Source organism: Ornithorhynchus anatinus, chromosome 5 (assembly GCF_004115215.2).
Source record: "Ornithorhynchus anatinus isolate Pmale09 chromosome 5, mOrnAna1.pri.v4, whole genome shotgun sequence".
NCBI classification, from domain to species: Eukaryota; Metazoa; Chordata; class Mammalia; order Monotremata; family Ornithorhynchidae; genus Ornithorhynchus; species Ornithorhynchus anatinus.
Window position 1 is genome coordinate 83769380 of NC_041732.1, and position 72089 is coordinate 83841468.

A 72089-nucleotide genomic window follows, 5' to 3' on the forward strand; every position below is an offset into this window, starting at 1 on the left:
CAGTGCTCTGTACACAGTAAGCGCTCATTCAGTAAATCAATAGTAAACAATAAATACCATGTGCAGAGCACATGTAAGTGCTTGGGAGAGTATAACAGAATTAGCCAACATTCCTTTGATTGATAGAAGATTATATAGGGCAAGATTTTGACTGGATTAATGGATGTGGATGTCCCCCTTTCACTTAGCATCCTATCTTCTATCCTCCTCATGGTCTGCCCAACAGAACTGTGTTGGCATGACAATTGCTTCAAATTTGATTAGCTGATCTATTTACTTTTTAATGGTATTTAAGTGCTTACTGTGTGCCAGGCACAGTACTGAGCACTGGGATCATTCATTCAATAGTATTTATTGAACGCTTACTATGTGCAGAGCACCGTACTAATCACTTGGAATGTACAAATCGGTAACAGATAGAGACAGTCCCTGCCCTTCGACGGCTTACAGTCTAATCGGGGGAGACAGACAAGAACAATGGCAATAAATAGAATCAAGGGGAAGAACATCTCATTAAAACAAAAGCAAATAAATAGAATCAAGGTCATGTACATCTCATTAACAAAATAGGGTAATGAAGATATATACAGTTGAGCGGATGAGTACATTGCTGAGGGGATGGGACGGGAGAGGGAGGAGCAGAGAGAAAGGGGGGAGAAGAAAGTTTAGCTGTGGAGAGGTGAAGGGGGGGTAGAGGGAGGAGAGGGAAAAGGAGAGCTCAGTCTGGGAAGGCCTCTTGGAGGAGGTGAGCTTTAAGTGGGGTTTTGAAGAGGGGAAGAGAATTAGTTTGGCGGAGGTGAGGAGGGAGGGCATTCCAGGACTGCGGGAGGAAGTTTCCCAGGGGTCGACGGTGGGATAGGAGAGAACGGGGGACGGTGAGGAGGTGGGCGGCAGAGGAACGGAGCGTGTGGGGTGGGCAGTAGAAAGAGAGAAGGGAGGAGAGGTAGGAAGGGGCAAGGTGATGGAGAGCCTTGAAGCCTAGAGTGAGAAGTTTTTGTTTCGTGCGGAGGATGATAGGAAACCACTGGAGGTTTTTAAGAAGGGGAGTGACATGCCCAGAGCGTTTCTGCAGGAAGATGAGCCGGGCAGCGGAGTGAAGAATAGACTGGAGTGGGGAAAGAAAGGAGGAAGGGAGATCAGGGAGCAGGATGACACAGTAATCTAGCCGGGATATTATGAGAGCCTGTAGCAGTAAGGTAGCCGTTAGGGTGGAGAGGAAAGGGTGGATCTTGACGATATTATAAAGTTGAGACCGGCAGGTTTTGGTAACAGATTGGATGTGTGGGGTGAATGAGAGAGCCGAGTCAAAGATGACACTGAAGTTGTGGGCTTGAGAGACGGGGAAGGATGGTCGTACCATCCATGGTGATAGGGAAGTCAGGGAGAGGCGGGCTTGGGAGGGAAGATGAGGAGCTCAGTTTTGGTCATGTTGAGTTTTAGGTGGTGGGCAGACATCCAGGTAGAGACATCTCGGAGGCGGTAGGAGATACGAGCCTGAAGAGAGGGGGAGAGAACAGGGGCAGAGATATAGATCTGTGTGTCATCTGCATAGAGATGATAGTTGAAGCCATGAGAGCAAATGAGTTCACTGAGGGATTGAGTGTATATGGAGAAGAACAGAAGAGGGCCAAGAACTGACCCTTGAGGAACTCCAACAGTTAGAGGATGAGAGGGGGAGGAGGAGCCTGTGAAGGAGACAGGGAATGACCGGCGAGAAGGGGATGGAAGCCAGATTGGAGGGGGTCCAGGAAAGAATGGAAGTTAAGGAATTCTAAGCAGTGAGTGTAGACGACTCGTTCTAGGATTTTGGAAAGGAAGGGTAGTAGGGAGATAGGGCGATAGCTGGAAGGGGAAGTGGGGTCGAGAGAGAGTTGTTTTAGGATGGGGGAGACATGAGCATGTTTGAAGACAGAGGGGAAGAAGCTATTGGAGAGTGAGCAGTTAAAGATAGAAGTTAAGGAGGGGAGGAGGGAAGGGGCGATGTTTTTTTACAAGGCGAGGGGGAATGGGGTCCGAGGCACAGGTGGAGGGGGCGGCACTTGCAAGGAGGGAGATCTCCTCTGAGGATACTGCAGGGAAGGATGGGAAAGTAGGGGAGAGGGTTGGGGGCGGGGTGGGGGGGAGGCAGGAGGGGGAGGGGTGACTTCGGGGAGCTCAGACCTGATTGTGTTAATTTTTGTGATGAAGTAGGTGGCCAGATCATTGGGGGTGAAAGATGGGGGAGTGGGAGGAACAGGGGGCCTAAGGAGAGAGTTAAAGGTCCGGAACAATTGGCGGGGGTGACGGGCATGGGTGTCGATGAGGGAGGAGAAGAAGCTTTGCCTGGTGGAGGAGAGGGCAGAGTTAAGGCAGGAAAGGATAAATTTGAAATGTGTGAGGTCGGCTTGGTGCTTGGACCTTTGCCAGCAGCGCTCGGCAGCTCGAGCATAGGAGGCGGACAGAGGCAGTGATCCAGGGCTGTGGGTTAGTGGAGCGAGAGCGGCGGAGGAAAAGGGGGGCAAGAGAGTTGAGATGAGTAGAGAGGGTGGAGTTGAGAGCGGTGACCTGATCATCGAGAGTGGGAAGAGAGGATGGGGGCAAGGTGGGGAGAGATGCTTTTGGAAAAATGGATGGGATCAAGCAAGCGGAAGTATCTGTGGGGGAGTAGCAAAGATTTGCAGGGGGAGGGAGTGTGAGAGATGAGGCAGGTGAGAAAGTTATGATCTGAGAGAGGGATTTCAGAGTTGGTGAGGGAGGAGGTAATGCAGCAATGGGATATGACGAGATCGAGGGTGTGACCGAGTCGGTGAGTGGGTGAGGTTATATACTGATGGTATTTGTAAAGTACTTACTACGTGTCAGGCACTTAAGAGCTGGGCTACATACAAGATCATCAGGTTGGATATGCAAGCTAATCAAGTTGGACACAGTCCATGTCCCACATGAGGCTCAAAGTCTTAATTTCCATTTTACAGATGTGGTAAGTGATGCACAGAGAAGTGAAGTGACTTGCCCAAATTTACATAGCAAACACAGCAGAATTGGAATTAGTACCTAGGTTATTTCCTGGCCTCTGCTTTATCCATTAGGCCATAGTTCTCCTCAGGTGTTCTCCAGGACCTGATTATTGACCACTTTATGTTGGGAATGATCTGTAGGTGGTACTGATCAATCGTGCTCATTGAGCATTTATTATGTGCAGAGCAATGTAGTAAGCGCTTGGGAGAGTACAATATAACAGTCGATAGACATGTTCCCTGCTCTCAGTGAGCTTACAGGCTAGAGGAGGCTTCGGACATTAATATGAATAAATTATGGATATATACATAAATACTGATGAAGCTGGATGAGGTCCAAGTACACAACCACAGCACAACTTAAATACCACCAAGCTGGTAGGGAATTTGTTACCGCAAAGTCTCTACTCTGTTTTAGTTTTACATTCCTCCTCTATTAATCAAGCAATCAGTGGAATTTATTGACCAGTTGATTATGCACAGAGCTCTCTAAGCACTTGGAAGATTACAATAGAGTTGGTAGACATATTCCCTGCCCATAAAGACAGGTCTATAAAGGAAAACAGATATTAAAAAAATATGTTTCTTCACATAAGTACTATGGGGCTGAGAGTGGGGTGAATATCAAGTCCTTCAAGGAGCAGATCCAAGTGTGTAGGGGACAGAGAAGGGAGAGCAAATAGGATAAATGAAGGCTTAGTCAGGGAAGGCCTCTTGGAGGAGATGGTATTTTAGTAAGTCTTTGAAGGTGGGAAGAATAGTGTTCCGTCAGATGTGATGGAGGAGGAAGTTCCAGACCAGAGACGGGATGAGGGTGAGGGGTTGGTGGCAAAATGGACAGAGGGACAGTAAGTAGGTTGGTGTGAGATGAGTGAAGAGTGTGGTTTGTACATTACACAGAGTACAGCTAAGATACAATTTGACAGTATTAGGTTCTGTGTTGCCTTTTAAGATCTTGGGTTTCCAAATAGGTTTTCTAGTTTCAATTAAACTGACTTAGATTCACTGTAGTCCCTAGCACTGTACCAAATGTACAAAATGATACATAGCCATTTGATTGTCTTCGGTGCCATTTTGTATCACATTGGTGAGGTATTAATTTTGTGAAAGCAATCAGTGGTATTTATTGGAATACCTATTGTGAGCAAAGCACTGCACTTGGGAAGTGCAGTACAATCGTCTCTGCCTGCCAGAAGTTTATGATCTAAGTGGGCTGAATTAAGGACTGAGGAAAGGTACAGGGATAATAATTCAAACAATTCCTAACCTCTGGTGGGCTCACAAACTTTCAAAAAAAAAAATGAACTAGTGGTGGATACACAGGGAAAGAACGATATGATAAAATGCACATCTCCTCCAAGAGGGCTTCCCAGACTAAGCCCCTCCTTTCCTCTCCTCCCATTCCCTTCTCCATAGCCCTGGCTTGCTCCCTTTTTTCATCCTCCCTCCCAACCTCACAGTACTTACGTATATATCTGTACTTCATTTATTTGTATTGATGTCTGTCACGCCCCTTTTAGAATGTGAAAATGAAAGTATCTTTATTGTTGTAATCTCCCAAGTGCTTAGTACAGTGCCCTGCGCACAGTAAACATTCAGTACTTCTGAATGAACAAAACAATTAGTGTAGACAATAATCCTGTCAGTAGTAGCCACAGCACTTACAGTCAAAAGAACAGTTTTCAGTCTCCTCCCTGCTTCATCAGGGGCATTCCTTATCTGATAGTCACAATCTTCCCAGTGTCCTAAGTGATTGGAAGGCATGACACAGCCTCCCTGCTCCTGTGCCTTGGTGTCAAAATCCTCCTGAAGCCTCCGCACTAAGACCCTACCCTATTTCTTGTAATGAGTGTGGTGAACCACCTATACCAGCCTGCCAGAGTCTGACTACATGGAGCAATAATAATATTTGTTAAACATTTACTATATGCCAAGCACTGTTAAGTGCTAGGGGAAGATATAAGTTAATTAGGATGTCCTACCTGGGGCTCAAAGTCTTCATTCCCATTTTACAGATGAGGGAACTGAGGCACAGAGAAGTGAAGTGACTCGCCCATAGTCACTCAGATGACTAGTGGAGGAGCCGGGATTAGAACCCACACCCTCTGACTTCCAAGCCCAGGCTCTTTCCACTGAGCCACGTGCTCTCATAGACTGCTGCTGCCTCTTCTACCCAAATCCATTCCCTGAGCTGTTGTTCAGTATCAATCTCATACCTGCTCTTGGCAATGTGAAGAGGCTTTAGGAATAATAGTGGCATCTGTTTAGCACTTATTATGTGCCAGGCACTGTACTAAGCCTTGACATAGATACAGGATAATCAGGTTGGACACAGTCCATGTCCAACGTGGGTCCTACAGGCTTCATCCTCATTTTACAGGTGAGGTAACTAAGGGCCAGAGAAGTGAACTGACTTGCCCAAGGTCACACAGCAGACAAATGGGGGAGCTGGGATTAGAACCCAGGTCCTTCTGACTCCCAGGCCCGTGGTCTATCCACTAAGCCATGCTACTTCTCTACTTACTGACCAAAGCAGAAGTCTCCTAAGGAATGGAAACCCTGCCCGATTCCCACCTGTGGATTCTTTCCCAGCACTTTGCATTAAGGTGGCTGACACTGAGGTTGAGGGGCATCAAGTGACCAATGTTGGAGTACTCAAACTGTATACATGCTGGAATAGTGGAAGGAGCTGAGGGATGAGGGGATGGGAGGTGGGAGGGGTGGGGGACAGGCACATCAGGCAGTGAATAGCAGTAGCAAAAGAGCGAAGAATTCTGGGACCAGGACAGATTCCTGAAGCAGCTGGGATCAGAGCAGTTATGAGCATGGTGGATAACAGAAAATAAAGCCACAACAAAAATAATCCCATCATCACCAGAAAGAGTGTTTGATGATGGGCATAGTGAAGAGGCAAGGAAACTTTTTCTGCCCTTCTCCGATCACTCAGCTAGTTGTTCTCTCCAAAAAGGTCATACTAGCTGACCAGACCATGACCTTTTAACAGGGATTGAGCAGACTCCTGCCTGGGGGCACCCAAATATATGCAGATCCACCTCAGAACTGGCCTGGGCTCTCAGAGTGATGTCAGAGGTGACAAAGCCCACTTCTGAGGTAGAAATACTGGAGGGGGTAAAAGAGAGATCGAGGGCACTGATCTTTGCTCTGTGGTCTTGGTGAACTCAGCAGGAGAGAGCACAATGGTGTGCAGAAAAGAGCAGGGTGAGCCCATCCACTATGTTGCTTTGGGCTTCTTCCAATGTCATCTGGACAGGAAGATGCCCATTCCTTCACCTTGTCCCCTCCTACCTCATCTCTTTTCTTTCTACTCCCCACCCTATACACTCCGCTTCTCTGCCACTCACCTCCTCACTGTCTCCCATTCATGTCTATCCCACCGTCGGCCCATGGCCCACATCCTACTGCTGTCCTGGAATGCCCTCCCTCCTCACATCCACCAAACTAACTCTTCCCGTCTTCAAAGCTCTACTGAAAGCTCACCTCCTCTAAAAGGCCTTCCCAGACTGAGCCCCCCTTTCCCTCTGCTCCCCTCCCCCACACCCTCAACACTGTGCTCATTTGTATATATTAATTATCCTATTTATTTTCTTAATGAGGTGTACATCCCCTTGGTTCTATTTATCTTGACGATGTTGTCGTGTTTTTGTTTTGTTCTGCTTTGCTGTCTGTCTTCCCCGTTTAGACCGTGAGCCCACCACTGGGCAAGGATTTTCTCTATCTGTTGCAAAATTGCACATTCCAAGTGCTTAGTACAGTGCTCTGCACATTGTAAGCACTCAATAAATACTACTGAATTAATGAATGCAGAAGCAACATAGCTTAGTGGATAGCACACAGGCCTGGGATTCTGTAGGAAGTGAGTTCTAGGCCTGCCTCTACCACTTATCTGCTGGGTAATCTTGGGCAAGTCACTTCACTTTTCCACACCTCAGTTACCTCATCTTTAAAATAGGGATTAAGACTGTGATCCCTCTCGGCTACATTCACTGTGTCCAAACTGATTAGCTTTCATCTACCCTAGCGCTTAACACAGTACCATAGAAACAAAAACAGACGCAATCCCTGCCTCACACAGGGCTCAACATGTTCTATGACAGTCTCTCAATTTGCTTAGTACAGTGCCGAACACACAGTGGTCACTCAAATATTATCGATTGATGATTTCAGGACAGTTGAATGCAGCCCATACCCTACTTCTATCTAGCCCTTCTGATCTATTAGCTATTAGACTAATAGAGACAGAGCTAACAATTAGCAATGGTTCCCCTGCTGGGTAATATCTGGAGAATTTCCCCAGAGGGCCTCACACAATCCAGTGCACAGTTTAGCAGGGGGCTTCCTGCCACATAGCAAGGAGGGCCAAGCAGGAATCCTAATCCCCAGTGGGGCAAGGGACAACCATTGCCCCAGTGGGTGCCATCTTTGGGGCCAGATTTGGTATGATTCCAGTGGGACCCCCATAAAGGATTTCCTGGTTTTAGGTACCCCATAATCCTGACACTTCAGGAATTTCCCTACAGTGCCTGGGTTTATCTAGGACTCCCACAAACAGATTGGAAATTCCCCAGAACCTCCCCAGGCTCCTGATCCTTCCTAGACCAAGAAGGGACAATATTAATAGTAAGTAGGGCACAAGCTTGGGAGTCAGGGAACACAGATTCTTATCCTAGCTCTGCAGTTTGGGGGTAGTCAATTTCCCTGTGCTTCAGTTTCTTCATATGTACAGTGGGGATTGAATCCTATTCCTTCCTAATTAAACTGTGCCCCCATGTGGGACAGGGACTGTTCACCCTGTTCACATATCTACCCTACCACTTAGTAAAGTGCTTGGCCCACAGTATGTGCTTCCCTGGTTGGGGGGTGGTGGGGGAAGCACTGACTACCCTACTCGCTCCAAAGATCACCTTCTAGATCCCACTGTCCAGTAGGGCCCTTCCTGGGCTGTGCAACTCAGCATCAGGAGCCACAGAGGAGGGGATAGGGGGATAATCAGTGAGTCGATTATATTTAGTATGCAGAGTACTATACTAATCACTTGGGAGAGCACAATATAAGAGGCAGTCCCTGTCCACAACTAGCTTACAGACTAGAGGGGCAGACATTAATATAAATTTTGTCTATGTACATAAGTGCTGTGGGGCTGGGAGGCAGGCAGGGGGAGAATGATTAAAGAGAGCCAGCCAGGACAATGCAGTAGCGAGAGGGAGAAGAGGAAAGGAGGGCTTAGTCTGGGAAGATCTGAAAGGAGACAAACATAGGTTCCAATATCAGTCATACAGGACACTAAAGAGGCCATCTTAAACCTAGGCCACCGGCCCCTGAAGAAAGTCATCATGGACCTTGAGAGTCAGGGCAGCAGATGGTTATGGAAGAAAGTGATTCATTGGTTCGGGTGGCGGTGCCCTTCAATCCATAGTCTGAGTGCCACTACTTTTCTACAAGGCTACTTTGTCAAACAAAATTCCTCAAGGATGACTGACAAGCTTCCAAGCCTCACTCTTTTGTGGTCAGCTGGCATCTTTCGTTCTTAGTTGGCAGCTTGTCTATGCATTCTCAGCTGCCTGCCTTCATCCATTCCTTTTCAGTTAAGAATGTCCTCATCTTAGGTTTTGTTCTAAATTCTATTTCACAGTTTAGTAGGCCCTGGTGGCAGAGGCTTTGGTGGAAAGAGTCTGAATATTCAACATTCTCCTTCAACCAACTAGAAAATAAGTTACGTCCCTTCTTTTCCCCTTCTGTGACTCCTGCAGACAGGAAGAGAAGACACTGACGCTTTACCCCAGTCAGCTAACACCATCAGGGATTTCTTTGTGTCTCACACCATGAAGAAATGTCCATTGTCAGCTTCGAGAAATATAACACCAATTCCACTTCTGAGAATGAGTGCAACTCTTCTGCTCTATAGAGGACAGTTTGCATGGGCGAGGAGGGCAGAAGAATTGCTACCGTTAATGGTGCAATAAGGTTTGGGCATCGATTTCTGGGAAATGGTTGTGGCACACACACAGAGATGGAGTAAAACGATTCAGAGAGGGATTTGATATGTGAGAGGAAGCAAAGAGACAGTCAAACAATTCTGGGATCACCAAATACTAGCCACAGCTATTCCAGGATACCCTTCTAAATATGTCAAAATGCTTTGCAGTCAGTGGTACTGAGTTCATTTGCAATAATGATGTTTGTTAAGCACTTACTATGTGCCTAGCACTGTACTAAACACTGGGGAGGATACAAATAGGGTTGGACACCATCCCTGTCCCACATGGGGCTCACAGGCTTGATCCCCATTTTACAAATGAGGTAACAGACACAGAGACATGGAGTGACTTTCCAAGGTCATACAGCAGACAAGTGGTGGAGTTGGGATTGGAACCCATGACCTTCTGATTCCCAGGCCCATACTCAATCCACTACTCCATGCTGCTTCACTTTAGAGAAGAAGCATTTGTACAGAGCACTGTACTAAGTCCTTAGGAGAATAAAATACAGTTGATGGATATGGTATTCATTCATTCAATAGTATTTATTGAGCGTTTACTATGTGCAGAGCACTGTACTAAGAGCTTGGAATGTACAAATCGGTAACAGATAGAGGCAGTCCCTGTCCTTTGATGGGTTTACAGTCTAATCAGGGGAGATGGACAGACAAGAACAATAGTAATAAATAGAATCAAGGGGATGAACATCTCATTAAAACAATAGCAAATAAATAGAATCAAGGTGATGTACATCTCATTAACAAAATATATAGGGAAATGAAAATATATACAGTTGAGCTGACGAGTACAGTGCTGAGGGGATGGGAAGGGAGAGGGGGAGGAGCAGAGGGAAAGGGGGGAAAAGAGGGTATAGCTGCGGAGACGTGAAGTGTGGGGGTAGAGGGAGCAGAGGGAAAAGGGGAGCTCAGTCTGGGAAGGCCTCTTGGAGGAGGTGAGCTTCTGTGGTATCTGTATTCAGGGAGTTTAAAGTGTAAAAGGAGGGGAAGACAGCCATTATAATGCTACAGGTAAGGAATTCAACAGAGCATGAGGATTTGTACATGAGGATCAGGGTGGGTTGAGGGAGGGGAGGAGTAACCAAATTATTGGGGGTGGGACTAAACACATGGGAGAGGCAGGGTGGAAGGAAAAATAAGATGGGGGCAGATGAAAACTTATCCGGGAAGGCATTCTGGAGGAAATGGAATTTTATCTCCTTGTGGGCAGGGTTTGCATCTACCAATTCTATTGTACTGTACTTTTCTAAAGCATAGAGTCCTCTTCACCCCATTCCCTCTCACCTTATTAAAACCATCGCCCCTGCCCTACCTTCTTTAACTTCTATTTTTAACCACTCAATCTCCAAGGGCTCCTTCCCCTCTGCCTTCAAACATGCCCACATCTCCCCCATCATAAAAAAACCCGCTCTTGACCCCACTTCCCCCTCCAATTATCGCCCTAACTCCCTACTACCCTTCCTTTCCAAAATCCTAGAACGAGTCGTCTACAATCGATGCTTAGAATTCCTTAACTCCCATTCTCTCCTAGACCCCCTCCAATCTGGCTTCCGTCCCCTCCACTCTACCGAGACTGCTCTCTCTAAGGTCACCCATGACCTCCTTCTTGCCAAATCCAATGGCTCCTACTCCATTCTAATCCTCCTTTTCCTCTCTGCTGCCTTTGACACTGTCGACCATCCCCTCCTCCTCCATACCTTATCTCACCTTGGCTTCACGGACTCTGTCCTCTCCTGGTTCTCCTCTTACCTCTCTGGCTGGTCATTCTCGGTCTCCTTCGCAGGCTCCTCCTCCCCCTCCCATCCTCTGTTGGAGTTCCTCAAGGGTCAGTTCTTGGCCCTCTTCTATTGTCCATTTACACTCACTCCCTTGGTGAACTCATTTGCTCTCATGGCTTCAACTACCATCTCTACGCAGATGACACACAGATGTACATCTCTGCCCCATCCTCTCCCCCTCCCTTCAGGCTCGCATCTCCTCCTGTTTCCAGGACGTCTCCACCTGGATGTCTGCCCGCCACCTAAAACTCAACATGACCAAAACTGAGCTCCTCATCTTCCCTCCCAAGCCAGGTCCTCTCCCAGACTTCCCTATCACCGTGGATGGTATGATCATCCTTCCCGTCTCTCAGGCCCGCAATCTCGGTGTCATCCTTGACTCGTCTCTCTCGTTCACCCCACACATCCTATCCGTTACCAAGACCTGACGGTTTCACCTCTACAATATCGCCAAGATCCGCCCTTTCCTCTCCACCCAAACGGCTACCTTACTGTTACGGGCTCTCGTTATATCCCGGCTAGACTAGTGTGTCAGCCTTCTCTCTGACCTCCCTTCCTCCTCTCTCGCCCCGCTCCAGTCTATTCTTCACTCCGCTGCCCGGCTCATCTTCCTGCAGAAACGATCTGGGCATGTCACTCCCCTTCTTAAACAACTCCAGTGGTTGCCTATCAACCTCCGCTCCAAACAAAAACTCCTCACTCTAGGCTTCAAGGCTCTCCATCACCTTGCCCCTTCCTACCTCTCCTCCCTTCTCTCTTTCTACCACCCACCCCGCACGCTCCGCTCCTCTGCCGCCCACCTCCTCACCGTCCCCCGGTCTCGCCTATCCCGCCGTCGACCCCTGGGTCATGTCCTCCCGCGGTCCTGGAACACCCTCCCTCCTCACCTCCGCCAAACTGATTCTCTTTCCCTCTTCAAAACCCTACTTAAAACTCACCTCCTCCAAGAGGCGTTCCCAGACTGAGCTCCTCTTCTCCCTCTACTCCCTCTGCCATCCCCCCTTTACCTCTCCGCAGTTTAACCCTCTTTTTCCCCTTTTCCCTCTGCTCCTCCACCTCTCCCTTCCCATCCCCACAGCACTGTACTCGTCCGCTCAACTGTATATATTTTCATTACCCTATTTATTTTGTTAATGAATTGTACATCGCCTTGATTCTATTTAGTTGCCATTGTTTTTACGAGATGTTCTTCCCCTTGACGCTGTTTAGTGCCATTGTTCTTGTCTGTCTGTCTCCCCCGATTAGACTGTAAGCCCGTCAAACGGCAGGGACTGTCTCTATCTGTTGCCGACTTGTTCATCCCAAGCGCTTAGTACAGTGCTCTGCACATAGTAAGCGCTCAATAAATACTATTGAATGAATGAATGAATGAGTAAGCACTCATTCATTCAATCATACTTACTGAGCCCTTACTACATGCAAGACACTGTACAAAGCACTTGGAAGAATACAATAATTTAATAGCACGATTGATTTAAAGACAGGGAGAGTGCAAGTCTGACGAATATGTATGGAGAGGGAGTTCCAGGCAGGGAGGAGAGTGTGAGCAAGTGGGGGTCAGTGATGGGTGAGGTGAGGTACAGTGAATAGGATGGTATTTAAGCAGAGTGTGCAAACTGGTTGGAGTGGGAAGGAGTGAGGATAAGTAAGGCATTGCACTAATTGATAAAAATAATGTTGGTATTTATTAAGCACTTACTATGTGCAGAGCACTGTTCTAAGCACTGGGGTAGGTACAGGGTAATCAGGTTGTCCCACATGAGGCTTACAGTCTTAATCCCCATTTTACAATTGATGTAACTGAGGCACAGAGAAGTTAAGTGACTTGCCCACAGTCACACAGCTGACAAGTGGCAGAGCCAGGATTCAAACCCATGACCTCTGACTCCCAAGCCCGTGCTCTTTCCACTGAGCCACGCTGCTGGATGTGCCTAAAGTTAGTCTGACTGGCAGAAGGAAGCTATCAGAATTAGTTTCCTGGGACTCCATTATCATATCCCATTTCTACATACATACACACCCTTACCCCTCCCCATTTTCCCAGGTAAGCAGTTGTAATGGTGAGAGTGAAGATGGCAAAAGCTGAGTCGGGCATAAATCTCTTCCCCATTGCCTCACACATGCTCCCTCCACCTTGCAGCAGGCTGAAATTGCATCCACACAGAAGATGGCCCAATTGTCTCTCTCTCAAGCCCATCTGAGTTTAGAACATCTTCTCCAGGGCCACAGGTCAGCCCCATTATTAGGGTCAGGGAAACCAGCATCAGAATATTTGGGTACCCATTGCATCTCAGGTACTGCAAATGGAACATCCCCCCAGGCAGAGTGATGGGAGAGAAAATGGAGTCACTTTTTTTTTGATTTATCAGGAAGTTAATTGAAAAGTTAGCTCTCTACTGCTATGACAGGTTTTCAATGCACAAATGGAACCGCTTAAACTGCAGATTTGTCACTGCTAACCTGCTTGTCCCAACCCGGCTGGAGTGCGAAATGAAAACGCTCCATTCACTGGACAGTTATTAATCTTTCTTCTACTGGGCAGAGCTCCACTGAGGAGAATATGTAGATGTTTTTTCTCAAAAGCCCAGAAGTCATCTTCCGTGGCACCTGGAAACAAGGGGCTTCAGTCACAAGTGGATTAAGAAGAAGGGCCTCCCCCTTAGGTGGGATGTCTGCAATCAGTTCCCCATAACACATCAGCACACCTAAATCAGACCCCCGGGTGTTCTCCCAGAAGTGAAGCTATTCTCTCAGCCCACAGAGGAAGTTCCTGTTGCCAACGCGGTATCAACCGGCCACAAGAAATGCTCGTTAGAATAAGTTACATATTTCCTGATCAAAATAATTTGAGCTAAGAAGATGCATTTATGGAAATGTATAAATATTTACTTCAAGTGTCCAAGTAATGCTAGAGATCTATTTTCAAACATTTGTATGAACACTTGAGCTAAAATAAAAATTGTCCTGGGATTTCCTTGCAAGGTAGTTCTAATAATTAAAGATCGAGGTATTTTTAAATACCATGTGTCAAGGGGATTAAGCCCTCATTTCTTCTTCTCCCACTCCTGTATTGCCCTGATAGTCTCCCTTTATTTATCCCCATAGCAATTATGTACATATCCATAATTTATATTAATTTCTGTCTCCCCATCTGGACTGTAAGCTTACTATGGGCAGGGAATGTTTCCGCCAACTCTTGTTATATTGCACTCTTCCAAGCACTGAGTACAGTGTTTTGCACGCAGCAATGCTCAATATATACAAATTGATGGATTGACAGTTGGCAAAAAAAAAAAAAAATTACACTTGGCAACAAAACTCACTGAAATCCAATAGCCTTATCTCTCAAACATAGAATGGCTCCCAAGTAGGAAGGAGACTGAACATGGGAATCAACTTTTGCATTAACTTACAGTCTGTTGTAAACCGATAGACAAGTGACTTATCCAACGTAGATGTAAACACACTTTCTCCTGCATGACGTCCAGCTTGGAGAACCTCGCAAAACAAGTAGTCTTGGCTTTCACTACTTGGGGGTTTCTGCATATGCCAAGAAAAGCATCCCACCTTAAAAAATGAATCATCTACAGATTTTCTGTCATGCTGATTGATTATCTTTCAGTTCTAAAGAGTATGTAAGGTTAAAAAGCATTTACAGATTTATTACCAGAATTGATCTATGTGTTTTCTGTGGGGATGAAAGCAAATTTAAATCCAGGTTCTGTTCCAGTGAGTGAAACAATAAGTATTATTGTTCAATGAATTAAGCAGAATCTAAATTAGGAAGCTAGCATACTCTCAGTTTGATTCTGGAACAGAGCACAGAGGTTGCTTTCTTATTTGCTTTTTGAATATCTGGATGATAAAATGCCATTTTAAAAGTGACATACTTGCCGGGATATGTGTCTACATTTTATCCAGATTTAGGCCTCATACCAAAAATGGTCGGAAAAAGCCTCGGCATTTTCATGAACTCAATTTTTATGTCTTAATGGGGGGAAAAAAATAAAAGCTTATCATCTTTACACCAAAAACTGTTAGAGCCATCAAAACTCCTAAAATATTTTTCAAATTTCTGCAGAACATTTCCCAAGGTCCATTTACTCTAGTTTAGTTTGCCTTTCTCTCCTCTCAGGGTTGTACCTGGAGAATTTCCAATGCTCTACTAGTCTTGGGTATGGGAGGTAGAGCCAAGCAAAGGCCTACCCATTCCATTCCTACCTTGGGCAGTGGTTAGTGAGTGAAAGGCAATCTCCTCCAAGTCAAAATTCACCTGTGCTGGGCAGCAGCAGCATGGGAGAGAGTAGAGGGCAGACACTCATTTACTGAGCGGGAGGAGGTAATAGTAACCCACTTTCATATTTTTAGCAAGGAAACTCTATGGATACACTACCAGAACAATTGCAGATGGAGACTGGGGCATTCTGGCAGAGATGTGTCTGTGGTGTCACTGAGTCAGAAAAGATTCGACAGCATAGAACAAGACAAGTTTGTCTTTCTGGACTGTGTGAGAAGATACTTGCCAGATCATCAGTGGTATTTAATGATGATGGTATTCGTTAAGTGCTTACTATGTGTCAAGCACTGTTCTAACCACTAGGGTAGATACAAGGTAATGAGGTTGTCCCATGTGGGGCTTACAGTCTTAATCCCATTTTACAGATGAGGTGACTGAGGCAAAGAGATGTTAAGTGACTTGCCCAAAAAGTCAAAGCTGATTAGTTATGGAGTCAGGATTAGAACCCATGACCTCTGACTCCCAAGCCCTTGCTCTTTCCACTCAGCCACACTGCTTATTGTGTGCAAAGTACTGTACTGTGCATTTGAGTGAGTACAATACAACTGAGGTAATGGCCACTTTCCCTCCCCACAACAAGATTTGGGGTCTTGGGTTTGATGTTTGGCCAAGTGCCCATGACGAGAAGGTCAAACTGAGTAAAAGATATATTCATCCATTTAATTCCAAGTCTCACTTGGAATTTCTGAATTTCTGACTTTCTGAATGCCAGAGACCATTCCGCATCATCGTGTTCATCTGCTTCTAAGCTCTGCCAGGATGGTAATGGGGCTTTGCCTAATCAGTGCTATTTATTGAACGTTTTGTGCAGAGCTCTGTATTAGAGTTGGCAGACACAGTCTCTGCCCACAAGAAATTTACCGGGGAGAGAGACATTGATAAATAAAAGATATGTACATAAGCACTGTGGGGTGAATATCAAGTGCTAAGGTTACAAAGTCAAGTTTATAGGCAATATGGAAGGGAGAGGGAGGAGGGGAAAAGAGGGCTTAACTGGGGAAGGCATCTTGGAGATGTGTTTATAATAATAAGCTTTAAAAGGTGGAGAGAGTGATAGTCTGGCACATAAGAAGAGGGAGAGATTTCTAGGTCAGAGGGAGAATGTAGGAAAGGGATTAGAGGTGAGGGAACCCGATAACAATAATAATAGTATTCGTTAAATATTTCCTATGTGCCAGGCACTGTACTAAGCACTGGGGTGAAAACAAGCAAATCAGATTGGACACAGTTTCTGTCCCACATAGGGTTCACAATCTCAATCCCCATTTGACAATTGAAGTAACACGCACAGAGAAGTGAAGTGACCTGTACAAGGTCACATAGCAGACAAGAAGCAGAACCAGGACTAGAAACCTAAAGATTCTTACTCTGCAATGTCTCAGAATCCACTGACTTATTGAACTTCTGCTGCTACTTCCACGTGGACAACTCCCACAGTCAGCCTCACCCATCCTAACCTCTCACCTGCTAGACACATTCACATTTCCTCCAGCTTCAAGAAAGGTTTCGCACGAATGCCTTCTTGATGCCTCAAACTCTTCAGTCTTAATCCCCATTTTACAGATGAGGTAACAGGTACAGAGAAGAGAAGTACTTGCTCAAGGCCACACAGCAAACAAGTGGGGTTCCTCAAATCCTCACCCCCAAGTTCTTCCCTCAATATTTTTTTAATGGTATTGGTTAAGTGCTTATTATATGCCAGGCACTAAAAGAAGCACTAAAAGAAGCACAAGCTAATCACATTGGACACAGTTTAGGACTCAGTCTCAAACCTCATTTTAAAGATGAGGTAACTGAGGCACACAGAAGTGATTTGCCCAAAGTCCCACAGGAGACAAGTGACAGAGCTGGGATTTGAAGCTCCCAAGTAGAGTCCTTTTAACAGCAAGTAGAATATCTGGAGTCATCACAGGGAGCTCCTGCTTCTAGAGCGCTATTGCCGGAACCTGGAGTGGTTTCTCAGCCACTTTATTCCTACAGTAATCCATCAAGGGTACTTAATGAATACTTACTGTGTCAAGCCCTTGGGAGAGTAGTGGAAAGAACCTTGGCTTGGGAGTTAGAGGTTGTGGGTTGTTATCCCAGCTCTGCCACTTGTCCACTGCATGACCTTGGGCAAGCCATTTGAGTTCTCTCTGCCTCAGTTACCTCATAAATAGGGATTAAGACTGAGCTCCATTTGGGACAACTTGATTATGTTGAATCTACCATAGCACTTAGAACAGAGCTTGGCACATAAAGAGCATTTAACAAGCACCATAATTACTATTAAAGACAGATGATTGACCACACCTGTCTGGCAAACTTGTGCCATCTTTCTCCTGACTCTCCTATACTACTGGTTGAATTATTATAAAACTAGATTTCAATATAGAGCACATAAAATAGCAGTCATCTCTGGCATGGGTGTACTCATCCTCAGCATTTTCATATCTTTGTACACATTTATTTACAAAAGTGTTAAAAAAAAATAATAATAGGCATCCATCAGATTATAAACTCTTTGGGGACAGGGAGATAAATTGCTTATTGTGTCCTTCCCAAGGGTTTAATGCAATCCATTGCTCCCCTTGGAAGCTCAAAAAGTGCTACTACTGAAAACATTTCACATTTCTTGCTCCAGGAGCAAAAAGTAATAAAAGTTAAGTCACCACTTTCAGAGTTAGCAAGGGTAAAATTTTATCACTACAGTTTTACCCCTTTAAACTTACATACCTCTTCAGTGTCCCCTCTGGACAGCCCACTTCTCTAGTTTATAACCTCTTTTTCAAAAACACAGCTTCTCAGGATTGCAGCCTGAATCCTTCATTGAAGAAAACATTCACTTAGCTCTCTTCCCACCCCTACTAGTTCTTGCTCACCTTCCACTACAAAATGCCCCCACATACTACATTCTTTTATTACCAACTACGCATTGTCCCATCCTCTCACTTCACCTGCCATTGATCTCTTAATCACACCCTCCTTCCTGCCTCTAATTTCCTTCCACTACACACCCAAGAAACCAACACTCTTCCCTGTTTCAAAATTCTACCAAGGTCATATTGCCTTCAGGAAGTCACCCATAACTGATATCAACTCACCTCCCATGCTTTAGGTACCCATCATACCCCTAACCCCACAACACACATATGTATATATATATATATCAGTAGTTTACCTTACCTGTAATTTACTTCAATGACTGTTCCTCTATTGAGCTATAAGCATCCTGAGAGGAGGAATTATGCCTAACAACTTTTCTCACCCAAGGACTCAGTGTAGAGCTCTGCACACAGTAAATACTCACCAAATACCATTAATTATGACTCCACAGGAAAGGCTAACTAGCTATCTCAATGACTCCAACCTCTTCCTCCCAACATAGAACTGAATTTTCCTAAAAAGAACTCACTCTCTCCTTTTAAAATTCTCTTCTCAGATCTGTTTGTTCACGCCCCCTTGCTACTGAATCAACTCTGATTGGCTTAACTCTCACTGATTAGAGTGGGGCTCCAGGTTAATCACATCATGCCATTAACCTAATGGGAGAGGAGTTTCTCCTGAAGCAGTTTCCCTTGGTAATGAGATTTTCCTGGGAGAGTGAGCAGGTAAACAAGTCCCTCCCAGCCTTTATTGTACTTCCATCAGATTGATCTAAAAATATTCCTTTTAATAACTAAAACAAAGTTCCTGTCTCTCTAGATAACAGGCCAGTCTCAAATTGATATGAGGTTACTTAAATATCATGCCATAGCTTCCTGCCAAAGGATTTTTTTTCTGTCTCTTTCCTCTCTCCACATATAAATGCATCAAGGATTGACCATCATATTCCCTGACTAATTTTCTTAATCTACCTTGTTCTCAACTGTCCTACCTCCAGCCCTTTACCTACTCCAGTCCCCTTGCCTGGAATTCTCTCTTTCCTGACTCCACCCTTCAAAAAAATCCCATGAACCACAGCACCTGTAGTGAGATTCCTAGGAATTGGGTTATGGGCATTGTACAAGTGGAGATGCCCAGGGACCTGGGCCAATGCCTGGAGACATATGGATCAGTCCTTGAGACAGAGCCCCTTGTTCAAAAAACTCCTAAAATCCTACTTCCTCAAAAAGCTTTCATCACTGATTCCTATCCCAATTTATATTAATTCATCAGCCAACATTAGCACTGCCATATCTTCAGACTTGTGCATATATGTTTATTTAATTTCACATTCAATCATTAAGCTCCTTATGGGCAGGGAACATGTCTGCTAATTCTGTTGTGCTTAGTACAGTGTTCTGCACATAGTAAGTGCTTATTAAATACCACTGAGCAATTGACTGATTATTTGTTTTAAGTATTCTTTCTATAAATATATAGATCTCTATTAGAGTATAAGCTCCTTGGGGCAAGAACTTGTCTTTCTTTTCTGTTGAACCTTTCCCACGGTTTAGCACAGTGCACTGACCCAGTGGTCACCCCATAAATGCCATTACTACTAGAAGTAATGGGATGGATCAGGGTAGAGAGATCTGGGTTGCAGTAGGAACCTCCTTCGACACAGTCCCTCTTGTCCCTCCCTTTGCAGGCCAGGTTGAGAACTCCAATGCCACAGCCAAGAAGGCCCATGAGTATTAGTTCCCATGTGTGTACCTTTATTCCTCTGTGGTACGAGTTGATTTTCTAACGGAAAGAAAGCAAAGAAGTAGCAGCATCATATACAAATCAAATGAGTTGGGGAAAGAGCAGACTACTTAGAAAAAATGCCAAAAAATGATTGACCAGAATATGGAAAATTCCTTTCTTCTAAAAGGAAGCAGAAAACATAGAGGAAATTAAACAGCTATTCCTCAAAACAGACATTTGACAGGTCAAGAAAAAATATCTCCAGGAACAGAGACATTATATACCCATTAATAATTATTTCAAATGTATAAAATCATCTGCTTGGTTTTCTTTAACTCTGAAAATGGTCCCTTCCACCTCTGACATTTTTTTCCCTCCTTCCAAAAGTCAGGTAAATGTCAGTTCATGTTTCAAGGCAGAACAGAGGCTAGGAGGTGGATCAGAAAGATTATTCTCGAAGTGCACTACCATTAATATTGTTATAAAAGGATTTGCTCATGAGTATGTGAAAAGAGTAATGCATTGGTGGGATGGATGAACATTTTTCACCTTCTTATCATGAATACCAATATGTTGCCCAATTGTATTTTGTTTGAAACTGAATGCATACTAATTAGCAGCACTAGGTTCCATGAAAGATTTGCCCTTATGCTTGTCTCCATATCCTTCCTCGATAAATGATTACATGCCAAAAAGGAATCCAAGGATATTTTTTCCCCTCTCAACCCCCAGTGCATTGCCAAATTTGCTTCCACATCATTCAAATTGTTTGAGCTGATGCATGTTAGTAATGAGAATAAAAGTAATGAGGATGGCAGGCACGTGAATTGTCTCTGTCAGACGAGATCCCCTAAGCTCTCCCATCTTCGTGCCTGTTCTTGGGCAAGTCACTTAACTTCTCTGTTCCTTAGTTTCCTCATTTGTAAAATAGGGATTAAATCCTAGTCCCTCTTACCTAGACTGTGATCGCCCTGTGGGACAGGAACCATGTCCAATCTAATTATCTTGTATCTACTGAAGCACTTACTACAGTGCATGGCACATAGTACGTGCTTAACAAATACCACAATTATTCTTTCTGCTCCCACAGGGATAGACAGAGGGAGAGGCCACATTGTTGTCCATTTAAGTTTGTAACTGGGCAAGGGGAGCCTTTTATTCATTGGAACAGGAAGGTGAAGTTCTTTGTGCTTTCTTGACAGACTTCAACAGATAGTAATAATAATAACAATGCTAAAAATAATGGTATTTGTTAAGGGGTTACTATGTTCTGAGCACTGTTCTAAGCACTGGGGGAGATAAAAGGTAATCAGGTTGTCCTACGAAGAGTTCACAGTCTTAATCCCCATTTTACAGATGGGGTATCTGAGGCACAGAGAAGTTAAGTGACTTGCCCAAGGTTACACAGCAGACAAGTGGTGGAGCCGGGCTTAGAACTCACATCCTCTGACTCCCAAGCCTGTGCTCTTTCCACTAAGCCACACTGCTTCTCTAACAGATGTGACTCAGCTGTTACCGTGTACAGAACACTGTACTAAACGCTTGCGAAACTACAGTGTAACAATAAGCAGACACACTCCTTGCCCATAATAAGCTTGCATCTCCCTCAGGTTGGGAACTCCTTCCCCTTTTTATTTGATGGACCACTGCTCTCCCCAGCTTCAAACCCCTACCAAAATCATACCTCCTCCAAGAGATCTTCCCCACCTAAGCCCTCACTTTCCTGTCTAAACCTCCCTCTTGTGTTGCTTATAGACCTGGGTATGTTCTATACCTAAGAATGTACCCTTTAAGCACTTTGATATTCACCTTATCCTCATCCCACAGAAGTTCAATCAATCAATAATATTTTTGAGTGCTTATTGTGTGCAGAGCACTGTACTAAGTGCTTGGGAAAGTACAATAAGCAGAGATGGCAGACATGTTCTCTACCCACAATGAGCTTACAGTCTAGAGGATGAGCTTTCAGTTAAGAGGTAAAACTAACATGTACAGATCCAGCTGTAATTTATTCTAATGTCTCTCTCTCCCCCTCCAGTTTGTGAGTTCCTTGTGGGCAGGGATACTCTATACCTATTTTCTTGTTTTGAATTCTCCTAAGCATTTAGTAATTCCCCTTCAGGGTCACACCTGGAGAGTTTTCAGGACTCTACCAGTGTCGACTGTGGGAGGAAGAATCAAGCAGAGACCTATCTATTCCATTCCTAGCTTGGGCTTTGGCTAGTGAGTGGAAGGCAATCTGTTACAAGTCAAAACTCACCTGGGCTGGGCAACAGTAGCATGGGAGAGAGTCAAGGGCAGAGACTCAAGTTTACTTCATGGAAGAAGGCAGTGGTAAAGCACTTCCGTATTTTTATCAAGGTAACTCTATGAATCCACTACCAGAATAATTACAGATGAAAGTGGGACATTCTGGGAGAGATGAATCCAAGGCGTGGTTATGGGTAGGAGACGACTCAATAGCACAAGACAAGACAAGACTATCATCTAGTAGAGTGCTCTGAAAATAGTAAGCTCTCAATAAATACCACTGATTTATTTAATGATCTTCCCTTTGGATGGAACAGACTGAATTCAGCAGAAATCCTAGTGAGAGTGTCCATCTACATCTTGTTAAAGTCACTTTTGTTACTTTTCTCTACTGTTTTCCATTCTTGCCAGCTCTCTCCTCTACCACCTACTGCTTCATGCCCTATACCTTGCATTTCTTTATCTAATGCAATATTTCCATGTCTCTTCTTTTACAGATTGTTCAGCATGCCTTCTCCTTATTTATATTAGTGGTATTGGTATAGCATTGCACTTCTCTTTGTATACAATAATGTCTTTCAGTGCCACCAACACATTAATGATAACAGGGGTATTTATTAAGTGCTTTCTATGTGCGAAGTACTTCACAAAGTGTTGGGGTAAACACAAAATAACCAGGTTGGACAAAGTCCCTGTCCCACAAAGGGCTCGCCTTCCAAGGGAGTGGGAGAACAGGTTTTTAATCCCCATTTTACAGATGATGTATCTGAAGCCCGGAGATGTTAAGCAACTTGCCCGAAGTTATACAGAAGGTTCCACTAGGCCGATGCTGGGTGTAACTGCCCTGTTTGGGTAACCCTGATCCAGGAGAGCACGTGCGTTCTCGCACGCACACACACACATACACACATACACACACACACACACACACACAAAGACATGCTGATAATAATGAATCTTTTCAGCACTTACTACAGTACTTGCCTTACAGGAAGTGCTTAACAAATGCCACAATTACTATTATTACAAAGGTTTTTCTGGCCTGAATACTGACATAGAGTGGTCCTACTCACAGAGCAAACTGTTGGTAGGACAAGAAAGGTCCTAAGTTTCAATGGAGGGAGAATGTTTTGGATCTTAGAACCATTGTCAGTATCATCAGACTTCTCATCCCAGAAATGTGCAATCTGCCTACATATCCTATATATCAGGTCCTATATATGAGTTCTATGGTCAGCCTTTCACTAAACTCAATGGAATCTGGCACTGGATGACCAATTGATGAGATTTCGTCCAGGAATCTCTGTGATCCCTCAAAAGTAAAAATCTCCATGCAATTTTTCCCATTGTCTGGTTCCAAAATAAAATGCTCACTGAACACCTACTGAATGCTGAACCGTGACCAGCCACGGGAGTTCACACTTTCCTCCCAGCTTGGTATTGGGGTCTGAAGTCATGCCAACTTTTCTCATGAACTTTCCCCCAAAAAAGTGTATTGGATTGATGGATGAAAGAACCATTCAGAATTAGCATAACTGAAAAGGGGGGTTGCTTTGAGCATCACTTTCAACATGCCATAAAAAGATGTGACATTCATCTGTCTGTTGAATGAAAAGAGAGAGGCTTTTGATTATGAGACATTTTCCTTGCTCTACAATCATTCACTAAAGCAATAGCGGTAGTATGAAAGGAAGGTTTAGTTTTTGTCAAAATTGTTCATTCTGTTTTTGCCTTGCATAGCTGCATTATGAGTGTGTTGTGATTTGGAATATCCCCCGGGAATTCAAAGGTCATTTCAATGAAAAGTCTTTTGGTTTCCAGCATTGGACACCTAATTAGAAATCTTTAATCTCCTGTTTAATGGGGAGGAAAAAGGAAAGGGTCACAAATGCCTTTACTTCTACATTTTATATAAAATAATTGGAAATAATTTCCCAGAGATAATGTTGGAAAGGCCTGATTTCCATAGGAATGTGATTTCTCCAATGGCATGTATCGATGTGGCATTTATTTTAGTCAATAAATCATTTACCAAAGGAAGTAACCAAGTAAAGGACAAAACAAAATAGCAGCTTGATCTGATATTTTCTAGAGCCTCTGCTATTGTGACACTTACCCCATCATTATTTAACATCTTACGTTTCCCAACTACTGTGACATTTTTCTTTTAATTAAGCATTGTGGCTTAGTCTTTCCACAACTCCATGGACAATACATAAATGAAGACATGTCTAGTAGTCAAGCAGTTGACAGAATAAGATTGTACCAGACTCAAGGGTAGAATCTAGTATGTGCTGTTCTGATCAGAAATTTAACTTACAGGCAATTTATAGAGTACCGAATGTGAAAACCTCTTAATCAAAAGCTAGCCCCAAACATGGTGAAGTCAAATGGTTGGACTGGATACGAGTTCTCTGTGCAAGCAGGGATAAAGAGAGTGGCTCAGTGGAAAGAGCATGGGCTTTGAAGTCAGAGGTCATGGGTTCGAATCCAGGCTCTGCCACTTGGCAGCTGTGTGACTGTGGGCGAGTCACTTCACTTCACTTCTCTGGGCCTCAGTTACCTCATCTGGAAAATGGGGATTAAGACTGTGAGCCCCACGTGGGACAACCTGATTCCCGTGTCTACCCCAGCGCTTAGAACAGTGCTCTGCACATAGTAAGAGCATAACAAATACCAACATTATTATTATTAAAGACTGGAAATGGCCCTGTGACCTAAGGTTCCTCTCTTAAGAACCTAAAAGACTTGATACAGCAGACAGAAATGCAGAAGCTCCTAAAAGGAGAAGGGCAAAGGGAGAGGAGAGTGGGAGGGTGAATAGAAGAAAGAAAAAAGGGGCAAAGGGGCAATGGGAGGAGACACACAGGACAATCTATTAGTCAATGGATTGATGGCCTTGAGTGTTAACAGAAGCCTCAATAAATAATACTGGTTGATTACTCTATGCAGAGCAATGTATTAAGCTCCTGGAAGAGTATAACACAAGAAAGCTTCTTTTTTTTTTAAGTGGTATTTGTTAAGCTCTTACTATGGGCCAGGCACTGTTCTAAGTGCTGGGATAGTTTCAAGCTAATCAGGTTGGACACATTCTCTGTCTCACCTGGGGCTCACAGTCTTACTCCTCATTTACAGATGAGGTAACTGAGGTGCAGAGAAGTGAAGTAACTAGCCCAAGATCACACAGCATACAAGGATTAGAACCCAGGACCTCACGACTCTGAGCCCCGTGCTCTATCCATTAGGCTATGCCGCGTCTCATGGTTGGTAGACACAATCCCTGCCCTCCAAGGAGCTGACAAGCTAATGAGGGAAACAGACACAAAATCAATAACAAATAGGGGAGCACCAGCGTATGAAGACATACACAAAAATGTCATGGGGCTGGGGCTGAGGTGAGTATCAAAGTGCTTAAGGGGTACTGACCCAAGACAAACGTAGAAAGGAGGGTGAATAAGGTGGAGAAATGAGAGATTTATCTGGAAAAACTTCTTGGGGGACATATGAAATTAGTAGAACATACATGTCAAGGATTCAGTAGTATGCAGGGAAGGTGAGTTCAATGAGACCCTGTCCTTGAAAGGATTGGTGAAGGGATTAAGAGGATTAGAAAGAAGATGATATGATTAAGTATTGCTAAATCATAGAAGAAAGCCAGGAGAGCACTTTTGATAATTTGGTAGACATAAAATCAAAGATGTCAGGTCAATGAGGTCAATAAGATTGGGGCAAGTATTCAGCTATCCCAGAGCTGAATAATAGAACATCGAAATCAAGCACATTTAACCACAAAACACGTTCTGGCAAAAACACACTGGACTGAAGGGTAAAAAGTGAGCAACAATTCCAGATTTCTTCGGATGCCAAAATGGGAAAGAAACAGCATATGGAGTAGGAAACCAAGATTGGCAAGCTATAGACAAAGCTGGCATCAAGAAATTAGGACAACAGACAGCGGTACATGTTGAGTCGAGGATGAAGGTACACTTGTCCTAGAGAAGTCTGCTTTGAACTGAGAAGGAGGAGGTAGTGGGACAGAGCATTAGGAGTCTCCCCCATGGACAAATTGGTACGGTTGTGGGTCCAAGAAAGAGATCAAGGCTTATTCCTTGTTATTTAAAAGGAGAATGTCTGCATCCCCTAGTCTATATTAGAGACAATTATTTGCTGAAGCAATATAATAAACACTTTCAAAATGGATACGTTCTTGTTAGGTTCTTCGGAGTTATGGTTAATTGTTTAAAGACACACTAAGTAAATTACACACATAAATAGAGGCAGAATGGGTAAGGATGAATCAGAGCTGTGCTCTCTGTTTTTCTTCTGCTATAAAAATGCATGTCAAAGATATGGCAATGAGAAATTTGAACTATTTGCCTGTTGCTCTTCATTTACAAATGGTTGTTTAGGGACTCCAAGATAAGCCACCTCCATATTTATATGTGTGCATGTTTATGAATATATATTTGTATATATGTATTTATGGAAAGAGACTGAGGGAGAGACCGAGAGAGGGAAAGAAGGGTCCCTTGACTTCAGTGAGGTCAGTGCATTCGTATCCATGCCTGCAGTTGTGGCTGTGAAGCTAGCAATGGACACTGTCAGTCAGTCAATCATATTTATTGAGCCCTTATTGTGTGCAGAACATGGTACTTAGGGCTTGGGACAGTACAATATAATAATAATAATAATAATGTTGATATTTGTTAAGCGCTTACTATGTGCAGAGCACTGTTCTAAGCGCTGGGGTAAACACAGGGGAATCATGTTGTCTCACGCGGGGCTCACAGTCTCAATCCCCATTTTACAGATGAGGGAACTGAGGCACAGAGAAGTTAAGTGACTTGCCCACAGTCACACAGCTGACAAGTGGCAGAGCCGGGATTCGAACTCATGAGCCCTGACTCCAAAGCCCGTATATAACAAACATATTCCCTGCCCACAGTGAGCTTACATTCTAGAGGGGGAAAGAGAGAAAGAGACATTAATACAAAGAAATACAATTAAAGATATGTACGTAAATGCTGTGGGGCTGGCCGGGGGAAAGATGAATAAAGGGAAAAAGTCAAGATGATGCAGAAGGGAGTGGGAGAAGAGGAAAGGAGGGCTTAGTCAGGGAAGACCCCTTGGAACAGATGTGCCTTCAGTAGGACTTTGAAAATAGGGAGAGTAATTGACTATTGGATATAAAGAGGGAGGGCATTCCAAGCCAGAGGCAGGACATGGGCAAGATGTCGGAGGCAAGATAGATGAGATCAAGGTATAATGAGAAGGTTGGCATTAGAGGAGCGAAGAGTGCAGGCTGGGTTGTAGTAGGAGAGTAGCAAGGCGAGGTAGGATGGGGTAAGGTGATTGAGTACTTTAAATAAAAATAATAATAATTGTTATGGTAGTTTTTAAGGAACTGAACATAAGCTCTGGGCTGGATACAAGCAAATCAGGTTGGACACAGTCTCTGTCCTATGTGGGAGGCTGAGAGTCAGAAGCGCTCGGTTCTAATTCAGGCTTTGACAATTACGTACATATTGATACCTTCCAGTTTTGAATTAGGGAGAATGGGCACAGTAGGAACTCAGCACTCACTGTATCCTGTTTCTCATAATAATGATGATGTCTGTTAAGAGCTTACTATGTGCCAGGCACTATACTAAGCACTGGGGTGTCTCCATCCCCCCTCGGCCCGCTCTGATGAGTACCTTTTGATCTCACCCTGTTCAGGTCCTCTCCAGCCCCATTGAAGGCAAAATCAACATTCTGGTCTCCTTACATTCAGAAGTAGAAGAAGCAATCCCTACCCTTGAAGTGTTTACAGACTAAAGGAGGAGATATTGCTGAAAACATTAATTGACTTACTTGTAGTTCACTCTCTTTGTGGATTTCCTCTATAAGAATAGGCCAAAGGCAACAGCTGCTCCTTTCAGCTTGGATTCCCTGAAGATAGTTGTCTGTTAAAGCAAAGTTAAAATGCTGCTATTTACTACCAGTGGTCCTGTTTCAATTTCCTCTACTTCTCCCCCTCCAATCTGACATATTCATATCTATTCCTTCTACAAGAGGCAAATATTCATTCATTCAATCATATTTATTGAGCACTTACTCTGTGCAGAGCATTGTACTAAGCACTTGGAATGTACAATTCGGCACCAGAGACAATCCCTGCCCAATAACGGACTCACAGTCTAAAAATATGGAGGCTCCAGAGTTCCTGAAAAGAAGCTTAAACTGTTCCAGACAAGCTGGTAGGTCCCTGAGATTCAGAGAAACTGGAACTCCCTAGATCAGTGAGGCGAACCTAGGTTAGGAAAATTCCTCATCACTCAAGAATTCTGATGGAAACTGAGAAATGCAAAAGATACATAGATCAAAAGTCCAGTCCTTGAGCTAAAAGGTGGATGTTTCACAGACTTTCCCTGGAGCCCTGCCAAGCTCCCAGTAAGAGAATGTTTTCTCAGATCCATGAAACATTCCCACATTACAATTTAAGCTATTTCCTTTTTCCTGTCCTCAATAGGGGGTGAATATCTGGTTACCATCCCCCAATTAGCAGAGTTCTACAAACTCAAAAGCAATTACTGCCATGGATCAGCCTTCTCTCCCAAGGCAGAGTTATCACATTTTCTTTAACCTTTCCCTTTCCCAACCCTTTATGCATTTTTATTGCTCTCTTCTGAGGTCCCTCCAAAGTCATCACAACTCTGAGGATCCCAAGCCCAGGAGTGTCACCTGGAGAGATTAATCAATACTGAATATGGTCGAACACCCATTCCTCAGCTCTTCTGGACTTTACTGGCCTTTCTCAGCACAATAATATTACAGGTACCTTTTCAACTTGTGGGTTTGGACAATGCCTAAGAGGTTCTTATTCATGAGTGTGTATTGAGGGCAAATCCAGGGGTCTCCCTGTGGGCTACATTATTGAACAATCCACATAGTGATGGCAGGACATGAAAAGATGGGTTCTGTGAATGTGGGGTTGGGGGCCCTAGGAGCAGGTCAGAGAGATGCTGACTGGGTCAAAACAGACAGAGCAACTGAACAAGGCTACACCAATCTGCAAGGAAATAGCAAGAAAGCCAGGTGTCAGCATTTCCAATCCAGAAATCCAGAGAAAGGTCACCATACAATAAGGCAAAGACATGAGGAGACAGGTGGACGTTTCTCTAAAGATACAAACTGGCAGGGGGGGAGGCAAAAGTAACCATATAGTTTGGGGGAGAGGCCAGACGAACATTATATTAGAAAACAAGGATGGTGCTTGAAATGGAGAAGATCATCACACTGACTATGCCTTCAAGGTTGCTTGTTCAGATTTTGTTTAATCTTTCTATTCCTCCTCTTCTTGATTGTTGTTTTCTATATTATGCATCTGGTCTCTAATTACCCTCACTCTTGCTATGACAACACTCTACCCCCCTTCCCTGGAGTCTACAACCTTGGCATTAATCTTGACTCCTCTTTTAAACTTCATAATCCATCTGTTGCCAAGTCTATTGGTTTTTCCTCCATATTTCATTCATTCATTCATCCATCCAATCCTATTTATGGAGTGCTTACTGTGGGTAGATCACTGACTAAGAGCTTAATCCTGGATCTACCCCTAGCACTTCACCCAAATGGCCACCACAACAGTTCAGAGACTTGTCATATTGTGGGTTGATTCTTGTACCCGCCTCCTCACTGGTCCCTTTGCCTCCAGATTCTCTTCATTCCAGTTAATTATTCACTCTGCTGCCAAATCATTTTTCTAAAACATTGTTCTACTTAAAGCTCCTTAGTTTGAAAATCCTCCAATTGTTATGCATCTTTGCATTTATATTAATGTCTGTTTCTCTGACCTAGTGGATAAAGCTTGGGCCAGAAGTCAGAAGGACCTGGGATCTAATCCCAGCTCTGCCACTTATCAGCTGAGTGACCTGGGGCAAGTTACTTAACTTCTCTGTGCCTCAGAGAAGCAGCATGGTGTAGTGGATAGAGCAAAGGCCTGGGTGTCAGAAGGCTGTGGGTTCTAATTCAGGCTCTGCCATTTACCTGCTGTGTGACCTTGGGCAAGTCACAACTTCTCTGTGCTTGAGTTACCTCCTCTATAAAATGGACATTAAGACTGCAAGCCTTATGTGGGACAACCTGATTATCTCGTATCTACCCCAGCGCTTAGCAGAGTGCTTGGCACAAAGTAAGCACTTAACAAATACCAACATTATTATTATTACCCCAACACTTAAAACAGTGCTTGGCACATAGTCAGCACTGAACAAATGCCATAACTATTCCCCCTTCTAGACTGTGATCCAGTTGTTGACAGGGATTGTCTCTGTTGCTGAATTGTACTTTCCAAGTGTTTAGTACAGTGCTGTGCACACAGTAAGCACTCAATAAATATGATTGAATGAATGAATCTGTAAAATGTGGATCAAGAGTGTCATCCCTATATGGGATAGGGACTACGTCCAACTAGATTACCTTGTAATCTATACCAGGGCTTAGTACAGTGTCTTGCACATACTTAGCATTTAACAAATACCACAATCATTATTATTATTTTCATTATTAACTTTATAGTGGTCAGGGAACATGTCTGTCAACTCTGTTGTATTGTACTTTCCTAAAGTGCTTACTTTGCAGTACTTTGCAATTAGTAAGCACTTGATAAATAGCTGTTGCCAAATTGTACATTACAAGCACTTAGTACTGTGCTCTCCACATAGTAAGCGCTTAATAAATGCTATTGATTGAATGAATGAACAAATACCATTGATGATGATGATGATGATGATGACTGCAAACTAGACTGTAAGCTTGTTGTGGGCAAGGAATGTATCTGTTTATTATTGTATTGTTCTCTCCCAAGCACTTAGTATAGTGCTCTGCACACAGTAACAGCTCAATAAGTACAAATGAATAAATGATGATGATGCCTCCAGCAGGAACTTCTGACTATTGACTTTGAGGCACTCAATCAACTCTCACCCTCCTACTTATCCCATGTCTTCCCTCAAAGTACCTCAGCTACCTCTCTTTGTTCTCCTCACAGTTCCTTGTTCGGGTCTCTTCCTGTCACTGACCTTTTGCTTAAGTCTTCCCTCCTGCCTAGAACTCCCTCCAGCTACATAACCAATAGACGACAACTCTCTCCATCTTCAAAGCAACTCCGATCTTCCAGAAGTCTCCGTTGATTAATCTCCCAAGGTTATCTTTGACCCCACTGTCTCTTCTGCTTTTCAGCATCAACTAGGCACTTTAGAAATCGTAACCTCCACTGATACCTATGTACTTATCTTATATACCCTATTATAACAGCACTTACACATGAGTTTGTCCCTTTTCTTTCTCCCTTCTATTTGTAAATTGTCTAAGTGTATTCTTCCTTACAAGATTATAAGCTCCTTGAAGGCAGGGGTCGTGTCTTCTAACTCTATTTTATTCTTAGTACAGTGATCTTCACTGTAGAAAAGTTCAGTGAATACTTTAATTTCTCAACACCTCATAGGCTTTAAATAAGTAATAAATAAGTATGAAATAAGCATTTGCTAAATAACATGAAAGTAGTATTATCATAACTTTCATAACTACTACTATGAATATATGACTACTATAGAGGAAAACCCCCCTCAGGGCCGCACCTGGATAGTTACCAGTACTCTACCAGTCTCGACTACAGGAGGGAGAGTCAAGCAGAGGCCTTTCCATTCCATTCCTAGCTTGGGCAGTGGCTAGTGAGTGGAAGGGAATCTGCTACAAGTCAAAACTCACCTGTGCTGGGCAGCAGTGGCATGGGACAGAGTCAAGGACAGAGACTTGTTTACTGCACAGAAGGAGGAAATGGTAAACCACTTCCAAATATTTACCAAGAAAACTCTAGGGATACACTACCGGAATGATTGCAGATGGAATTGGGGCAGAGATATGTCCAAGACTTAACTGTGGGTCAGACACGACTCATCAGCATAAGGCGACAAGAACAACGGGGGGGGAAAGGGAATATATAGAGAGGTGGGGACCATTCATTCATTAATTTATTCAATAGTATTTATTGAGCACTTACTGTGTGCAGAGCACTGTACTAAGCGCTTGGAATGTACAATTTGGCACCAGATAGACACAATCCCTGCCCACTGATGGGCTTCTAGTCTAATCGGTGGAGACAGACAGACAAAAACAATAGCAATAAATAGAATCAAGGGGATGTACATCTCATTAACAAAATAAATAGGGTAATAAAATATATAAAAATGAGCAGACAAGCACAGTGCTGAGGGGAGGGGGAGAGAGGAGGGAGGAGCAGAGGGAAAAGGGGGGAAAAGGGGCTTAGCTGAGGGGAGGTGAAGGGGGGGCAGAGAGGCAGCAGAGGGAAAAGGGGAAGCTCAGTTTGGTAAGGCCTCTTGGAGGAGGTGAGCTCTCAGTAGGGCTTTGAAGAGGGGAAGAGAATTAGTTTGGCGGAGGTGAGGATGGAGGGCATTTCAGGACAGCGAGAGGACGTGGCCCAGGGGTCAACGGCAGGATAGGCGAGAACGGGGGACGGTGAGGAGGTGGGCGGTAGAGGAGCGGAGCACGCGGGGTGGGCAGTGGAAAGAGAGAAGGGAGGAGAGGTAGGAAGGGACAAGGTGATGGAGAGCCTTGAAGCCTAGAGTGAGAAGTTTTTATTTCGTGCGGAGGTTGATAGGCAACCACTGGAGGTTTTTAAGAAGGGAAGTGACATGCCCAGAGTGTTTCTGCAGGAAGATGAGCTGGGCAGCGGAATGGAGAACAGACTGGAGCGGGGAGAGACAGGAGGAAGGGAGATCAGAGAGAAGGCTGACACAATAGTCCAGCTGGGATATTATGAGAGCCTGTACCAACAAGATAGCCATTTGGGTGGAGAGGAAAGGGCGGATCTTGGCAATATTATAAAGGTGATACTGGCAGGTCTTGGTGACGGATTGGATGTGTGGGGTGAATGAGAGAGACGAGTCAAAGATGACACCGAGGTGGCGGGCTTGAGAGACGGAAAGGATGGTCGTATCATCCACAGTGATAGGGAAATCAAGAAGAGGTCAGGGCTTGGGAGGGAAGATAAGGAGCTCAGTTTTGGACATGTTGAGTTTTAGGTGACAGGCAGACATCCAGGTACAGACGTCCTAGAGGCAGGTGAAGAAATGAGCCTGAAGGGATGGGAGAGGACAGGGGCAGAGATATAGATTTGTGTGTCATCTGCATAGAGATGATATTTGAATCCGTGAGAGCAGATGAGTTCACCAAAGGAGTGAGTGTAGATGGAGAACAGAAGAGGGCCAAGAACTGACCTTTGAGGAACTCCTACAGTTAGAGGATGGGAGGAGGAGGAGGAGCCTGTGAAGGAGACTGGGAATGACCGGCGAGAGAGATAAGAGGAGAACTAGGAGAGGATGGAGTCCGTGAAGTCAAGGTAAGTTAAGGTGTGGAGGAGAAGGGGATGGTCTACAATGTCAAAGGCAACTGAGAGGTCAAGGAGGATCAGGATAGAGTAGGAGTCATTGGATTTGTCAAGAAGGAGATCATGGGTGACCTTTGAGAGAGCAGTCTCGGTAGAGTGGAGGGGACGGAAGCCAGATTGGAGGGAGTACAGGAGAGAATTGGAGTTAAGGAATTCTAAGCAGTGAGTGTAGACAACTCGTTCTAGGATCTTGGAAAGGAAGGGTAGTAGGAAGATAGGGTGATAACTGGAAGGGGAAGTGGGGTTGAGAGAGGGTTTTTTTAGGATGGGGGAGACATGGGCATGTTTGAAGGCAGAGGGGAAGAGGCCATTGGAGAGTTAGTGGTTAAAGATAGAAGTTAAGGAGGGGAGGAGGGAAGGGGCAATGGTTTTTATAAGGTGAGCGGGAATGGGATCCGAAACACAGGTGGAGGGGGTGGCACTTGCGAGAAGGAGGAGGGAGGAGATCTCCTCTGAGGATACTGCAGGGAAAGATGGGGAAGTAGGGGAGAGGGTTGGGTGGGGGGAGGCAGAAGGGGGAGGGGTGACTTTAGGGAGCTCAGACCTGATTGTGTTAATTTTTGTGATGAAGTAGGTGGCCAGATCATTGGGGGTGAGTGATGGGGGAGGGGGAGGAACAGGGGGCCTGAGGAGACAATTAAAGGTCGGGAAAAATTGGCAGGGGTGACGGGCATGGGTGTCAGTAAGGGAAGAAAAGTAGTTTTGTCTGGCAGAGGAAAGGGCAGAGTTAAGACAGGAAAGGATAAAGTTAAAATGGATAAGGTTGGCTTGGTTGGACCTTCACCAGCAGCGCTCAGCAGCTTGAGCATAAGAGCATAGGAGGCAGACAGAGGCAGTGACCCAGGGCTGTGGGTTAGCGGTGGAGGGAAAGGGGGGGCAAGCAAGTTGAGATGAGTAGAGAGGGTGGGGTTGAGAGTGGTAACCTGATCATTGAGAGTGGGAAGAGAGGACAAGGGGGCAAGGTGTGGAGAGATGCTTTTGGAGAGATGGATGGGATCAAGAGAGCGGAGGTCTTTGTGGGGGAGTAGTACAGATTTGCAGGGGGAGAGAGTGTGAGAGATGAGGCAGGTGAGAAGGTTATGGTCCGAGAGAGGGATTTCAGAGTTGGTGAGGGAGAAGATAGTGCAGCGGTAAGAGATGATGAGATCGAGGATGTGACCAAGTTGGTGAGTGGGTGAGGTGTGGTGGAGCTGGAGCTCGGCAGAGTCGAGGAGAGATAGCAGGCGGGCGGCAGAGGAGCCACTGGGTACATCCATGTGGATGCTGAAGTCTCCGAGGATCAGAGTGGGCAGAGAGAAGGAGAGAAGGAAGGTGAGAAAGGGGTCAAGGTGGTTGAAGAAATTGGTGGTGGGACCAGGAGGGCGGTAGTTGACAGCAACAAGTATCTGGAGGGGGTGGTAGAGGTGAATGATATGGTCGAATGATATGGACCAGCCAAGTATTATTAAACAAAGAATCCAAACAGTTCCATCTGTCTCTAGTGAAGGAAGTGGGTGACCATGCAGGCCATTATATCCTGATAGAGAAGAAAACTAACTGATTGAGGCCCCATTGTGAATAGTAGATAGCGGAACACAAAGCATCTTGCATCTTTTCTTCTGAATGTGCAAATGGCAAGTGGTACCTGACTTATTTTTGTGCAGTTATAATATTGACTGTGCTATTTGTATAGTGCTTACTGTGTGCCAAACACCATTCTAGATACAAAATAATAAGATCAGATCCAGGCTTTCTTTTCTTTGCATGTACTATCTTTCTGGTCTCTGTTAAACTTCATTATCTTTGATAAAATTCCATAGGTCCAAGATGATTTTGAATTCCATTCTTTTCCATTGTGGCCCCCTTAACTTGGTCATTTAACCTTAACTCTAGGGTGCAGGCTGACTGCTGCACTTCCTCATCTTAGATGTGGGGGAGAGCTTTACTTCCTTCTAATCACCACTACATTCTCATCACCCTTCCACAGCATCACCTCCCTGCCACCAAGTGGAGTACATAAGTGAAGTGACAATGAATTACAGGGTGAACTGAAGTGAGGAAATGGATCCAGGGCAAAACTATGACTACAAACTATTGAGCTGTGAGTGATAAACGGGAAGAGAAATCTGAGGAAATGATGGTCACTGGCCACTTGGTTTTCTAGTTCAAAAGGTTGTGTTCTAGTTCAGCTTCTATCCTCTCAGTAACTGCAGGGAAAGTTTATGGCTTTTGAATCTTTTCATAAAGAATTCCTTGTGGTTGCAGAAGGTGGATCTGAGAGATGGAGGTTTCTGACCAACTCATCTGGGAAGGAGCCAGCAGAAAGAGCCCATTACAGATGTAGCAGAGGCAAAAGACAACTCTAAACTAGGACTGAGATTTTGGAGGGAAAGAAGAAATGCTTCCCTCTCTGATGTTGAATCACTTTATGAAGGCAAGGTCTCTGTTTTGGGAAATAAACTAAATTTATCAAAACAAAGATAGTGAACCTTCCATATTTCAGTTGGATTAAAAAAAAAACACCCTTTTTCTTTTCAGATTTAAGTGCAGATTCATCGCAGTAGCTGTGTCTAAGCAATTCTGCATTTCTGTATGTGATGTGTCCTTGATAGTATGTTATTCTCTAAACCACCTCATTGCTAACCCAGATCCATATCTTAAAGTCTATCACTAGGTAAATGTGCTGATTGATGAGAGGAGAAGGAGTACGGACTAGTAGAAAGGACCCAGGCCTTAGATTAGATTTAGATTTAAATCTATTTAGATCATTAAATTTATTTAGATTAGATTTAGATTAAAATCCAGTTGGGTTCTAATCCCAGCCCCACTAATTACCTGTTGCGTGACTCTAGGCAAATCATCTCTATGCTTCAGTTTCCTCAACCTGTAAAATAGAAATTAAATATCTGTCCTACCTCCCCTTTAAACTGTACATCTCTTGTGGGGCATGGACTGTGTCTGACCTGATCATATTTTATCTCCCCAAGTCCCTTAGTATGGTGCTTTTTAAAATGGCATTTGTTAAGCACTTACTATGGCCCAAACACAGCACTAAGCGCTGGGGTAGATACAAGCTAATCAGGTTGGACATGGTCCATGCCCCACCTAGGGATCACAGTCTTCACTCCTATTTTTTACAGATGAGGGAACCGAGGCACAGAGAAGTTAAGTAACGTGGCTCAGGTCACACAATAGACAAGTGGTGGATCAGGATTTGAACTCAGGTCCTTCTGACTTTCAAGCCCGTGTTCTCTCCACTAGGCAACACTGCTTCTCCAATGTGCTTAGCATATAGTAAGCATTTACAAAATGATATCATTTATTAGGAAGGACACGATATAGTTAACAGCACTATCCCAAGTGCCAGCTAAGAAAAAGTTGTTCTGAAATAGCTCAGCGATGATAATCAAGTAGGAGAAATTGGTATGGATCAAGGTTACCCTCCACACGGGGAAGCCCCCGGCCCGGGCAGTGACACCCTTGAAATATTTGGTTTACACTCCATTCCCACCTGCAGTGACTGTAACCGCTGTTCTGTCATTCTGCAGCTCAGCTCTTCAAAGACTTCCTCTTTGAATCCTCCCTCAGCCTAGTTCTTCAGGTGGCGAAAGAGCAACCATCAGGGGCAACAATGGGAGTGACTACAAAAGCAGCAGAAGCTGCCGAAACACTCCATTTCTTCATCTCCTTTCTGGGCTGAAAATCTGCTTCCCCCTTATCTCTGCTTCCCACATGCCACTTTCAGCCCCCTCCACACTCTGTCGCTTCGTGAAAGAACACAATAAACTCTCACCTCTGGCCACATCCTCTCTTGAAAGACTCTTCCAGTTGCTTCAATCTCACTCTCCTCAGTGCCTTGAGAGGATTGTCCAACTGGCCAGCAGGGAAGAAATCAGATCGTCATTGAATAGAAATGCAGCTGCCCTATCTTAGTTCTACAGAGAATTGTATATCAAGCAACCTGTTCTTAGTACCTCTGACCGCTTCATCCTGCCTTGTGCCCCCACCCCAGCAATTTCCCCGCACCCACCCACCCATCATGCTGGCCCTACTGGTTCTTCCCCTCTGCTCAGCCCGGATGAGGTCGTATTTCTTACAAAGACTAGCCTTAGCCTATTTGATTTTTGTATGCCGGCATTTCGAAGAGAAGTACTGATCTGGGCTCCCTCATTCAATTGAAACCTCTCTTGGGTTGGGTGGGCATATCTTGTTTTTCCTCTTTATTTCCCCATGGCCCAGAATTTCAGTACATGGGCTCCAGTGGATGCCCAATCTGTACCACAGAATGAATATATTATTTTCATCCTCTACTTCTTTGTGCAGCAGGACCTGGTACCTAGAGGAAAGGCTTTATCAAATAATCTCTTTGAAAATGGAATGTCCATTAGGTCGTCGGCTATCCTGAACAACTAGCACTTTTATGGCTACCTAAGAGTACCTTCTATTGCTATTTGGAACTCACATTATGCCAGCCTGGCAGTTCACTGAACTGCCAATTTCCCCTGGATTCGTATAGCTTTATTTGCTGAGATGGACTTGTTTTGTTTGCTTTTAATTAACATCTTATACTTTATTTGCATTTCTACTCGTCCATTTCACACAGATGGCACATTTTTAAAAGTCGAATACTCAAACTTTTATTCTTCTAACATGACTAAAACAAATGTCACCTTAATAAAATGCTACTCCATTTTGAGAAGTTAGTTGTTGGCTGATATTTTCTTAAGAAATTGACATGTCCAATCTTTCCATACAAAATTGTCTTGAAAACAATGAATGGAATTCATAATTGATAATCTGGGCCCAAAGACAGTCTGAAACATGGAAGGGATTTTAGTCACCTCTTTTTCTCTCTTTGGTTTCCCCTTTTCAGTGTGATGCTAAATATATAAATAGCGGGGGGAAGAATGGGAAGTCATATCATAGCTCACAGCCCTGAGAAAAGGCCGTAGAATTTATTTATCTATACTGTCCTTATTCACAACTGTATAACTGCATATCCAAATATGTATTCCAATATTTCATTTTGACATAGTCACTGTGCTTCCTCTCTCCTCTTTATTCTACCTGTGGTTTCCATTATTTTTAAGTGGCTTTTTATGTTGGCCACACCCATTATGTGGTAAATTATTTGTGGACAGAAATACAACTCTTTAAATAGTATTTAGTACTGAGCGTGATACTATATCTATCCTATGAATCAATGCCTTAACAGGGCAGAAGATTTTGTGTACGGCTGATGAAGCTTAGAACTATGACACATACGGTCATACATTCAAAGGCAGATGACCAAGTGCTCAAAAGGTCAATCATTCATTCATTCAGTGTATTTATTGAGCACTTACTATGTGCAAAGCACTGTACTAAGCATTTAGGAGAGTACAATATAACAGGCAAATTCCCTGCCCACAATGTGAGCTCACAGTCTCGAGGGGGAGACTGACATTTGTTGTTGTTGTCTTATGCTGTCGAGTTGTCTCCAACCCATAGTGACACCATGGACACATTTCTCCCAGAATGCCCCACTTCCACCTGCAATTGTTCTGGTTGTATATCCATAGAGTTTTTATGGTAAAAATACAGAAGTGGGTTACCATTACCTCCTTCCACACAGTAAACGAGTCTCTGCCCTCAACTCTGACCCATGCCTCTGCTGCCCAGAACAGGTGAGTTGGGACTTGAAGTAGATTGCTATCCACTCACTAGCCACTGTCCAACCTAGGGAATGGAATGAGTATGCCTCTGCTTGACTCTCCCTCCTGTAGCGGAGACTGGTAGAGGACTGGAAACTCTCCAGGTGAGGTCCTGAGAGGAGACTGACATTAAAACACATAAATAAATAACAAACATATAATAATAATGATTATAATAATGGTATTTGTTAAGCGCTTACTATGTGCGAAGCACTGTTCTAAGCGCTGAGGAGATACAAGGTGATCAGGTTGTCCCACATGGGGCTCACAGTCTTAATCCCCATATTCCAGATGAGGGAACTGAAGCACAGAGAAGTTAAGTGACTTACCCAAAGTCACACAGCTGACAAAGGGCAGAGCCAGGATTAGAACCCATGACCTCTGACTCCTAAGCCCATGCTCTTTCCACTAAGCCACGTTGCTTGTTCTCTTTTATCTTCTTTCTCTATACAGTTACTTATATATACATATGCTGTAGGGATGGGAGGGATGATGAATGAGAGGAGCAAGTCAGGGAGACACAGAAGGGAGTGGTAGAAGAGGAGAGGAGGGTTTAGTTAGGGAAGGCTTTTTGGAGGAGATGTGCCTTCAATAAAGTTTGGAAATGAGGGGGAGCAATTATCTGTCTGATCTGAGGAAGGAGGGCATTCCAGGCCAGAGGTAGGATGGGGTGAGAGGTTGGCGATGAGATAGATGAGATCAGGGTACAGTGAGAAGGTTAGCATTAGAGGAATGAAGTGTGTGGGCTGCGTTGTAGTAGGAGAGTAGCGAAGTGACTTTGCAGGGGGCAAGGTGACTAAGTGCTTTAAAGCCAAAGGTGAGGTTCAAAGACAATCGCAGAGACTTGAGTTTTTACTGCATGGAAGAAGGCAAAGGTAAACCACTTCTATATTTTTACCACATAAACTCTACAGCTACACATACCAGATTGACTTTATCACATAAAATGGGCCTTTCTGAAGAGGGTATGTCCTTGGAATTGCTTTGGTTCAAAATGACTCGATGGCATTTGAAGAAGAAGGGCCTCCCAATTTAGAATAAAGGAGGGGGGTGATTGATCAGTTGAGTGATTCAGGGACCAGCCAGCCTCATGCAAACTCTGACTGGGAGATGGGAAGCAATGGGAGAGAGCCACTCTACCCCTCCCTGCACAAGGACTGGGACTTGAGGGGAGGATCCGGGGGCAGAGACCAGCTCTGGGGAATGACTTGCTGAAGCTCCAGGTGGGACAGGGACTGTGTCCACCCCAATTTGCTTGTATCCACCCCAGCACTTAGTATAGTGCTTGGCACATAGTAAGAGCATAACGAATACCATAATTATTATTATCTACTCTATTGTACTGTACTAGCCCAATCACTTAGATCAGTACTCTGCACACAGTTAGTGCTCAATAAATAATCAGGAGCTTAGTACAGTGCTTTGCAAACAGAAAGCACTCAGATACTATTGAATGAAAAATAATAATTCATAATAATAATAATTATAATAATTGTGGTACTTGTTAAGCACTTACTATGTGCCAAGCACTATTCTAAGCGCTGGGGTAGACCCAAGGTAATCAGGTCGAACATAGTCCCTATCCATTTAAGGCTCACCCTCTTAATCCCCATTTTACAGATAAAGTAACTGAGGCCCAGAGAAGTGAAATGATTTGCCCAAGGTCACACAGCAGACATGAGATGGAGATGGGATCAGAACCCATGACCTTCTAATCCCCAGGCCTGTGCTCCATCCACTAAGCCATGTTCCTTCAAACTATTATACAAGTACTATCATACAATATTATACAACACAATACAATACTACTGATTGTTCGGTTGATTTTCTGGGAAGGGCACATGAGAGAAAAACTCATCAAGAATGTAACACAAGACACTAAAGATAAGAAAAGATTAGCACAATCAACACAGAAGTTACAGCGAGAGGGAAAATACCACAAAATCCTTCTTATAATAATAAGTTCTATTCATTATAAATCCTCTAGCTAAACAATCATAGATCTTATCCCCAGTATCATATTGTCCTTCATTTTTTAACAATGACACCATCAGTGGTAAAATAGAATCACTTTGTTCAAATGTGACAGAAAAGGCCCCACATTCCTGGATACTGTGACAACATGACCTAGCTGGTAGTGAGGCTTGTGAGTTTTTTCAATCTTTAATTTTACATTTTCTTCTTAGCATAAATGGAGGTTTCTTGTTCCTCTTGATATACCGTTACCAATTCCTGCTCCTCCCAGGGAGTTTTTATCATTTTAAAAGACTGGTATATTTTTGATAAGGATGGTATTTGTCTATGGGTCCAGCACTATGCTAAGCACTGTACTAGCTACAAAATAATTAAATCAGACATGATCCCTGTCCCACCCAGAGCTCACAGTCTAAGAGGAAGGGAGAACAGCTATTATATGTCAGTCTTCCATCAGACGAAACAGAGATGTGGAGAGGTTTAAGTGGCTTACACCAGGTCACACCTCAGGAAAGTGGCCAAGCCAGGTCTAGGTCCCAGTTGTCCTGACTCCCAGTCCCATCTTCTTTTACAGTGCCATACCATCTGTATTTTACAAGTTATCTTTAGGTTTCCCTCTTTTCAAAGAGCCCTGACTTGTTTCATGTACATATTAGTACACTTTTTTAGTCATAATAATAATAATACTAATGGTATTTGTTAAGCTCGCACTCCGTGCCAAGCACTATTCTAAGCACTGGGGTAGATACAAGGTAACGAGGCTGTCCCAAGTGGGGCTCACAGTCTTAATCCCCATTTTCCAGATGAGGTAATTGAGGCACAGAGAAGTTAAGTGATTTGCCCAAAGTCACACAGCTGACATATGGCAGAACTAGCATTTGAACCCACAACCTCTGACTCCCAAGCCTGTGCTCTTTCCACTAAACCACACTGCTTCTCTGACTCTGTGGTCTGTGGTCTTCTTGATCTACCTACTCTCAATTCAACTCTTGATGAATGGGCTCTGTGCACTTAGTCAGAGATTGATATGTACATGATACTACTAATAATAATGATGGTATTTGTTAAGTGCTTACTATGTGCCAAGCACTCTTCTGAGCACTGGGATAAATACAAGGTTATCAGGTTGTCCCACATGGTGTTTGCAGTCTTAATCCCCATTTTACAGATGAGGTAACTGAGGCACAGAGAAGTTAAGTGACTTGCCCAAAGTCACATAGCCGACAAGTGGCAGAGCCGGGAATAGAACCGACATAGAATCCATTGTTTTGGATAATTTATTATAACCCTATAATTTACTAAGGAATATAACTACATATATATATCTATATATTAATTTGTTAGGTATGTGCATATACACATGTGACAAATTTGTTAAGTGCTTAATATATGTCAAGCACTGTTTTAAACTCTGAGGTTGGTTCAAGTGAATTGGTTTGGATTCAGTGTCTGTCCCACAGGGCCCTCGCAGTCTGCTACTTTTTCTCTTATGTCTGGCCATTTCTGGTTTTCCTGAGGTCTTTGTATCTTTTAGCCTGATTTATGCCATGTCTTGTTTCCAAGGTTTTAGCCAAGAAAGGATTGTGTTTTCACAAAGAGGAGAAAAGCCAATATTAAAGTTGTTCATTTTGGTGTGTATGGGTGGCACCGTAACTAGCCAGAAAGGAGTAGACAAAATCAATAGAAAACAGAAAAGGAAATCTCAAAAGAGAGACAAAAGGCTGAGAACACTAGAAAATCATTCGGTGGCATTTATTGAGCACTTATTGTGTGCAGACTATGTCCCTGGGAGAGTACAGTACAACAGACTTGAAGACATAGTCCCAGGCCACAATAATCTTACAGTCTAGAGGACTGCAGATTAGATACCTCCAACTGTTCAGGTTCCTGCACATCTGATTTTAAATAATCCCCTCTAGACTGTAATCTTGTTTTGGGCATGGAACCTTTCTACCAACTCTGTTGCACTGTACTCTCCCAAGCGCCTAGTCTAGTCAGTAAGTCAGTCATATTATTGAAAGCTTAATATGTTCAGAGCACTATACTAAGCACTTGGGAGAGAACAATATAACAATAAATAGACATATTCCCTGACCACAACAAGCGTATAGTCTACAGGGGAAGACAGACATTAATACATTAGTATAGTGCTCTTCACATGAGTGCTCAATAAATATCATTGATGATGATGATGTTGATGATGATGATGATGATGATGATGATGACAAGATACCCTGGACTTTGAAGTGTGATGTTGGTAGGGGGTGAGGGTAGGCCTTCCAGGAAGTAGAGCTAGGGTACAAGCACGTGAGGAAGAGGGAAAGAGACCAAGAGAACATGAGAAGCCACGTGGCTTAGTGGAAAGAGCATGGGCTTGGGAGTCAGAGGTCATGGGTTCTAATCTCCGCTCCTCCGCTTGTGAGCTCTGTGACTTTGGGCAAGTCACTTAACTTCTCTGTGTCTCAGTTACCTCATCTGTAAAATGGAGATGAAGACTGTGAGCCCTATATGGGACAGCCTGATTACCTTGTATCTACCCTAGTGCTTAGAACAGTGCTAGACACATAGGAATCACTTAACAAATACCAACACTATTATTATTATTATTACCAAGATCCAGAAGAACAAATGCAGGAAAGGAGAGCCAGAGGCCCAGAGACCCAAAGGGGAGAACCCAGAGAGAGGAACTCAGCCTGAGCAGGCAATAGATGAACCTGTCTGAGAGCAACATCAATGGAGGATTGTTTATTTCTCTCTTCCTCATAACCTGACAGGTTTTCTTTTATTTCCACATCTCCTTTATCCAGGGATTCCCCTGTCCCACTCCATCTCTTCTCCTCTTCTTGTGTCTTCTTGCTCTATGTTCCCCTTCCCTCCTCCCTCTCCAACTGTGTTTGTGTCTGTTGGAAATAAAACCAGATTGGATTTAATGAATGGAGTTAAATTTGGAGGTGGCAGTATGGTAGCCATCAAAGAACATAGCGGATACCAAAAGGAAGTAGTAATTTCCAAACTCCCACTAAATAAACTATCATAGGTAGAGTCAATTAAAGGTTTATGTTTAAAGCCAGGCAAAGATACAGAGGAATAGCTGCCTGATACAAACTCCTCCATAGCAGACATACAGGGGATATTGATAACTAGGGTGTGGATGAGAAAACATTGAAACGTCACTGAAATTTCTTACAGAATGGATAGCTGTATCCTAAGGTCAGGAGGTGGGATCTATACAAAAGACCAAAATGGATCTACTCAGAAAGAATATCAAACAATAATTCACAGAAATCAGGACTGGACTGGTACACTCTGTCCCTAAGCACAGGATACAGGAAATGTTAAAAGGCAAGGATCAATCGATGGAAAAAGCTTAGAGGTCAAGATATTGGTAATTATAGAGAACTTCTGAACTATTGTGATGAGTTCATCGATGTTCAAATCTATTTATCATTAAGCTTCTTCTTAACTGAAAAGACTTTCAGATAGGACATAAATTGATGTACAGATCCATAATTTATTCATTTATATTAATGCTTGCCTCCCCCTAAAGACTGTAAACATGTTGTTTCCAGGGAATGTGTCTATGAACTCTGTTATATTGTACTCTCCCATGTACTTAGTCCAGTGCTCTCCCCACTGTAAACATTTAATAAAAACAACTGATTGATTGATTGATTGATTGATTGATATGCTCTGGCTACAAGCTAATGGAACCTTCCTACAGCAAATGTTTTACTTCCTTATCTGACTGCTGACAGTGAATATGTAAGGCATCCTGAAAGGGCTTTGCCCAATTTAGGTCCCTGTCATTTGGAGAACCCCAAGCCACCACAGCTCATCATCTGACAAAAAGCTGAAGAAATTCTATGCTGGACAAGCAGGAGGCTATTGGGGAATTTTCCTTTAGCAGGTGATATCTCTATACTAGTTTCAGGGCGGAAGCTACAATCACCCAACCCAGCACTCATCTCCCTTTTGCAGAGAGAAAAGAAGGAGCCTCAAGGACATATCTTGAGATCATGGGGGAAGAGAGACAAATGCAGAATGGTTTCTCTCCAAATCCTGGTCCTTTCTTACAAGTCTGTGGAAGAATCCCTAGTCAGTTGACTAATGGTAGGAGATTCTGGGGGCTATGGGCCAGGCAGAAGAAGAGAGCACACAAGCCATCCTTCCAGCCCAGATCCTTGAAGCAGCTGTTCCCAGCTGTCCTGAGGTTACAATGTGTTTTCTCTAACAAGTACCAGTGACTCGCTTCGGCAGCAAATATGCTAAAATTGGAAAGATACAGAGATTAACATGGCCCCTGGGAAAGGATGACGTGCAAATTCATGAAGCGTCCCATATATTTCTTGATGCCTGTTCTGTTTCCTTGTCCTGATGTCTGTCCCCTCACCTCTAGATTGTGAGTTCGTTGTTGGCAGGGGTTGTCCCTCTTTATTGCAGTATTGTACTTCCCCAAGCACTTAGTACAGTGCTCTGCAAACAGAAACACCCAATAAATACGATTGAATAAATGACTCCAGCCACTTTCTCTATCTCTCTGCTCCATAAAGCTCCACTACTGGTTCCTCTCCAGCAGTGGTAAACAGTAAGGGCCCATTCCCTGGGTAGCCCCTCCCTGCCACCTCCTCTTAAAGACTCAGCTAGGAAATGCTTACAGAGATCCAGAAGCTCACGGATCCTTCTGCCCAACTTCAACCTGTGACTCAGTTGGTCCCTCAGCCATCAGTCCTACCTGCTTCTGAGTCTGCTGTGTCTTCCTTTTTATATGGCATTTATTAAGTGCTATGTGCCAGGCACTGAATTCATTCAATCATTAAATTGCATTTATTGAAAGTACAATACAGCAATAAAGAGAGACAATCCCTGCCCACAATGGGCTTACAGTCTAGAGAGGAGGAGACAGACATCAATACAAGTAAACAGGCATCAATATAAATAAAGTATAGATATATACATATATACCTAAGTGCTGCAAGGCGTGGAGAGCGGGGAAGAGCATAGGGAGCAATTCAGGGTGATGCAGAAGGGAGTGGGAGCTGAGGAAAAGTGTGACTTAGTCAGGGAAGGCCCCTGAGAGGAGGTGCACCTTCAGTAGGGCTTTGAAGTGGGGAAGAGTGATTGTCTGGTGGGTGGATTTGAGAAGAGAAGATGTTCCTAGCCAGAAGTAGGATGCGAGCCAGGAGTCGGCAGTGAGACAGATGAGATCAAGGCACTGTCCTAAGTCCTGGGGTGGATGCAAACAAATGGGTTTGGACACAGTCGCTGTCCCACATGGGGCTCAAAGTCTTAACCCCCATTTTACAGATGAGTTTACTAAGGCCAGAGAAGTTAAGTGACTTGGCTGAATTCATGCAGCAAAGTGGTGAAAGCAAAATATTCATTAATGTACTAGTGTAGTGGAAAGGCAGGAAGAGGAAGAGTGGGAGGATTTCCAGTGACTGAAATGGACAATTCTTCAGCTAGTCTGCAACACTGTAATCTTCTTGTGGGCAGGGATTGCATTTTACAATACCCTCTTCCAAGCACTTAGTATTGTGCTCTGCTCAATGCAGGCACTGGTATACTACTAGGGATTGAATTTTGCCTGCCAGGCTCTCAGGGATTCCTTAGTACTTATGGGAAACAATTGATCTCACGTTCCTCACACTTTCTATATAAATATGCAGATTTGTGAGGTGACAAGAACTAGAGCAAAAAAACTTTGGAGAAATTGCCAAAAAGCCATTTTTAAGAGTTGCTTCAGCCCTGAACTGTCACTTATATTTCCAAAAAAAAAGAGACTGTTCTCGATGTCCTCATCTAGCCCTTTCTATCAGTGGCTGACACTTCTAGCAAATCAAACGCATTTCCAGAGCCAAAAGAGTACAGCTCCTACAGCTAAGGAGTTAATGAATCCAGGAAATTATAGTGTTTAAAAATGATATTCTTAATCATTTATTCCTTTTTCAGTCTTCCTGCTCTTTTGTGACATCAATTGTAAAATATCAGCACTTTATTTTGAGGTCATGGGAGCCATGGCAAGCTGAAACATAGAGGCTTCCAGCAGGGAAGATGGGGCAATCAGACACCTCTAGTCTCAGCAGGAGGTTTCTGCTGCTGTAAAGGTAAAGCCGATCTGCCATGGAATTTTCCCAAACAGCTAATGGTTCGTGCTGTAGTGACAGGGTATTAGTTTTCTTTATGATCTTATACAAGAGGGACTATAAGTACCTTTGCCTAATCGGAACTTGTTTAAGGTTGACCAGAAACCCCCCAGTAACCTGTCTGAAAGGACCAACTCATATTTCACCAAGTTTTGCTTTGCTTCTTCCATGCTGTATATGTCAGCATCCGTTGGGATCATAAGATACACAGATGTGATTTGGAGTTAATAAGACCAATGTTCACAAGTTCATTGGAAAAAAAAAATCAAGATCCTAAGGACAGCTCCCCATCCTAGATTGCCATTTGGTCAAAGGTAACATCATTTTGTCAAAGATAACAACACAGGGTTTCAGCAACTCATCCTGGATCTCATGTCTCATGCAATTTCAGTTATGTTGGAAAATATTGTGAAAGGCAGCACAGTAGGAGTAGCATATGGGTGGATATGTACCTGTAAATGGATACTTCTATGTTTATGGGTTTGTATGTGTGGGTGTATTTACTGTTCATTAATCTTTGGTTCGTGGGCATCCTCTCAGCATACTGGAATCTAATGATGACACGGTTGAATTGAGTTCAACCAAAGCCTTGAACATTACTTTTCATACAGAGATCATTTTTTTCTCCATTACCAGAAAAGCAGCCGCAGAGCTCAGCCAAGGGACCCCGGGAAGATTCTGAGATTTTGTCTCCTGAATTTGGGAATCTGGGAAGGTGGAACTGTGTGCTTGATAGGAATAATGTAATTTTTGTGGGTGTATAGCTCAACCAACTTCTAGATTGCATCTATATGAGGCAGCAGAAATAGTAGTAGTGTCATTTATTTAATACCCACTTGGTACTGTACACTGTATTAGTACTTGGGAAGTTCAGAATAATGAAGTGACATGTTCCATGCCCACATGGAGCTTATCCTCTAATGGGGAAACAAACATAAGAATATTTACAACTAGATAAACCAAAAAGAAAGAAAGAAAGTTGATCTATTACTCTACCTATTTATCTATCTACCTAGCTAGCTAGCTAGGTAGCTAATTATCTACCTGTCTGTCTGGTTATCTATCAACTAGATCTGTGTGTGTGCGTGTGTGTGTGTGTAAGTATTTATGAGTGCTAAGGTGTGCTTTAGAGCAGTAGCATATCCTAATGGAAAGTGCATGGGCGTGGCAGCCAAAGGACCTGAGTTCTAATCCCTATGCTGTCAATTGTTTATTGTATGACTCTATGCCTGATTACCTTGCCTGGCATTGAGTAAGCATTTAACAAATACCATTAAAAAAGTCATGATCGTAATAGCAAAAGAGTAATTTTGGCATTTTCTAAGAGTTTTCTACACGACAATCACTGTACTAAGCAATGGAGTAGATGCAAGATAATCAAGTAGTCTCCCAAGTGCTCTTGGAAACAGTTCAGAGTGCAGTAAGCATTCAATAAATATGACTGATTGATGTCAGACAAAATCCCTGTCCCGCTTGGAGCTCACATTCATTCATTCAGTCAATCATACTCATTAAGTGCTTATTGGGTGCAGAGCATTCTACAAAGCATTTGGGAGAATATAAGATATTCACTATATTATAGATATGTATATAAGTGTGTGTGGGGGGAGAACTAAGGGAACGAGTAAGGGCTACGCAGAAAGGATGGGAGAAGAGGAAAGGGGAGGCTTAGTCTAGGGAGGCTTCTTAGAGGAGATGACCCTTCAATAAGGTTTTGAAGAGGGGTAGAGTAATTAATTGTCTGTCGGATTTGAGGAAGGAGGGCATTCCAGGCCAGAGGCAGGACATGGGCAAGGGGTCAGCAGTGAGAAGGTTAGCATTAGAAGAGCGAGTTGTGTGGGCTGGATTATGGTAGGAGAGTAGTGAGGTGAGATAGGAAGGAGCAAGGTGATTTAGTGCTTTCAAGCCGATGGTGAGGAGGCTTTTTTTGATGAGGAGGTGGATGGGCAACCCCTGAAGTTTTTTGAGGAGGGGAATGACATGTCCTAAACGTTTTTGTAGAAAAATGATCCAGGCAGCAGAGTGAAGTATGGACTGGTGTGGGGAGAGACAGGGGGCTGGGAGGTCAGCAAGGAGGCAGTTGAGGTAATCCAAGCAGGATAGGATGAGTGATTGTATTAACATGGTTGCAGTTTGAATGGAGAAGAAAGTGTGGATTTTAGGTGGATTGTGAAGGTGGGACTGACAGGATTTAAAGATGACTCGAAGGCAAGAGGAAATGTGAAACTGCAGAGAGGGAGAGAGATCAGGGCTTGAGATATGCAGTTGGGTACCGTCCACATAGAGCTGGTAGTTGAAGGCATGGGAGCGAAGCCATGGGAGCAAAATGAGTTCCTCCAGGGAGTGGATGTAGATGGAGAATAGAAGAGTACCCATAACTGAACCTTGAGGGACCCCCACAGATAGGGAGTAGACGGCAGAGAAGGAGCCCATGAAGGAAACTGAGAATGAATGGCCAGAGAGATTAGGGGAGAACCAGGAGAGGACAGTGTCAGTGAAGCCATGGTTGGATAATGTTTCCAGGAGAAGGAGGTGGTACACAGTGTCAAAGGCAGCTGAGAGGTTGAGAAAGATTAGGATGGAGTAGAGGCTGTTGGATTTGGCATGAAGGAGATCATTGGTAACCTTTGAGAGGGTGGTTTCTGTGGAGTGAAGGGGAAGGAATTCAGAGTGGAAGGGATCAAGAAGAAAATTGTCCAGTGTAACATGCTTCTCCTGTGTGGGGTGAATGGGCATGTCCAGTCATGAAGGAAATGCATGCATCTTGACTCTGGCCTGAAACACTCTGTCTCTTCATATGTGACAGAAGATTATCCTGTCCACCTTCAAAGCCTTATTAGAAAGCACATCTCCTCCAAAAAGTCTTCCCTAACTAAGTCCCATTTCTTCTTCTCTCACTCCCTTCTGTGTCACCCTTGCACTTGGATTTGCACCCTTTAGTCACCCCCGCCCCCAACCTCCTAGAACTCATCCTCATATCCACAATTTATTTATTCATATTAATGTCTGTATCCTCCTCTAGACTATAAACTCATTGTGGGTAGGGAATCTGTCTACCAACTCTGTTTTACTCTCCCAAGCACTCAGTACAGTGGTCTTCACACAGTAGGTACTCAATAAATATTATTAAATTATTTGCTAAAGTCTATGAGAATCAGTTGCCTAGTGGAAAGAGCACGGGCCTAGGAGACAGAGGACTGGCGTTCTAAGCCTGGCTTTGCCACTCGCTTGCCACGTGGCCTGGGGCAAGTCACTTAACTTCTCTGGACCTCACTTTCCTATTTGTAAAATGGGGATTAAACACCTGTTCTTCCTCCCACTCAAGCTGTGAGCCCCATATGGGATAGAGACTGGGTCCCACCTGATTAAATTGTATGTACCCCAGTGCTGAAAACAATGTCTGACACATGATGACTGCTTAATAAAGGTCATTAGTATCATTATTATAATAATTATTATGAAAGGACTAAGTTCCCTGCCAAAGAAGAGTAAAGTGAGAAAACATAGATGGGATTTTTCCACCGCCATATCAAGTGGATCCCAGGATCCTAGCAGTTCCCCTCTCCTCCAATTCAATGGCACAGGCATTCCCAGATTCCCTTGGGTCAAGAGGACTCCTGACTCTATCCCTACACCCACACTGATCAGGGACCTTGAGCACTTACCCCTTAACCTTCCGAGTGTCCATTTAGGCCCAGAACACACTTGGAGTTCAACACATTAAATCTGAAATGGAAGTGACAATGGAACTGACAGTCAAGCGTCCAATTCCATTCTATTCAGATTCTAACCTCAATTCTGGAGTGGCCCACTGGGTGACCTTGAACAATTCAGTTAATTTCTTTATGCCTGTAAAATGGGGACAATATAACTGTTCTGCCTTCCCCTTACACTGTGAATCCCATGAGGGATGGTGACATGGCTATGTACATAGCTGTAAATTATTTATTTATATTAATATCTGTCTTGATTTATTTATTCATTTTAATATTTGTCTCCCCCTTTAGACTGTAAGCTCACTGTGGCCAGGGAATGAGTCTGTTTATTGCTATAACATATTCTCCCAAGCATTTACTACAGTACTGTGCACATAGTAAACACTCAATCAATATGACTGAATGAGTGAGTTACATGCATTCGCTTTGATTACCTTGGATTTTCTTATGGATATGATGAATATATGAAGAAAAAGTGATCATTTACCCTTCGTGTTCAAAGACACTTTAAATGTGGCATTAAAAGGCACAAAACTGCTTTCCTTATATCAAATGGAAATACTCAGAGTTGTGAAAATACTCATTTTCTGACGACATTTGTCAGGGTTGCATGTAGCTTTCCTTTCTCTAAGAAAGAATTTACAGTATACCATTGGACTGCTGGGAGTAAGAAAAATGAGTTAAACAGCAGAATAGCTTGCTATTAATGTTTGATGCATGTAGACAGTCACTCTGAGATTGTGATGGAAAAGCATCAATTGGCCCCTCTTTCCGTGTATATAGATTGACTTCTGACTAAGAGCAGTCTCTGCTTTATAGCACAGAGAATTCCTCCAGTGTACTGGGTAATTGTAGAATGTATGATAATACTGCACTGTTAGTGCCTCCAGCAATTAAGCTGACTGGATGAGGTAGAAATGAGGACATCACATGTATTTGGGAAGTGCTCACATTGTGCTTAATTGTCTGGGAAATATGTGTCATGTTCTTGTCAGGGGTTCTGATTTGCTTGGCTCATTATGGGAGAGAGTCGATAGGTTGCAGTGCAGATTTTCTTTTCCATGCAAATCACAGCTCCATCAGCTTCCTGCTAGAGTTCCGTTCCTGAGCTATCCACAACTACTGCGTAATCTGAAAGTCAGGCAATGGTGGCTGTGTTCTCTAGTTTCCAGGAAAGCAACTCATTTCCGTGATTCCTTTGGAGAACTGATGTGGCTCAGAGTATTCAGTTGTGTTAATTGCTAATTCTACCCAATGGAAATGTAGCATATGGCTGTGCAGGGATAGAAGGTAAGGTGAGAATTATACCATCAGTCCTGCAGGTCTCTAATAGGACTAAGATTCCCCTTTTGAAATTTCTACAATATCTTTCAAGTCGTGTGCTTGTGAGTGTGTTTGTTTGTTTCATGGTATTTGCTAAGAACTTACTATTTACCAGGGACTGTACTAAGTACTGGGGTATATCCAAGTTAATCAGGTTGGACACAGTTCCTATCTCACATAGGTCTCACAGTCTTAATTCCCATTTTACAGATGAAGAAACTGAGGCACAGAGAAGTGAAGTGATTTGTCCAAGGCCTCACAGGAGACAATTGGTGAAGATGGGATGAGAACCCATGACCTTCTGATTCCCAGGCCCATGCTTTAACCATGCTGCTTCTTCAGATCCAAATGACCTCTTCTTCTTTTTCTTGGTTATTCTGCCCTTTGGAGCTTTGGGTAATATTGGAATTCCCTTTCTGGTTGATCTGGGCAATAGGTACATAGAGCAGGAGACCTGAGAAACAGAATGCAATAAGACCCCTTATTTACAGGACTCTGTAGCCATTTAGGTTGAGCCCAGAATAACTGGGCTGTTGAAATTGAAACACAATTGAATGGAATTTTCATCCAATCAGATGTTGAGTCCCAACTCCTTCTTCTACTTTACCACCAGGATGCTGTCTTTGCCCATGGCCAAAGTTCTCTCTTGGTTTGACACTGGAAAATTTTTTACATGGAGGGGCAGCTTGGCCTAGTGGAAAGATGGTGAAACTTGGGAGTCAGGAATCAAATTCTAACCCAGGTCTGAAGTGTTCTGCTTTGCAATTCTGAATGATTCACCTCATCTCTCTGTTCCTCAGCCTGCTCATCTGTAAAATGGGGATAATAAAATTGTTCTGCCTGCTCTTTACAATGTGAATCCCATGTGGGATAGGACTGCATTTCATTTTATCATCTTGGATCTTCCTACCTTAATGTATACGATAAATAAATGAAAGAAAGGTAATAGTCCAAGTACAGTTGCAACCTCAAATGCTGACAGAATCCAAGGTTAATATAATAATAATAATGTTGGATTTGTTAAGCGCTTACTGTGTGGAGAACACTGTTCTAAGAACTGTAGTAGATAGAGGGTAATCAGGTTGTTTCACGTGAGGCTCACAGTCTCAATCCTCATTTTACAAATGAGGTAACTGAGGCACCAAGAAGTTAAGTGACTTGCTCAAAGTCACACAGCTGACAGGTGGTGGAGCTGGGATTAGAACGCATGACCTGTGACTCCTAAACCCGTGCTCTTTCCACTAAGCCAGGCTGCTTCTCAACCACCATATCCACCATATCCACTGGGGAATGCTGACAGATGCAATCGTGAGCAGGACTATTATCCTTTATCTAGTATCGATTAAACTAATTGAGCATCGGTAACCTGATGTTAGTCCCTTCTTGGTCTTCGTTGCCCATTTTTAAAATACAAGGCCACTTATCAGGTCCTTGGTATATTTCATTGCTTCTTCTTCCAGTGTGAGCTCCTCATGGTGCCTTATTAAGTACTACAAAGCTAATTCGACTTTATGGGTAGCAATCTTCCATTTTTGAACAATTCCCCAGTTGATGGTTTTTAAGGCCCCTTTACAAAGTGATTATTCCCTTTCTCAAGTCTGTTAAGGCTTGCTTTCAACCTTCCTAGTGAAGAAAGTTAGGGGAGTGGGGAGGAGGCAGGGTGGGATTAAGGTTCAGTCCTCTCTGCCATGGCTTCACCCTCCCCCAGTCTCCATGGAGACCACCCACTCACCCCCAATTTTCCTGGAGCTGGAAACTTGGTCCAGACAGATCACCTTCATCTATTACCAACCCCCCTTCCACCTCTCCCAACCTGCCCTCAGCAAGGAAGAAAGCCATAGGAAGCCTTACTAGTAGTAGTCAGATATTTCTGGAATTTCCAGAGGGATTTGGGAGATTTCATTGTCAAGGCATAGTGGATAGAGCATGGGCCTGGGAGTCGGAAGATCATGGTTCTAATTCCGGCTCTGCCACCTGTTGGATGTGTGGCCTTGGGCAAGTCGCTTGACTTCTCTGGGCATCGGTTACCTCATTTGTAAAATGGGGAGACTGTGAGCCTCACATGGGACAGGAACTGTGTCCAACCCAATTAGCTTATATCCACCCCAGCACTTAGTATGGTGCTGGCCCATAGTAAGTGCTTAACAAATATCTCAATCTTTTATTAGTATTAAGGGAGTCATAGTTTAACTAAAATCACCACAGTTGTATACCCCACAAACCGTACAAAGACTGGCCTAGTTTGATCAGGATTTTTCTGATGACAACACTCTCTACACTAGTGATGAGTCATAATAACAATAATAATAATGGTAATTATAATTTTGGTATTTAAGTCCATAGCATGTGTATCAAAGACTCAGACAATGCTGCAACCCACTTGAAAATGGGGAGACAACTGCTGAAGAGAAACCAATATGGGGCATTGCATTCAAAAACGGTGTGGCTCTTTTTGAGCAAAAGCTTTATATATTCATTCATTCAATTGTATTTATTGAGCACTTACTGTGTGCAGAGCACTATACTAAGTGCTTGGCAGAGTACAATACAACAATAAAGACACATTCCCTGTCCAAAATGAGTTTACAGTCTATAAAAGGAAGCAAGGAGGCAAAAGAGTGCCTGGTGCTACAAACATTAAGCCATACAACACAAGAAGGGACAGCCTTTTATTTGCTCAGAGTGGCTGGGACTGTAGATCCTGCATGTGTCTTTTTAGTCATAAATAAAAAGGTGCTTTCTGTGTGTTTACTGTGTGCCAGGCACTGTATTTAGCACTGAGTTGAATCCAAACAAATCAGGTTGGACACAGTCCCTTTCCCACATGTGGCACATAGTTGCAATCTTCATTTTACAGATGAGGGAACTGAGGCCCAGAGAAGTCAAATGACTTGCCCACGATCACACAACAGACAAGTGGAGGAGCAGGGATTAGAACCCATGACCTTCTGACTCACAGGTTCACACTCTATCCACTACAAAATGCTGCTTGCAAGTGGTAGAAACAGAAGAACTCAGATCTCCTGACTAGCAGTTCTGTGCTTTTTCCTCTAGGCCAAACATGAATCCCAGGCCCAAGTTAAACTGTATGTATTTTGTTTAAGAGCCTTAAAATGGACTTTAATTGTAAGAAGCACTTACTGAGAAAAATTGAAGGAATTTATTTCTAAACTTTAAATTTTCCTTTATATTCTAAAATAGATTTGGGAGAGGTTTAGATGTGGTCTCTCTTTGTGAAACAATGATTTAACTTTGAGCTTAAAATTTTACTCAAATTTAATTGGTGGGAATACTTTCATTTGCCAGGACCCTCGTAGATTTTGAGTATTCAATTCAGTAAACACTGAAAAACTATGAGACTCTTCAAAAGATCACTACAAACACATTGAACTCTTTTTTTTTCTTTTGTGAATCATGGAAGCCTTCTGAAAGCACCCACTAAAAAAAGATCCATGATCAGGTGAAGCTGATGAATTCTGAATTGTCTAATTTTTCCATTCGTTTAGAATAAGTGCTGGATTGTATTAGTCTAGGATGAATTCTGAGAAGGAAAATGGCTGGAGGGCAAAGGCAGAGAGATAAAACTGGCTATTGGAGGACTTCTTCCATACTTTCTTTACCCCTGGAGTAGCAGATAACTAATCCAAGCATAATTTTCCCATGATGAAGAAACACTGAAAGAAAATTGAATGTGGATTGGAAAAACACTTCAGTAAGGCACCTAAATGTGGCTGATAAATCCATCCATCTTTCACAAAATGAAGTCATAAATCACATTTTAGTCTCCATATTCACAGGCAATTTTCAAAATTGAATGCAGTGTATTATTGCAAAGAGAGGAACATTTTAGTAGAAACATTTTTCTAATGGGAACTGTAAAATGGAGAGAAACAATAAACAGAGGGTTGAGAATACCATACGAATACCGAACATATTTTTAAGAGAAGCAGTGTGGGCTAGTGAAAAGAGCATGGACCTGGGAGTTAGATGACCTGGGTTCTAATCCTGTCTCTGCCACATACCTGCTGTGAGACCTTGAGCTAATCACTTAAGTTTTCTGTGCCTCAGTTCTCTCATCTGCAAAGATTCAATACCTGTTCTCCCCTCCTATTTAAGCTGTGAACTCCATGAGAGACCTGATTATCTTATATCTACCTCAGTGCTTAGTACAGTGCTTGACACATAGTAAATGCTTATGAATATCATTATTGTTATTATCATTGTTGTTATCATTATTTTCACTAGTCCTACAGGATAAATGTGTGGGTACCAGAAGGTTGGCTAGTTGAATATGTTGAGAAGTGCCTCCAAGGCTGAAAAAAGTCTAAAGCACAACAACATCAGGAAATGAAAGTATTGAAGATACTCGACTGAAGCAACTTCTCAAAATCTATAAGTATCATGGGGGCAGCCTCTGAGAAAGAATACAGGCCAGCACATCACTGGAAGTCAGGAGATCCTTGTTTTATCCTCAGCTCTGCCCTTTACTGACTTTGTGACTTGGGGCAAGTTACTTAACCTCTCTAGGTCTCAGTTTCCTCATTTGTAAATTGGAAATGAGATAGACTGTGAGCCCCATATGGGACAGGGACTGTATCTGATCTCCTAATCTTGCATCCAACCCAAATTTGACACCTAGTAAGCACTTGATGAATGTCATAATAATTAGTGTTAGGAACCAAGGCACAGATTTTTTGCCTGCATGTACCAGATAGAATACTTGAGAGATTCTTCCGCTTTTATCCAAATCTGTATCAGACAACCATATGCTAGGCTCCTCATGGTTGCAACAAGATGGTGTCCTACACTTGAAGAAGGACAATCCTGGTTTGGGTGAATCATGGGACTAACCCAGAATGGAAGGGCTCCTGTATTTTTGTTCCTATGGATGTATGGGGACAAACTTAAACACCTCGCAGAGAGGACCACAAGACAGAGCTGTCCTCAGTTGAAAACAGTCTTGACAAGCAACGGTGCCATTAGAAGAAATAATTTGGACTTTTAGCACTTACCAAACAGTTCAAGCATGGAGTAGGAAGAGAATGAGGGAGGTGAGAAGAAGTAATGGATCATAGGGGATGGTGATTACCCAGGTTTGCTGAATAAGTCACTTGTGCTTTTAAATGATGAACACCAGTTATCCTAGTCTGCCTATGGAGCTCATGCCTGAGACGATGCCCATAATCCTATTCTCTAAGGGAGTTACAGATCCCGAAACTCCCTAACTCCTCATAATGCCAGACCACAACTTTCCCCACCTTCAAAGTCTTCCTAAAATCCCACCTCCTCCAACAAGCAATCTCCAATTAACTCCCAAAACCCAAGTCACATCAACTCATTAGGAACCTCTTGCACTTACTACCCCAACACTTAGCACATTGCCTAGCACAAAGTAAGTGCTTAACAAGTACTACTATTATTGTTAATAATAATAATTAAAGCCAGTGCTGCTATCAACATTCTCCCTGTATGGGTATCTTACCCCAGCTTTTTTGGGTTTGTTTTTTATTGATAATTCAGAAGGCATAAGCTGTGCACTCCCAGGGAATGTGGACTGCAACTTCACAGGAGCCCCCATTTCCTGGGGACTGGCTCCAAGATGAAATGCACTCCCCTATATACCTGGACACTCAAAGCAATTTGCAAAGCAAACAGACTACTTATCCATTGATTTCTTAGGTGATAAAGGCTGGAAAGAAGTACTTCAACCCAGCAGGCTCTCCTTCAACATTTACAGATGGATTAATGGAGCATATAACAGCATCAGCATCAGATAGCTGACCACTGAAGCCAGAGATATACAGCATCCAAGGCATCCCTCCCTTCACCGGGTAGCCGCACACTCCAAACCCATTTGTGAAGAAATGATCATTTCTCATTTCTTCAAGCAGCTGTGAAGCAAAAGATGGGCTTATTCCAGTGTCTCCTATTAGTGAGAAAAGAGTATTCAACTGACACTTCCACATTAAAAGATCTCCTGCTTCACTCCCTCATCTCCCTCAAGTACTTTGGTTGAGATGGTTTTCTATAGTAGATGGGGAATACCTCACAACTCCTAGCGGAAGCAAGTTCTCGAATGAACCAGGACCCCATATATGGTTAAGAGGAACCCCGAAATGTGCAGTTGGAGGGATTGAGGCAAGCTGAAATCAAGTACAAAGTGCTACCAGTATTTTGGACAGAAAGTCTGTTTGCTCTTTTGCCTTTCCTTTCTCTTAAATCATAAATTACCACAGTCTTAGATCGTAAGTCATCCTACGTGCTAAATTATAGGCGCCTTCTGCAGGAATTTATTACACCATTCCACAGAAACAACAAATAATGTCACAGATTAACTAATATCTCATGCAAATCTACGTAAACAAAAATATTTCAATGAGAAAACAAACAGGTGTTCAGTTGCAACCAATTAAGTTGGTCTGCCCAGGAATTTTTCTATTAAAACAGATGAAAAAGGGGCTTCTGATGGAGAAGGAAGGTAAAATGATTTAGATGTGTGGGCAAAATGATCTTGAGTTTTGAAATGACAGTGAACCCTAAAGACATATTCTTGAGCTGACCTTTCTTTTTAGAGGTGACACTATTGATAGGGAGATCTGTTTCATGTGATTGGCTCAGGTTGAGAGACCATTGGAAAATTAACATCAATAATAACAATAATGTTAACAATGATGATTGTGGCATTTGTTAAGCACTTACTATGTGCCAAGCCCCATACTAAAGGCTGGGGTAGGAACAAGATGATCACATCAGATCCAATCCATTGAGTCAATGACTCCATAGAGTCCTTAGCCTCAAGTCTAAGGTTCAAAGAAGAACAACTCTTTCATTCCCATTTTACAGATGAGAAATTAATGACCTTACCCAAGGTCACACATTAGACAAGTGGAGGAGCCGGGATTGTGACAACAGTCAAATAGACGTCTTTACTCTGCTGATGTATTTGACCTTGGGACAAGTGTTTCATTGTTATCTGTCTTTCCTTCTTAGGACCTTCCTGAATCCTTTCTTCAAGGAGAACAGTGTCTTTCCTAATGGCCTTTTGTGTGAGAAAGTTCTGAGAGCTGCTCTTGTGGCTGAAAAGTCTATGACTATGGTGCATTAGCCAGTCAGTCAGTCAATTGCCTTTACTTCCCGCTTACTGTGTGCAGAGTACTGTACTAAGCGGTTGGGAGAGTACACTATAACGTTCCCTGCTCACAGCGACCTTACAGTCTAGAGGGAAAGAGAGATATTACTATGCATAAATGCATTTTTTAAAACTTTTGTGTTTGTCCCAATTTAGTACCCCATGATCTATTATATCTTCTAATCTTAATCTATTTTAATGTCTGTCTCTCCCTGAGGACTGTCAGCTCCATGAGGCAGGGAGCTTTCAACAAACTCTGTTATATTGTACTTTCTCAAGCACTTAGTAAGTGATCTGCACACAGTAAACACTCAGTAAATACCACTGATTGATTAAGCTTCATAAACTTTAGGATAAAGCTTTCACAATGTTATCTTTTAATTTGCTGACACATTGCAAAAGCAAGTTAAGCTTTTGATTGCACTGGGAAAGCAGTATGGTCTCATGGATAAAACACAGCCCTGGGAGACAGAAGGACTGGATTCTAGTCCCAGTTCTGCAACTTGTCTGCTCTGTGACCCTGGGAGAGTCACTTCACTTCTGTGCCTTAGTTTCCTCATCTGTAAAATTGGAATTAAAAGCCCCAAGTGGGACATGGACTGTGTCCATTCTGCTTAACTTGTGTCTACTCCAGTGTTTAGAAAAGTCCTTGACACATAATGAGTGCTTAACAAATTACCATTTTATATATATATGTATTTATTATATTTATTTATATATACCTAATTTTCAAATTTGAAATGAGTGGAAGGGGTTGAATTTGGGGATTTTATTTGGGTTTTCTTGAGGAATACTTTCACCCTTCCTCTTCATATCCACAGATGAACACTCTCCCCACCTTCAAAGCCTTATTGAAGGCACATCTCCTCCAAGAGGTCTTCGCTGACTAGACTCTCATTTACTCTTCTCCCACTTCCTTTTGAGTCACCTTTGTGCTTGGATTTTCTCCCTTTATTCATCCCTCCCTCAGTCCCACAGCACATATCCATAATTTATTTATTTACATTAATGACTATCTCCCTCTCTAGACTGTAAGCTTATTCCATGGGACCGGAAACCCAGGAGGTGCAGGGCTTGGGGCCAGGGGGTCGGGAACCCCAGAAGTTCAGGCCCGGAGAACGTGTCTACCAGTTCTATTATATTGTACTCTCCCAAGAGCTTAGTACAGTACTCTGCACACAACAAGTGCTCAATAAGTATGACTGATTCATAGAAAGCTGATTGGGTAATCTGTTTTAGTTTATTCTTCTGCTTTGTTATAAGCATAGTTTCAATGTCAGTAAACCAACAGCATTCCAGGAGCTCATGATTCATGATCTTTGTTTGCCATGTGATGCTGTGTATGACTTAGAGAAGCAGCATGGCTTAGTGATAGACAACAGGCCTGGGAGTCGGAACGTCCTGGGTTCTAATCTCGGCTCTCTCACTCATCTGCTGTGTTACCTTGGGTATGTCACTTCACTTCTCTGGGCTTCAGTTACCTTATTTGTAAAATGAGGATTAAGAGTGTGTGTCCTATGTGCGGCAGGTACTGTGTCCAACCTGACTAACTTGAATCTACCCCAGTGCTGAGAATAATGCTTGGCACATAGTAATTGCTTAACAGGTACCATTATTATTATTGGTGACACTGATGAAACTGCTTCAGAAGGAGTGTGGCCTAGTGAAAAGAACTCGGGCCTGGAGTCAGAGGGACCTGGTTTCTAATCCCGGCTCTGCCACTTGTCTGCTGTGGGACCTTGGGCAAACCACTTAACTTCTCTGTGCTTCAGTTACCTCACCTGTAAATGGGGATTAATACTGTGACCCCCCGTGGGACTTGGATTGGGTTCAACTTGTATCACCTCCCAAGATTTAGTACAGTAACCATAGTAAGCACTAAACAACTACCAAAAATAAAATAAAATATAGTGCACTATTTGGTGTAATAAGTACAGGTTTCACAGCCATACAAGCTACTAGAACATAAAAGATCTTCACTTTACTGCCACACAGTCTGCCAATCTCCGACCGGACATTCTGACCCCGGGGACTAGATTTTTAACAACCTTGGAGAATCAATATTTTTTAGCTAGTGAACTGCCTAGGAAGCAGAATGTGATGAAAGCATCATTATCTGGGTCACCGAGTGAAACATTCAATTGCCTGTAGGGATTATGAGGTGTGGGATAGCATATATCAGAGGTGGCCAAATCTTGGCTCACAAGTCATAGGAGGTTTATTCTGCTGTTACCTTGCTCTTCGCAGTTCACTGTTTTCTCCACTGCTGCCAACAGAGGTTCTTTTCCTTCATTGATGGCACCAGATTCCCTGTCCATGTGGGTCTGGACCAAGGTGAGTGGCAGGCCCCACCCTCACTGTGGCTACCCTGGCCCTCACTGTGGCTAGGCTAGCCACTGCTATTCATGGCCATCTCCATCCTTCCTTGAACATCCGCTTTTCACAGATCAGCACTGTGGCCAGCCCACTCTCCTCTCAGGAGGACCTGCTCTTGGCTGCTCTTGATCCAAGACTCTCAACAGTGTATTGTGTTTTGTCCACCTTTATCAGTCCATGACCCTCAGCCTACTCTAGTATAGATAATAATAATTGATTATGGTATTTTTTGAGTATTTACTGTATGCCAAGCACGGTATTAAACACTGGGGTCTTGTCTTACACTGTCAAGTCATCTCCCACCTGTGGCGACGCTATGGACGCATCTCTACCAGAATGGCCCACCTCCATCTATAGTCGTCCCGATAGTATATCCATAGAGTTTTCTTGGTAAATAATAATAATAATAATTATGGTATTTGTTAAATGCTTAACTATGTGCCGGGCACTGTACTAAGCACTGGGGTGAATACAAGCAGATTGAATTGGACAAGTCCCTGTCCCACGTTGGGGACACAGTCTCAATCCCCATTTTACAAATGAGGTAACTGAAGTACAGAGAAGTGAAGTGACTTGCCCAAGGTCACACAGCAGACAAGTGGCGGAGCTGGGATTAGAACCCGTGACCTTCTGACTCCCAGGACTGTGCTCTATCCACTATGCCATTCTGCTTCTCATAATGATATTTAAGGGCTTACTAAGTGCCAAGCACTGTTCTAAGCACAGGGGTAGATACAAGGTAATCAGGTTGTTCCACCTGGGCTTCATAGTCTTAATTGCCATTTTACAGATGAGGTAACTGGGGCACAGAGAAGTTAAGTCACTTGCCCAAAGTCACACAGCTGACAAGCAGCTGAGCTTGGATTTGAACCCATGACCTCTGACTCACAAACCCATGCTCTTTCCACTAAGCAACACTGCTTCTAAAAATATGGAAGTGGTTTACCAGTGCCTCCTTCTGCACAGTAAAATTGAGTCTCCACCCTCGACTCTCTCCCATGCTGCTGCTGCCCAGCACAGTTGAGTTTTAACTGGCAGCAGATTGCCTTAGTGGGAACTAACCACTGCCCAAGCTAGGAATGGAATGGGTAGCCCTCTTCTTGACTGCCTCTCCCAGAGCCTAGACTGGTAGAGTACTGGAAACTCTCCAGGTGCAACACTGAAAGGTGAAGCCCTGGGGGTAGATACAAGAAAATCAGACTGATCACAGTCTATGTCCCACATGGGGCTAATGATCTAAGTAGCGGGGAGTAGAATTTAATTCCTTTTTTACAGATCAGGAAACTGAGGGTCACAGAGGTTAGTTGTCTTGTCCAAGATCACACAACAGACAAGCGGCTGAGCTGGTGAGTTTCACTAGCACAAACAGATAGTTAAATATAATTTTCCTTAAATGGTTTTTTCTGTGAACCAGCATTAGGAACATTGTTATGAGGGAATTTGCCAATGCTTTTCACTTTCTCCACTTCACATTTTCTACTCTGCTTAGCCTCCCCAGGAGTATACAGTGTCCTCTACACTGCAAGTTCATTGTGGGCAGAGAATGTGTCTGTTTATCTGTGTGTCTGTGCTGTGTTGTGCTGTGTTCTAATCCTCCTTGACCTCTCAGCTGCCTTTGAAACTGTCGACCATCCCCTTCTCCTCCACACCTTATCTCACCTTGGCTTCATGGACTCTGTCCTCTGCTGGTTCTCCTCTTATCTCTCTGGCTGGTCATTCTGGATCTCCTTCACAGGCTCCTCTTCCCCCTCCCATCCTCTAACTGTTGGAATTCCTCAAGGGTCAGTTCTTGGCCCTCTTCTGTTCTCCATTTACACTCCCTCCCTTGGTGAACTCATTCGCTCTCACGGCTTCAACTACCATCTCTACGCAGATGACACACAGATCTACATCTCTGCCCTTGTCCTCTCCCCATCCCTTCAAGCTCGCATCTCCTCCTGCCTCCGGGACATCTCCACCTGGATGTCTGCCCGCCACCTAAAACTCAACATGACCAAAACTGAGCTCCTCATCTTCCCCCGCAAGCCCAGTCCTCTCCCAGACTTCCCTGTCACCGTGGTTGGTTCGACAATCCTTCCCGTCTCTCAGGCCCGCAACCTAGGTGTCATCTTTGACTTGTCTCTCTCGTTCACCCCACACATCCGATCCGTTACCAAGACCTGCCAGTCTCACCTTTATAACATCACCAAGATCCACCCTTTCCCCTCCACCCAAATGGCTACCTTCCTGATACAGGCTCTCGTTATATCCCGGCTAGACTACTGTGTCAGCCTTCTCTCTGATCTCCCTTCCTCCTCTCTTGCCCCGCTCCAGTCTATTCTTCACTCCGCTGCCCAGCACATCTTCCTGCAGAAACGATCTGGGCATGTCACTTCCCTTCTTAAAAACCTCCAGTGTTTGCCTATCAACCTCCACACAAAACAAAAACTCCTCACTCTAGTCTTCAAGGCTCTCCATCACCTTGCTCCTTCCTACCTCTCCTCCCTTCTCTCTTTCTACTGCCCACCCCGCACGCTCCGCTCCTCTGCCGCTCACCTCCTCACCGTCCCTCGGTCTCGCCTATCCTGGCGTCGACCCCTGGGCCATGTCCTCCCACAGTCCTGGAATGCCCTCCCTCCTCACCTCCGACAATCTAATTCTCTTCCCCTCTTCAAAACCCTACTTAAAGCTCACCTCCTCCAAGAGACCTTCCCAGACTTAGCTCCTCCCTTTTCCCTCTGCTCCCTCTACCCCTACTTCATCTCTCCGCAGCTAAGCCCTCTTCTCCCCCTTTCCCTCTGCTCCTCCCCCTCTCCCGTCTCATCCCCTCAGCACTGTACTTGTCTGCCCAACTGTATATATCTTCATCACCCTATTTATTTTGTTTAATGAGATGTACATTGCCCTGATTCTATTTATTCGCCATTGTTTTTATGAGATGTTCTTCCCCTTGACTCTATTTATTGCCATTGTTATTGTCTGTCTCCCCCGATTACACTGTAAGCCCATCAAAGGGCAGGGACTGTCTCTATCTGTTGCCGATTTGTACATTCCAAGTGCTTAGTACAGTGCTCTGCACATAGTAAGCGCTCAATAAATACTATTGAATGAATAAATACTATTGAATGAATGAATGCTGCACTCTCCCAAGTATTCAGTACAGTGCTCTGCGCACAGTAAGCACTCAATAAATATGACTGAGTAAAATAAGTCCTCAGATTTGTTTCTAGCTGACAACCTGGGAGCAGATTGAAGTTTAAGGAGAGTCTAGTGTATATTGACAGCCGATATAAAGGTCATACAGATAAATTTGTTTTGAAGATTTGGCAAAAGTAAAATTGAATGTACAGTTAATTCTTCAATAATGTGGAGATAATATACCTGAACTATCTTGAATGAGGTAAAACTACCATGGTAAATCACACTCCTTGACCAATGCCACTCAGGGGCCTAACCGTTTCTTCTGGCATCACAGAATTCCAAGAACTTCTTCTTGGCAGACAGACATGTGTTATTGGAAATAGTTCTCTAATTCCCCTAAAGTGTTCCATCCATAAAGCATAATAAAAAAATGCATTTTGAGCTGTATACTTGTACTTTGTTTAATTACAAGGAAAATAATCCACATTCTAATCTATTTAAATTCTTGCCACTCACCAATCATTTTATCCTCAGAAAGCTATAGTGTGCGTGAAAGGTACATGGAACAATAATCTCCTTGGGGATAGGGGTCATGTCTGTTTACTCTACTTTCCAAAGCCCTTAATACCATGTTCTATATAGATTAAGCTTTTTGGAAATACCATTGATTGATTAATTCATTACCAACTCTATTGTCCTCTCCCAAGCTCTTAGTAGAATGATGTCTTCACAAAGTAAGCTTTCAATAAATACCATTGTTTAACTGGCTGGGAATCAGAAAGTGTTCCACTGGTCTAATGTGTGATCTTGGGCAAGTCACTTAATCTTTGCATACCTCAATTTCTATATAATAATTGCCGTATTTGTTAAGTGCATGATGCTATCACTCCCGGTGAGATGTAGCATAGAGAACACCGAGGTAACAGTTCACCGACTTTCATTGTTCTTAGTCCCCCCTCCAAAGGTCCCTTGATCTCCACCTGTTGGTCTGATCCTCCATCTTGGAGCTTTGTGGTCTGATGGGGGGAGAAGGGAGCACCGCCAAAATACCAAAGTGTTGGGGAAATATGGAGACAATCCCTGAAGACCAAAAGGGATGGGGGAGGAGAGGGGAGCGGCAGCATCGGTACATCGGAGCTCCCTCTGTGCAATTTGGGGTTCGCCTGAGACTGCAGAGAAGACAACATGGCCTGAATGTCCCTCCCCAAACCATGGAACCCAACTCAGACCATGGTTTGGAGCCAGGGAGAGGAAGGAGCAGGGTATGCAGGGGGATAACCATCGCTGCAGCCTGGTGATGCCCTATGGCAGCAGAGGCTCTCCACATGGGGTTCCATGTTAGAAAGGTGGGGCTCACCTTTCTGCCACGGAGCCCAAGCCTGAGGAGGATGAGGGGAAGATTTACAATGTTCCAAGAACCAGACTAAGCATTGTGGTACATAAAGGATATTTACACCAGACACAGTCCCTATCCCACATGGGGCTCCCAATCTAGAGAAGCAGCGTGGCTTAGTGGAAATATCATGGGCTTGGGAGTCAGAGGACATGGGTCCTAAACCCAGCTCTGCCACTTATCTGCTGTGTGACCTTGGGTAAACCACTTAACTATTCTGTGCCTCAGTTACCTCATCTGTAAAATGGGGATTAAGACTGTAAACCCTATGTGGGACAACCTGATTACCTTATATCTACCCCAGTGCTTAGAACAGTGCTCAGCAAGTAGTAAGTGCTTAACAAATACAATGATTATCATTATTATTATTATAAAGTAGTAGAGGAAACGTATTTTGAATTCCCATTTTACAGGTGAAGAAACTGAGGCAGGGAGATTTTAGGTGGTTGGTCCAAGGTCCAACAAGGTGCAAGTGGCAGAGCTGGGATTAGAACCTAGGTACTTTGACTCCCAGGTCTGCACTCTCTCCACTAGGCCAAGATGTAGATGAGCTAGATTGTGAGCTTTTTGTGGGACAGAGATTGTTCTGAATGCACAGTCTTATGTCTACTCTAGCACTTGGGACATAGAGAGTGCTTAATGAACTCCATTATTACAATTGTTACAATATTTTTATGACTGCCTGAGGCTCCCAGAACCCTTTTTTGATGCCTCTGTATTAAAACATTCTGTGTCTATAGATCCTCATTCTTTTACCTTCCAAGAAGTAAAGATTAATTTCAGGTCATCTGGCAAGGATAAAGAGTGATTGCAGTGGTAAATAATTACAATAATGATCTTAGACCAGAGCACAGATTGAGATCTGCTTCTTTATAAATACCAAGTGACTGCTTTGAGGTCCTGGTGAAAATCTGTCCCAAGCTGCATGTAATTGTATTATAGCTTTAAGAAATGTCACATTATTTTTAACATAGTATGACAGTACAACATTACCTCAGGTATAAATGTTTTTCTTTTCCTTTTTAGTGACAATATTTCTCCCAATAAAACTTGCTTTGTGGAATGATGTCCATTATAAAAATAATTTGGGTTAATAAAAAGGAAATACCGAGATTCTTTTGGCACAGTGACAGCTAAAATGAACACATTTTCCCTTTCCTGATAGAAATGATGCTCCCTGGAATTTCAGTTTAGGGATTTGCAATTTTTGAATCTTTTCACAAAAGGATAAAATCTTTTTAGGAAATTTAGCTGTCACTACTGTGTATCTGCAATGTAGACATAACTAGACATAACTGGTGGTTTTAAACATCACAGATATTATTGTGAGAAGAAATTCAGATTCAGGATGTAATTGTGGAAGACATGCCTTTCTCCAACATTTTAAATCCTAAAAAGATGACTTTTTCCAAGTCATTTGCTATTTGTATCTAGAAAATAGAGAAATGGTTTAAGCAACAGAAAAGGTGACATCAAAACACTTCTGTCAGAAATTCTTTAAGTTCTTGAGTTTAAATGCACTGCATGTATTCACACTAGGCTTCAAATACAGTTTTGAAACAGAAAGCCAGCTAATAGTGCTTTCTAAACTCTCTAGATTCCAATAATTTAACTGTTACGTTTGCACTTTCTCACAAGAAACTAGAGAAGTCAATTAGGGATGTAATGAATGCCCAATAGGTACTTAATAAATGTCACCAGCCAACACCAGGAAAGCAAACAGCCAGACTAGGAAAAGATCAGCAGAGGGAGGAAGGATTATAATAATGACATTTGTTAAGTGCTTACTATGTGCCAGGCACTGTTCTAAGTGCTGATATTTGAGAGCTTCCCTTCCTCCACTACCATTAAGAAGCTATTAAAAATTATCCATACTGGTTCATCTCATGGCTATGATCTACTCTATATAGAGATGTGCACATCAACTTCTTGAAATGCTGTTTGGACTGTGAGTTCAGTCTAGACTGTGGTCTACACTGTGAGAAGCAGCATGGCTCAGTGGAAAGAGCATGGGCTTTGGAGCCAAAGGTCGTGGGTTCAAATCCTGGCTCAGCTGCTTGTCAGCTGTGTGACTTTGGGCAAGTCACTTAACTTCTCTGTGTCTCAGTTACCTCATCTGTAAAATGAGGATTAAGACTGTGAGCCCCACATGGGACAACCTGATCACCTTGTATCTACCCCAGTGCTTAGAACAGTGCTTTGCACACAGTAAGAGCTTAACAAATGCCATCATTATTATTATTATTGTTACTGTGGGCAGGGATTGTCTCTGTTGTCGAACTGTACTTTTCAAGCGCTTAGTATAGTGCTCTGCACACAGTAAGTGCTCAATAAATATGATTGAATGAATGAATGAATGAATGAATGGACTTTGTAATGTGTGGTTGTATGTGTGGAAAGGAAGGGCTAATCTGGGAAATATATAGCAGAAGACAAGGCCGGGCCAAAGCAGAGCCCAGCTGAAGGTTCATTGCTCAGTTTTTGCAAACTATCCAAGTAGTAGTGAATCACTTATTAAGTGACTTCTGTGTGCAGAACACTGTTGATTCATCCCCAAATCCCAAACTGGAATGCGGAATGCAGAGTGACTTCCGGAGATTGATTGATTGGGATGATAATAAAGCTCTAAGGCTTCACACAACCTTAAAAGACATCAGAGCATCTCCATATCACTCAGGTAATCTACTTCATGGCTTAGTCTACCCAGAGAAGATGAGGGTGATCTGTTACCTTTAGATAACTGTGTTTTAAATGTAAAGGCACAGTCAAATGTTAACCTTGCCTTGATAATCTTGATAAATATTAACATCCTATAAGTGCTGAACTCAATCCTACATTCATCATTCATTCATTCATTCATTCATTCATTCATTCACTCATTCAGTCGTATTTATTGAGTGCTTACTATGTGCAGAGCACTGTACTAAGCGCTTGGAATGTACAATTTGGCAACAGATAGAGATAATCCCTGCGCAACAACCCGGCTCACTGTCTAAAAGGGGGAGACAGGCAGCAAACCAAACAAGTACTCAGGCATCAATACAATCAAAATAGATAAATAGAATCATATATGTATACACATCATTAATAAAATAGAGTAATAAATAATGTATACAAATATACACAAGTGCAATGGAAAGAGGAAGAGGGTAGAGCAGAGGGAGGGAGTAGGGGGAATGGGGAGGGGAGAAGGGGTGGAGGGAAAAGGAGGTCTCACCTGGGGAAGGTGAGCTCTCATTTGGGCTTTGAAGAGGGGAAGAGAGTTAGTTTTGGGGGGGTGAGGAGGGAGGGCATTTCAGGTCAGTGGTGGGATGATGTGGGCCAGGGGTCGATGGCGGGACAGGCGAGAATGAGGCACGGTGAGTAAGTTAGCAGCAGAGAAGTGGAGTGTATGGGGTGGGCAGTGAAAGGAGAGAAGGGAGGTGAGTTAGGAGGGGGCAAGGTGATGGAGAGCTTTGAAGCCAAGAGTGAGGAGTTTTTGTTTCATGTGAAGGTTGACAGACAACCCCTGGAGATTTTTGAGAAGGGGAGTGACATGCCCAGAGCATTTCTGTAGAAAGATAATCTAGGCAGCGGAGTGAAGTAGAGACTGAAGCGGGGAGAGATAGGAAGGTGGGAGATCAGAGAGGAGGCTGATGCAATAATCCAGTCGGAATATTATGGTTCAGTTATCCTCTGAATCACAATTGGACTTCTGTGGCATTCTCACTTTATAGATAGGAGGGGAAGACAGGAGGGGAGAAATGTGTACTCATGGAAAAAGTACAGGCTTGGAAGTGAAATGACTCTACTGCTAGCCTGCTGTAAGACTTTGGGTGTCACTTAATTTACCTGTGCCTCAATTTCCTCATCTGTAAAATGGGGATTAAATTCCTTTTCTCCCTTCTCTAGATTGTAAACCTATTGGGCCAGGGAATGTTTCTGCCAACCCTGTTGCATTACACTTTCCCAAGCACTTAGTACAGTGCTCTGCAGATTAGTAATTGCTCAATTAATCAGTACAGAAATAACTGAACTCACCTGATCAGAATTTTCTCAAGTTCATCAAAGCCTGGTTAGACTATCACTTTAAACCGGCAACTGTGTTACAATGCCCTGCATGATCTAAATCTAGGGTCTACCATTTGGGATTCAAACCACAAATTTATGCTTTATGAATGTGACATCCATCCTGGTACTTTAAATGGGGATGGGAGCACAACAGATTCTACTGCATTATATTAAATGCAGGTATTCACTTGAACTATTATTTCATGGTATATGCTGTTAACGGCTATAGCATCAATAAAGTAGGCTCCACTTAGGTGATATTCCTGTCTAGTATGAACTGGGAATACTCCAGCAATTCCCATAGTCCTTTTGAAGTCCAATTTCAATTATCATTATTGTAGTTAAATAATACACTATCTTTTTTTCATTTGATTAAATGAAGCGTAAACGCACATCTCATTAAAGGCTATGAAAATAGGGTACCTGAAAGAAGAATTACGCTTATAACTCCAGGCATTTCTTATAGAGTATTCCCTGCTGGTTCTGCAAGAAAAAGAACCACCAGTGGGCATAGATTTCTTAATCTTTTATTGTTGAAAAAATAATTGAGAGAAGTGAATTGATTTTCAGGTGTTATAATCTGGAAAATTCGGGGTGGACTAGAAAAATTCATTCAGTCATTCAGTCGTATTTATTGAGTGTGAATACAAATAAAACAATACCTGTGCACTGGACCACAGCCTGACAATTTCAGAATGATAGTGGTGTAATATCTTTGCTGAACACAATCAATTAAGTGATGTATTCTGAGCATCTATTATGTGCTCAACTATGTTCAACTACGAATGCTATGCTCAGCAATTGGAAGAGTACTGTGATGTATACATACATGTATATTTCCATTAGATTTATTCATGTATTGGGTCCATATGTAGAAGCTCTTATCCCTGCCCACAAAGATCTTATAGTCCAGTATGAACTAGTTAGATATCTCCAGACATATCTTAACTCAGAACTCAAATTCAATTACTTACCCCTCTTACTGCAGTGATCTTCCACTAAGCCCAGGCCTCAAACTCCACGCCTCTGGCATCAGCTTACTCACTGGGCCTCGATCTCATTTGTTTCACCCCTGACACCTTTCCCAAATCCTTCCCCTAGCCTGGAATTCCATCTTCCTCCATATAAGCCAGACTACCAAGAGGTCTTACCCAATTAAAACCTCTTTTCCCAGGCTCGCTCTCCCTTCTGCACTTGGGTCTGTGAACTTTGGACATTTGATATTTGCCCCACTTCCTACCCCCAGAACACATATATACATATCTTTAAATTATATATTACAAATTATTTATGTTAATGACTGTCTGTACATCTAGACTGTAAGCTCATTATGGGCAGGGAATGTGTCTGCTCCTTCTGTTGTATTGAACTCTCCCAAGCTCTTAGTACAATGCTCTGCACAAAGTAAGCACTCAATAAATACTATCGATTGATTGATTGATTCCAGTGACCCCAACTTCCAGGGTTAAAGTGAGAAGTCCTAGGTTCCCATTAGCAATGTTTGTGCTTAGGTTCCAACCACTACTAAAGTTATCAATCAATCAATCAATCATATTTACTGAGCATTTATTGTGTGCAGGGCACTGTACTAACTGCTTGGGAGAGTACAATATAACAGAGTTTGTAGATGTGTTCCCTGCCCACAGTGAACTTACAGACTAGATGGGGAGACAGACATTAATACAAATTAATAAATTATAGATACATACTTAAGTGCTGTGGGGCTGAGGGAGGGGTGACTAAAAGGAGCAAATCCTACTGCAAGTGCAGTGCAGAAGGGAATGGGGGAAGAGGAAATCACAGGTTAGTTGGGAAAGGCC

General features: G+C 43.2%; 2 non-coding genes and 1 pseudogene across 2 annotated transcripts; all 3 read left to right on the plus strand.

Annotated features, from left to right (window-relative positions):
* Positions 1–21786: 21786 nt before the first annotated feature.
* On the plus strand, positions 21787–21924 carry LOC114812727. The gene has a single exon (XR_003760378.1). It is a non-coding gene; the product is annotated as a small nucleolar RNA SNORA7 (small nucleolar RNA).
* Positions 21925–31526: 9602 nt separating this feature from the next.
* On the plus strand, positions 31527–31664 carry LOC114812519. The gene has a single exon (XR_003760169.1). It is a non-coding gene; the product is annotated as a small nucleolar RNA SNORA7 (small nucleolar RNA).
* A 13600-nt stretch (positions 31665–45264) lies between these two features.
* LOC114812437 lies at positions 45265–45364 on the plus strand (annotated as a pseudogene).
* Positions 45365–72089: the final 26725 nt, after the last annotated feature.